General features: G+C 40.9%; 2 pseudogenes; both read left to right on the top strand.

The window, feature by feature from the left end:
• The first annotated feature begins 40,306 nt into the window (after positions 1–40,306).
• LOC140502867 (U6 spliceosomal RNA) lies at positions 40,307–40,395 on the top strand (annotated as a pseudogene).
• LOC140502558 (tubulin alpha-1D chain pseudogene) lies at positions 40,376–41,413 on the top strand (annotated as a pseudogene).
• The last annotated feature ends 30,676 nt before the right edge of the window (positions 41,414–72,089 follow it).

Raw genomic sequence — 72,089 nt, 5'->3', positions numbered from 1 at the left:
GAAGGAAGGAAGGAAGGAAGGAAGGAAGGAAGGAAGGAAGGAAGGAAGGAAGGAAGGAAGGAAGGAAGGAAGGAGGGAGGGAGGGAGGGACGGAGGGAGGGAGGGAGGGAGGGAAGGAAGGAAGGAAGGAAGGAAGGAAGGAAGGAAGGAAGGAAGGAAGGAAGGAAGACAGGCAGGCCGGCCTGGCTAGTTCCAGTTGGGTTTTCAATGGGACAACACATTTTCCACTCATGGAGGTTGTTGTTTGTCCTTCATTCTTGAAGAGGACCATGACATCAGGGAGGTAATGCCAAGATCTCCCACTGCACAGCTCTCCCTCACTTAAATCCAAATATAAAGAAATAAATTAGGACAGAGAGGTCAAACTCATGGTCTGTTACTGTGAGTAGCCTGCAAAATTACCCAGTATGGCTGGAAATAGATTAAAATGTATTGGGAAATTTTTAACAAAATAAGTAAAAATACAATATGATGTTAATTTAAGGTTTTCTAAGTTAATATGCTGGCCCACAGAAGCTGTTTCTACTTGAGTTTGACACCACTGAATCAGAAAGTGTACCCTACATGTGCTCATAATAAATTAAAGAGGTTCATTTTTCACATTTCGTACATAATTTTTTTCACTAACTAATATTTGTTGAGTATTTCAATAAGATAATATTAAGAGTACTGGACTTGGAGTAAGGAAAACAGTTCAAATCCTCCTTCAGTCACTCACTAGCTGTGTGATACTGGGCAAATAACTAAACCTCTCTCAGCTTCAGTTTCATCATCTGTAAAATGGGGATAATTGTAATACCTACTTCATGGGACTGGGATGAAGATCAAATGATATGATATGTCTAATGTGCTTTGCAAAACTGAAAGCATTATATAAACATTAGATATTATTCTTGAATAATAATTCATATATTGCATTTAACATTGCTATATTAAATCATACAATGAATAATTATCATTGTTAATGCCCCTCTGATAAGCTTCTCATACCTCTTGTGGTTACGTGTAGCTCAGACTGGGAACCAATGCCATAGAGAGCTCGTCAGGGAATCCTGCTCTACATGATGACCTTAAAGGGGGAGGCCCTTATTTGGAAAGGTTATCATTCCTCTGAGAGGGCTGAGGACATCTCTGCTCAAATACTACCTTCTACACAAAGCTTTTCCTGATTGTCCCCAGCAGTTTGTGCCAAGCCCTCAGAAAATATATCTTGTAAATATTTTGTGTATACTTATTTATATGTATACTGTCTCTCCTGACAAAATGTAAGCTCCTTGAGAGCAGGGACTGTTTGATCTTTATCTTTGTATCCCCAGATCTAACACAGTGCCTGGTCTTACACTGACTGATTTTTAAGCTGGACTTATTGACCTAGGACTTGTTTATGCTAGGTACTTGTTGACCCATCTACATCTCATTAAGGATGAATTATTAAGTGTAGGAGGGGCTGAAAGGAGGGGAGCAGTGATTTGATTACCACTCTTTTGTCCTGGGTTTATATGAGGGAATGATCCCTGAACCTCCAATAGTTGGAGAGAGAACCACTGGAGTGCCAAAATTAGATCTAGTCTTGAGATGAACAAAGAAAGAATAAACTTGTGGCTCCTCACAATCTCCCATCAACCCTAATGGCAGCCTTGAGGAGCCAGGGACAGAGGAACATCAGAGATGCAAGTGTTTAAAACAAGGTGTCCAGAAAGAGATCAGTGGGAAAAAGTAAATGGGTCTCTCAATCCTATGGTTCAGGGAGAGGAGAGAGTGGACCATAAAGCACAACCAAGCTTTCTGAAAAGAGGCACAGGAATTTCCTGGATGGTGCTGAGTTCTTAGAGAACTCTGAGACAGTGTCTTCTAGAGAGTTGATGGTGAGTACTGGAGAGTCTAGCCTCTTGGAGAGAAAAGGATTGAGCAGATGGCCCCAGAGGAAGAGCAAGGAACTAAATCCCTCATCAGTAGAGATCTAAAAATGAGCTTATACACTGAGGTTCCATGAGGACACTCCATGTGGGGACAAATCAAGTAACAGAAAGAGATGTTTAAGAAATTCTTCCAGATTGAACCTGATCCATTGGTTAACATTGATAACCTCAGAGAGAGAATTTTCAGTAGAGTTATGGTGTCATAAGTCAGTTTTCAAGGGTTGAGACATGACTGAGAAGTGGGGAAAAGGAAATCGACAGGCACAGATAATTTCATCTAGGATTCTGGCTGTGAAAGGGAGACAAGATATAAGATGATAGCATGTGGGTTGGCAGAATCAAGTGAAGGTTTTTTAAGGATGGAGGAAATCTTCAGCAACAGGGAAAGAAGCCAGGTGATAAGGAGAGGTTGAAGATGAATAATAGAGGGAATGATTGAGGGGGGAAGTTTCTAAAGCAGAAGAGAAGGGAAGTGATCAAGGGTACAAGTAGAGAGGCTGGGCTTGGCCAGGAGAAGGGTGACCTCTTATTGAGAGGCTAGATCAAAGGAGAGAATGGGGCAAAATGCAAAGGGATTTTGAGGTGTGTTATAAGGGAGAAAAGGGAGCTCATGGTTCATGGACTCTAATTTCTCACTAAAGTAGGAGGTAAGAACCTTCATTAGGAGTTTGGGGGGGTCAGAGAAGGGGTGTATCAGGCTTTAAGAGAGAAAGGGAGTTCTGGAATACCTGTTATGGGAAAGTGTGATAGTCCATTAGAGAAGAATAAAAAGATTGATTGCTGTGCAGTACTGAGGTCCCAGTTAAGAACAGATAACAACTTTGTAGTAGGTCCCATCAGATGTGGTTGTGTGGGATTCTACAGCAGGTTTCAGCAGCATAGGAACTGAAAGAATCAATAGTTGGGGTAAGCCAGGGCAAGGCATAAGCAGTATAGGACAAGGGGTCAAGGATTCAAGGGTAAAGGGTGCTGTATGTGTGAAGTGATCAATCACAGATAGGGTCAGAATGAAGTGAGGATAGACTAAGAGTGAGGGATTAAAAGCAAGAAGTTAGGAAGAACTGGGTATCCAGGTCACTCATCTACTAGCATTTGTTAAGTGCCTAATATGTTACCAGCCCTGTGCTAAAGCCTGGGGTTACAAATACAGGCAAAAATAGTCCCTGCTCTCAACGAGTTTGCAGTCTGATTGGGAAGAAAACATGCAAACAACAATGTAAAATAAAAGACATACAGCATAAAATGGGGTAGTAGATGTTTTGCATGATTGAGTATGTTTAACCTATATCAGATTGTTTGCTATCTCAGGGAGGGGAGAAAGGAAGGAAAGAAGAATAGAATTTGGAACTCAAAACTTTAAAAAAAAACCAAATGTTAAAAATTGTTTTTACATGTAATTGGGGAAAGAATAAAATATTAAAAATGAAAAAATGAAATAAAATGGGGATAGAGAGAAGACTCTAAAATTAAGAACTGGGAAAGGTTTTTTGCAGAAGGTGGGACTTCAGCAAAAACTTGAAGAAAACCAGAAGGCAGAGAATTCTAGACATGGGGGCAGCCAGTGAAAAGATTAGGAGTCAAGAGATGGAGTATCCTGTGTGTGGAGAACAGTGTAAGAAGAATGGAAAGGTAGGAAGGGGTCATGGAAGAGTTTAAAAACAAAACACAGGATTTGAGTTTTGATCCTAGAAGTTATATAGGGAGTGACTGGAATTTATTGATTAGATGAGGCGATACTGTCAGACTTACACTTTCAGAACATGAATTTAGTTGAGTTGGAGGCTGGACTGGAGTGGGGAGAGAATAGAGGCAGAGAAACCAAGTGGAAGCCTATTACAGCAGACCAGATGTGAGGTGATGAAGGCCTGGACCACAGTAGTTGCAGTGTTAGAGACAAGGGGAGCATATACCAGAGATATTAGGAAGGTAGAGACCATAGAACTTGAGAACTGGTTGATAAGGTGGGGGGAGAGGGTAAGAGAGAGTGAGGAAGTGAGGATGACATTAGGTCTTGAGACTGGGTGACTGGGAGGATGGTGGTGCCCACAACAGTATTAGGGAAATTAGAAAGAGAGAATGGTTTAGGGAGAAAAATAATTAATTCGGTTCTGGATACATTCAATTTAAAATGTCTACTGGACTACCAAAATGGGGAAGGAGCCATATGAGAAATGCCTCAAATTTAAAGACATAAATCTCCATCAGGTGTTATTGTTGGCATCATTGTTGTTGAATTGTTTCAGTTGTATCCAATTCTTTGTGACCCCATTTGGGGTTTTCTTGGCCAAGAATCTGGAATGGTTTGCCATTTCCTTCTCCAGCTCATTTTACAGAGGAGGAAACTAAGAAAGACCCAGAGGCATAGTCCAGTATAGGGGAGATAGAAACCTTGGACTAATTCTGGTGAAGTTGCCCCTAGGGGAGGCCATAAATCCAGCAGAAGACTTCAAGGAGGGAAAGCCACTCACTCAGCCTGTCTACTGTTTCTACCTCTTGAAGCAGCATAAATGCTATTGGCACCTCAGGAAAAAGACCCCATAAATCAACCCTAGTTATGGCACTGGAGGCAGGTGGTGGCAGATGATGAATGGGACAATTAGGACCTCAAAGTTGGCTGAGCTCACGTACAAAGATAGCTCTGAAGTCATATCCCAAGATATCAAGGAATGAAACACTGGGAACAATAGGCTGCCAATTTCATAGTCCCAGGAAGCAAAGTCCTCTAGTCCCTTTGTGGCCTAGAGCTGGGAATACCTGGTGGATGGGAGTCCCCTTCTGTTGTGACAGTCTGGATGCTCTGCCTCCCTGAGACTCAGGCTTTCTGAAAAACAGACCAGCATTGGATGGTGTATAGACCTGTTACAGTTACGTCTAACAGTGGCAGAACAGAAATAACCCGTGTAAATGTAAGTCCTTTGAAATTGGGTGGTGTCTGAGCCTGTGAAGATAGAAGCAGTGAGGTAAAGTTGTTCTTACTCTTCAGTCAAGTTCAGACCTGGAAGAGAGCTCCAAAGCTGGGCATGTGAACACCCTCGAGGAGGGGGTCATGGGCTCTGAAGTCTGGTCTGGAGAGGAGGAGGAGGAGGAGGAGGAGGAGGAGGAGGAGGAGGAGGAGGAGGAGAAGAAGAAGAAGAAGAAGAAGAAGAAGAAGAAGAAGAAGAAGAAGAAGAAGAAGAAGAAGAAGAAGAAGGAGGAGGAGGAGGAGGAGGAGGAGGAGGAGGAGAAGGAGGAGGAGGAGAAGAAAGGAGGAGGAGGAGGAGGAGAAGAAGGAGAAGGAGAAGAAGAAGAAGAAAGGAGGAGGAGGAGAAGGAGAAGGAGGAGAAGGAGAAGAAGAAGAAGAAGAAGAAGGAGAAGGAGAAGAAGGAGAAGGAGAAGGAGAAGGAGAAGGAGAAGGAGGAGAAGGAGGAGGAGGAGGAGAAGAAGGAAAAGAAGAAGAAGAAGCATAAGAAGGAGGAGAAGGAGAAGAAGAAGGAGAAGGAGAAGAAGAAAGAAGAAAAAAGGAGGAGGATGAGGCCAAGGAAGAACAGGAAAAGGAGGAGGAGGAGGAGGAGGAGGAGGAGAAGAATGGAACTTGTTAAGCAAATACCTTTCTCATAAGTCTTGCTACACTGAGTAATTCACTGGTTCTGGTGCTACACAGGAACCATAGGGATGAGCTCAGTCTCCGTCTCTGTTTATTGTGTGTGTGTATATCTATTTCTCTCTCTCTCAGATTGTCTCTCTGTCTGACTCTGTCTCAGCCTCTACCTCTAACTGTGTGTAATTCTCTGTGTGTCTCTGTGTGTCTCTCTCTGAGTGACTGTCTCTCCCTCTCTTTCTCTCACTCTTTCTGTGTCTCTCTGTGCATCTGTCTCTCTCCCTCTGGCTCTAACTGTAATTCTCTGTGTTTCTCACTGTGTATCTGTCTCCCTACCTCCTGTCTCTCTTCTCTCTATGTCTCCAGGTACCTCTGTCTGTCTGTCCCTCTCTGTCTCTGTCTGTCTCTGTTTCCCTGTCTCTGACTATCTCTCTCTGTCTCTGTCTCTCTTGCTTTGCTCTGCCTTACTCTCTCTCCCCTACAGTGCCCAAAGTCTACAACATTAGAACTCGATCTTGAAACTACCCAAGATGAACCCAAGAGGAATGTTGCTCAGGAAATCTCCTATCTTTTCTAGAATGCTAGATTCTATGATCATACCAACTAGGAAATTCAAAACTCTCCCTGCTCCCCAACTCCAATACATTAGGAAACTAGGACCATGTTCTTGATATCCTTCTTATCCCATAGGTAAGCATGTCTCTCACGGCCATGTGCTTCTGCTATGTCATCGTTGCTGCTCTTGATGGGAGCAGGGAGAAGAGAGAGACACTTCTGGTGAAAAACAGCTAGTCTTCAGGAACTGAGGATTGTGCCTGGTACCAACAGAAATAACTAGTGATTATGTATCTCCTTACATCTACATTTGCACCCATTATCTCAATCAATGCTCCCAACAACACTGAAGTAGTATTCTCCCCAATTGAAGAATAAGTCTCCAAGATGCTAAATGACTAGTGAGTGACTGAGCCAGCATTTTAATATGTGTCTTTTTATTCCAGTCTGGTGCTCCTTCCTCTTCCCAACACTGCTTCTAGGACTAGGGACTACTGTAGAATGGCAGCAGTGTAAAAGGAAACCAATCTCACTTCATTATTACCAGTCATGGAGAGACTAAATAGCAAAGGTGGTAGTGGGAATTAGTGGCAGCATCCACATTTATATTTATATAGCTCTTAAGTACCTTGAATTTGTTTCATTTGGTCCCTGCAACAGCTAAGTTTTGTTGCTGCTGCTGCTGCTGCTGCTGCTGCTGCTGCTGCTGCTGCTGCTACCACTACCACTACTACCATTACTACTAATAATAATAATTAAGCAAACTGAGACTCTGAGAGGTTAAGGGATTTACCCAGGATCACAAAGCCTCTGAGTGTCAAAGGCAGAATTCAAACCCAGGTCTTCCTGTCTCTTAGCCCAAGAGGGTGTCTATCTGATGTTCCCTTCTGCCTCTCTTACATCAGGCAGGGTGTAAAGATCTGAATGGCTAACTGTGGAGGACAGCTACGGAAGAGTTCTAGTTCCCCTTTACCGAGTAAGTGGCAGGAGATAAGAGGAGCAATGAATTGCAGTCTGGGGAGGGGGGGGGAGGGAGAGGGGGCTCCTGGTATGATTTTTTTTTTTCTTCCCAGACCTGGGGAGCTAGGAAAGGACTCATTTAGGAGAATGAATGTGCTCCTTGAAAGCTGGCTTTTATAACTAAGTGATAAAGGACCCCGAGGTAGTAGACTGGAGTGGCAGATGATCCTCAGAGCCCGAGGCTTCCAGGAAATAAGAAAAGAATCAAAATCTATAGGCAAAAGGCATCCTAAAAGAGGATGAAAAAGCATGTATCTTAGCAAGTAAAATTTACAGCCTCCGAGATGTCAATGAAAAGTACTCCTGCAGCCCAACTTGTGTGGCTCGGCTCAATAAAAGAGAGAGACAATTAAAGAGACAGAGACATTCCTGACTTCCATTAAAACTTTGCTGAGGATACCAGCTGCATTTAACGTGCCTGATGCACACACATGAAGAGAGATAATTGCCGGGTTGGGCATTGAAATAGCAGCGTGAGCGCCTGATTCAAGTGAACAGGCAGATGTACAGACGAAACAAAGCAGCCGCGGGGAGAAGACAGCTCAAAGCTAAACGGCGTGAAAATTCTCTGGCAGGATTTACACGAAGAGCAGAAAACTACTAGGAAAGAGGAAAACACTCAGGCAGAAAATGAAAAGCCCTATTTGCCCCCCATCGGAATCTTGTGCTGGACAAGGGGCAAGCTGCGGGAAACAGCAGCAGAGGCCAGGCTAGCTTCTGTCCCTGTCAAAGCTGGCGTTCAAAAGGGTGGGTGGGGAGTCATTTGAAGGACAGGGTGTCAAGGGGGAAGGATGGGTTTTAAAAAGAGGAAGCCGGGGATGAAGAAGGGAGGCGGGCGGCAATACAGAGAGACAGAAGGGAGGCACAAACAAATCCCGTTGTTTTTTAAGCCAAATTCCCTTGGCTTGTGTTAGGTGGAAAAAGCTGGTGGGAGAGTAAAACCAATTATAATGAAAGTAATAGGCATATCATTAGCGCTTAACTAGATGGGGCAGGTCTGGATGTGCGATAAAGGAAAGAACCAAAAGGCAGTTAGGAGAACAGAAAATTAAGCCTTTGTCTTTAGGAAAGAAAGAAATAAAAAGAAAAAAATGGCATCCCGCATCCAGGGCAGAGAAACCAGCTCAAGATATGGATGTGAAACATTGTCTCCCAATAGGGACCAGCACATCCTAACTGGATCCTTCATAAAAATAAAAAAATTAAGCAGCTTTTTTAAAAGTTGCTCTTCTTTGGAAAGAGAGCCAGACCTGGGGGGAGATAAGCAGCGATTTGAGTTAGATCTTCTCCAACCTATCACCCACCTTCTTCTTTCCTTTGAACCCCAACATCTTCGTTTTCTGGATTGAAATGGTTCTTGTTCTTTCGCGTGACAATCCTAACGTCTTCTAATTTTTTTCCCTATTCCACCTCTCAGTTCCATAATGCAGGTGCCTAGTAATTATAATGACTATAAAAATGACATTTATATGACACCTTAAAGTTTGTAAAGTGCTTTCCATGGATCATTGCCCCTTGATATACTGTGGCAGAAGTCCTTTCATCATGGATCCTCCTTTTCCCTCCCTACTCTCTCGGTGACCTCATCAGCTCCCTTGGATCCAACTAACATGTCTACAGCAGTGACGCCATGATCTATATATCCAACCCTAATGTGAGCTCCAATCTCATGTCACCAATTGCCTATTAGAGAATAGAATGCTGGGCCTGGAATCAGGAAGTCCTCTAGCCTCAGGTACTTACTAGCTTTGTGGCCCAGAGCAAGTCATATAACTTCTATCTCAGTTTCCCTAATTGTAAAATAGGAGTAATAATAGCACCTACCTCCCAGAGTCATTGTGAGGATCAGATAAGGTAATGTTTTGTAATATGCTTAGCACAATGCTTGACACATAGTAGGTACTTAATAAATGTGTGTTTTTTTATTAGGTTGGCCCTCTGGGTCAGTGGTGTCAAACTCAAATAGAAACGAGGTCTTCAAAGCCATGTATAAAGATCCCTGCAGCCTCATGTTGACTTAGAAAACAACATGTTAACTTTGCTTCTCTTCTACGGTATTTTTATTTACTTTGTTAATTATTTCCCAATTACATTTTAGTCTGGTTAAGCAGCACTGGAGGATGCTGAAGGCATCAGCCAGACCATGTATTTGATATTTCTGTTCTAGGCATCACAAATTCAACATGCCCCAAACAGACCTCATTTCCTTCCCCCACCATTCCCACCCTTCTCCCAAACTTTCCTGTTACTCTCAAGGGCTCCACAATTCTCTTAGGTTCAAAAACCTCATGACTCACCTCACAACTGATTAGATAATCTGTTGACCAATCTTGTCAATTCTACCTTCAGAACATCTCTTCTATCTCCTTCATTCTGAAGCTCATACAATAGGTCCCTGCCCAAACTCCACTTCAAGGCTGTATTTTGGGCCCCCTGGCTCAGAGTAAATGTCAGTGGTAACTGTTTCTCTTTGGAACAGCAACTCTGAGGGTCTTCCCCTCCCAGCTTGATCTTTTTACCTAATTAAAGGGGCCATCCCTTGACTCATTTCTTAAAGAGACCTCACTGAATGGGCATTACCTTGCTCAAAGTGAGAACCTGAAAAGGCCTTAGCCTAAGAGGCTCAGGGGGTCTCCCAATGCATCCTGGGCCATCTCCAGTCATCCTGATGAATATCTGGCCACTGAACCCAGATGGCTGTGGAGGAGAAAGTGAAGCTGGTGACTTTGTAAAGCCCTTCCTCAAATCAAAGTCAACTGTAGGTCATGTCATCACTTCCCTGATATCATTGTTCCCTTGGAAAATGAAGGACAAACACAACAACTCTATCTCCTTTCTAATCACACAGCCTAGACCTAGTCCAATGATGCATCATCTCTGGCTTAAACTATTGCAAAAGCCTCTTTCTTGAATTCCCTGCATCTGGTCTCTCCCTCAACAGTTGTCAAATTGATAGAACTAAAGCATGGGTCTCACCATTTCATTCCTCGGCTCATAAGCCCCACTGGTTTCCTATTGTCCTTCCTCTGGTGCTTGTTATCTTGTCACCTTTGGAAAGTCATATAACCTGGAAACTGGGGCCTCAGTTTTCCAACCTGTAAAGTGAGAGAATTGGATTACATGACCTCTAAAGGCACTTTTTGACTCTAAATTCATGATCCTACCTCTGGGATCAAACACAAACACCTCTATTTGGCATTTAAAGCCCTTCACAATCTGGCTCTAAACTATCTTTCTAGACATTACTACCCTTTGAGAGAAATTAATATTATACTATTATACTAGTAACTAATTACTAATTTGTGATCCATCCTTTTCCTCCTATTTCTGTTAAAACCTCACTCATGTAAAGATCAGTCAGTCTATGAAGGATATAACTGAGTGCTAAGATTACTCCTAACCTCCAAGGCACATGCTCTGTTAACTAGGTTGGGATGCCACCCAACTGGGAACCCTAATTTCTGTTTAGAGTATAACCAGAATCCAATCTGGCTAAACCCTTACCCTGGGAAAAGGAACTCTTGTCCTTGATCCCTTCCATTAGAGTTTAGGGGGACTCAGTTCATAAAGGAGAAAAATAGCCAGAGAAATCCAGATGGAAACAGCTTCCTATACCCAGATTGCTAGAGGTGGCTGAGTCTCATAATTAAGCCTTTTAGTCTACCTCCTCATTAAAGGTCCACCAACAGAGGCTGAATTTCTCTTATCAGGGGAGTTCCCTGCCAGAAGGTACAGACCTAATTTAAGGTGTTTCAGAATCTCCCTTGGCATCTTTGGTTACTAAAAGCACTGAACACCAATTTATTGATTATCAGCTGGTCTGATTAGTAAATTGATTATTCATTACCTGGAAACTCTGTCAGGGGATTGGGGGAGGGGAAGATATTTGCAACACACACCTTATCACATTCTACAGTCCAGCCAAAGTGAATTTTCTGTTCTTCCACACACAACATTCCCTATTCCTTCTCTGTTTCTTTATACAGACTATTTCCCCATCCCTGGAATGCATTCCCTTATGACCTTTCTTCTTGGGCTCCTGAGTTTCTTTTAAAGTTCAGCTCAAATGTCATCTCCTACATGAAACCCTTCCTGTTTTCCTGCTCCAAATTCTTTATGCCTCCCTCTCCAAATTGCTTTACATGTATTTTGTATATCATTTACACGTTATCTCTTCTGATAAGATGGTGGCATAGCATAGTCTATCAATAGTTGGCCTTGGTATTAGGAAAACCTGAATTCAAGTTCTTCCTCTGAAACTGACTAACTAGGCAAATTACTTATTTCCTCAGTTCTCTGAACACCTCTCTGAGACTATAATATACAGAGAAATAGCAATCTGCAGCAGTAAAGGGAATGTCCTCATCTGAGAATTCCCTATATTAATGAAACCACAAGACAAGTTTCTCTCCTTCTCTTGATAGAATAGTTTCTTGAGGTCAAATATCATTTCAGTTTGGTATTTATAGCTCCAAGACCTCCCACAGTGCCTACCACATATGTGGTACTTAACCCATGCTTGTTGATTCATCCATTGATTTCCAGCTTGATCTATCTCTTGTGATATCAAATTCTCTATTTTCTTCTCTTCAACAGAAAGTAGCATTTATACCGTTTTGTTTGTCCTAAAATAATTGCCTTAGGTTTTTCAAGACTTCTCCTTAGAGTTAATTTTCTAGGCTTTAGTGAACAAAACCTCTCCATGCTCCCTATGTGTAGCCTTCTTGACATCATGAACTTGGGTTGTATCTTCTCTTGTTTACTATCTTCCACCCCAGAGCTTTCATCCTTATAGTCTCTCATTTACAGAAACTCAATCCCCTTGACCATCTCATTTTCCATTCTCTAGACCTTCTCCAGTTCTGTTCTCTGTTTCTAAAAGAACTTCATGAAATATTTCACATGCAGAAAACATACCATGAGAGATCACTTTGTTTTCTTTTTTCCTTAAGTTTTATTGATGCCTTTTGTTTTTAATTATCACAATCTTAAATATCTTCATACACAAAACACACACACACACACACACACACACACACACACACACACACACACACACACACCTTCCCTTGTAAACAAAGACAAACCAATTAAGCATAATCAACTGGCTGATCAACCCCATCCAAGAGGATACAGCATAATACACCCTTAGTCCCTCACCTCTCCAACAAAGGAGAAAAGTCAATTTCTTCTAGGGTTAACATCAGTCAGCTATAAAGCTACAGTATCTAGGTTTGTTTTATTGTATGTTTCATTTGTATCATTGTGGTTATTTTGAATCAATGGTTTCCTATTCATTTTTCCTTTTGAAAATTTTTTGACCATAGTCACATGACTGCTGACAAGGCTGTAGTATATGAAACTACTGCATAAAACTGCCTTTGAAAAGTACTCTGTTATGTTTTTAATTGTTCATTAGATCTGGAAGTAGCAAGCAAAGCCTCTTAAAGAAATCTTAGAACCTAATGCATGTAGAAAGAAAAAGGAGAAAACAAAACTGGTTGGCCTGAGGTAGGGCTCAAAAGCTAAAGGGGAAGCAGGGTAAGGGAAGGCATTCCACTGTCATACGTAGAAGGGTTTTCTGCCAAAGGGGAAAGGAAAAGGGATTTCTATGGGGGCTCTATTTACCTGGCCTGTTTGACATTTACTTCAGATTCCCTACCTACTTTTAAGACGACTTTAAGCATTTATAGATTAAAACAATGTGAAATGAGGCATTTAAAGATAAAACAGAGCCAGATACTAACTCAAAGGCACTGAAGAAAGAAAAAACTAGAAAGTTATCATAGGGGAAAGAACCTTGGATCTCAAATCAGGAGACACCCCTCTTCCAATCTGAACTCAGGCACTAATTCTGTGACCATGGACAAGTTACGACTTCTCTGAACCTCAGTATCTTCATCTGGCTAACACCTGAATAGAATACTTTTGTACTGTTAGGAATGATAAAGGGAATGGTTTCAGAGAAAAAGTCATGAGCTGATCAGAATGAAGTGAGCATAATCAAAGCAGTTTACACAATAGCAACAGCCCTGCAAAGAGAAACAACTTTGACTTAGGAAATCTCATTAGTGCCATGATCAACAGCAATTCCAGAGGACCCATGAGGAAGCATGGTGCCTGCTGCCACACAGAGCTAATGGGCACACACTTTTTCATATGGCCAATATGAGAATTTGCTTCGCTTGACTATTCATATTGGTGACAAGGTCTTTGTTCTTCATTTTTCTTTTTCTTTTTCCAGTGAGGCAGGGGTAGAGGAAGAAAAAATACGTGCTTGTTAATAATACCTGTAGCACCTATTTCACAGGTTTGTTACAACAATCAAATGAATACTTGCTATATGTAAAGCATTTTATAAACCATAAAGCACCATACATCTGTGAGCCAGCTCTACCTGTGGATTGATCAGTTTTCAAAGAGAGCATCTGCACCTCAAGTATCATGACTGCTATGAATCAGGTCTTGGTTAGTTGTTTGTTGATTGTCTAGCCTAGATTTTTAAAAGTTTTAATAACATAGATTATACTTAGAAGTGTGGCTACAATGCGCTTTTTTGCAGCCCAGTTTTTAAACACTTACAAGTCATGTCATCATTTTTCTGATGGCATGGTCTTCTTTGGCAACGAAGGATGAACATACACACCACACACACACACACACACACACACACACACACACACACACACACACACACACACACCAGCACAACCCTGTATTGTTCTATAAAGATTGCTTGAGCTCAGCAGGAGGGCAGTACAAGGCTCAGGGAATGAAGTCATCACCAGACCTAAAGGCCAATAATAATGATCCTAAGAAAACAAGTAGCATTTATAGAGTGCCTTGAGGTTTGCAAAGTGTTTTACCTCCATTATCTCATTGATCCTCATAATACCCCTGCATACAACTGTCAGCTGTCATTAAAAACAAACAAAAAAATTGGAGGAAACAAGTCATAGTAGGGGTTATTTTTCCCTCCTAACCCTGCCTTTCCTCTAAACTTTCCTATTTCTGTCCAAAGGACCACCATCCTCCCTCGGCTTTGACTCTTCCCTAGAGCCCTCTATGTCAGACCACTTGCCAGGTCTTATTGATTTTACCTTTATATCTCTCACTTCCATCCTCTTCTCTTCATTCACAGGTTTTTTGTTAGGGCCCTGACTCAAGTTCTTATTACCTCCCACATAAACTATTGCAATATCCTCCTAAATGGTCCCCCTGCTTCCAATCTCTTCTTCTCCACCTCCCTTGCTAACAAAGTGGTATTCCTAAAGCACATGTATGACCACATCACTAACTTAGTCAAGAAACTTAAGTGGCTGCCTATTGCCTCTAAGATAAAATACAAATATAATACATTCTCAGCATGGTATTTAAAGTTGTCTACAATCTGCCTCTAGGACAGCTAGGTGTTACAATGGATAGAGTGTGCCAGGCTTGGAATCAGGAAGATTCATCTTTCTGAGTTCAAGTCTGACCTCAGACACTTACTAGCTGTGTGACCCTGCAGAAGTCACTTAATCTTTGCCTCAGTTTCCTCAAATGTCAAATGAGCTGGAGAAAGAAATGGCAAGCCACTCCAGTCTCTTTGCCAAGAAAACCTCAAATGGGATCACAAATGACTCAGTAATGACAACCATTAAACAAATTAACCTTAATTAGTTTTTACAATAGGATGTTTGCTTCAGAAAAAAACCAGCAAAGACAGAAGAACAAATTCCCTTCCCGTCACCCCCCCTGCCCCCACCCCCACCCCCAGTACTTTAGAGGCACAATCTCCTTTATACCAAATTGAGCTCTGGACTCAGATAATGAAGTTTCTATATTCCAGGCAGTTCAGGGACACAGTGAATAGAACGTCTAACCCAGGGTTGCAAATCAGTCCTCAGACACTTACTTGTTGCATGACCCCAGGCAAATCATTTAACCTCTGTCTGCCTCAGTTTCCTCATCTATAATATGGGGACAATAATAGCACCTAGCCCCCAAGGTTGCTGTAAGAATCAAACTAGATATTTGTAAAGTGCTATGTAAATACAGGCTATTATATAAATGTTAGCTATTATTTTGTATCTCTCTGGTAAAATGTAAGCTCCCAGAAGGTAGAGATTGTTGGATTTTTGTCTTTAATTCCTAACACCTAACACAGGAATTTAATAACTCTGGAGTTGAAAAGATGCTTTGAATGACAACTTGGGTTTTAAATTTTCTGGTTGCTAATGCACAGATCTACACATATAGGGTTACTTAGTTTTCTTTTCTTTTCTTGGCAACAGAAAACAGGGAAATTCATCTGCAGAACTAAATTTTTAAGGAACTGAAGCCAAGCAGGAATTTATTACACAGATCCCATGTAGAGGACATTGAGTGCCAAGGGGGATGATGTCTGCAGTCACAGTTTTACAAAGGCTAGAGAAATGATGTTCCACTCAGCTATTATATATGTATACTGTCGATTAAGGCAGACGACATCTCACTAAATCATTGCTTGGTGAAATCATTCCTAGGAAGGACCAAGATCATGTGATCCAGGTGGAAGCATACCTGTTCTCCCTCACCAGTGCCTCAATTCTTTCCTACTTTTGTTTTTTCCAGTCTATCATTCCCGTCCTGAACTTGCTTCACTTTCTGCTCAGTCTTGGGTATGAAGACTATCCAACATAAACATTTTGCAAAACTTAAAGCACCACATAAATGCTATTATTAATTATTACTTCAGCTCCTTCAATAATATCTTCCCCTCTAACCTTGAAGCCAGCAGCATGCTGGAAAATGTTTAACAACTGACTCTTGAGGGATGGAGGGAATTATTAACATTCCCCCCATCACTTCATTAAGTCTAGACAATCAACAAAGCAACAAATCAAGCCTTGATTTGTATCTTTTACTGATTTCCAAAGTGCAAATATTCATACTGAAAATTTAACAATCAGATCTCAAGAGTCCAGTTCATGCTGGCTCCAGAGCACTTCTACTTGCAGCCCTCATCCTATAATTATAAAAATGTTTTTATGATGTCATTTGAATAGGAAACTATCTCTACTTATAGAGCTCATCATCTGCTCTAGGCAATGGACAGGTAACAAGAGCAATAAGACACAAATTACAGTAGCTACTTAGAGTTACCTGACAAATTAAGATTTGTAAAGTGCATCCAAGAATTCTGCGAGTGGGAAGTACAAATACCGTTATTCCAGTCTTACAGATGAGAAAAATAAGGCTAAGAAATCAAGGTTCCTTTCACCTGCCATTTCTACCCTACTAAATTTTAACCTTGAGTAAATCCTACCATCCACCTTCTCTTCTCCTACTTCTGAACTGCCAAACACCATTGGAGGAGAAGGCAAAGGCATGCTGACTGGATCCACTACAGATTTATGCTATACATATGTGTGTGTGTGTGTGTGTGTGTGTGTGTGTGTATCTCAACTAGGTCCTCACTGTTGTATAAGAAACTTGTGACTCATATTGACTCTATTATAAGCAATTACTCAACAAGTATTAATTAAGAACCAAGTATGTGTCCCAGGCACTAAACACTGGCAGGAGGGGGGCAGGGTGGAAAGCAGCTAGGTGGCAACCAGTTGGCTTAGTAGATAGAGCCCCAGCCCTGGAATCAGGAGTATCTGAGTTTAAGTCCAGCCTCAGACACCCACTAGCTGTGTGACTCTGGACATGACACTTAATCCTGTTTACCTCAGTTTCTTCATCTGTAAAATGACCTGGAGAAGCAAGTGGAAAACCACTCCAATATCTTTGGCAAGAAAACCCTGAATGAGTCACAAAGAGTCAGAGATGACTGAAACAACTAAATAACAGTAAAAGAGGATACAGATACAATGAATGAAATAATCAGTACTCTAGGGGAACTAAAATTCTGCACCCTTGCCCTAGTAGCTATTCTAAACCTTTTCTTCTTTCCCTAAATCTTTTACTATCCGTCCCAGCCTTTTGCAACAGATGACCTCACTTCTTGCAGTTCTGAGGATAAAGCCCACAAGGGAAACTCTTCATTTCCTCACTCCAGTTGTCTAAGTCTTTCCAGGTCTTTCTCTTTGCTTTTTTTTTTTTTTTTGATCTCTGAGGAAGAGGTGAACATCCTTGCTAAAACTAATCACTCTGCCTTTACCTTTGAACCCATCTCCTTTCTTGGTCTTCCTTTATCAATCAATTCTATGCCATGGAGCTTCAGTCTTTCCCTCCTTGCTGGCTTCTTCCTTTTAGCCTGCAAACATATTCAGGTCCCCCACCCCCACCCCCGCCTAAAAATCTATCTTCCCTCCAGGTATCATCTTATCTTCCTCCCACCCTTTCGCCTCAATTCCAGATTTCTAGAAACACCAGTTCGTTCCCTCATCACCTCCTCATAATCATTCTCTACTCACTTCCCACTCACTGCTTGCAATCTGGCTTCCATCCCTATTACTCCATTGAAACTACTCTTTGCAAAATAACTGACAATCTCATAAATTCAATATCCCTTTTTTTATACCTTCATCTTTCTTGATCACAGTGACATCTGGTCCTGCACGTCACACCTCCTTCTCCTTGATCCCCCTTTCTCACTCAGTCTCTGAGATGCTGGACTTTCACAGATCTCTTCTCACCCCAAGAACTCTTCCTTCTTTCGCCTTCTCTAGCTCCTTATCTTCTTCCCATCCCTCAAACTTGGGATCCCCCAGGACTCTTCTCTCTTCTCTTTTCTTCCAGTGATTCCTCTATGTCTTGATCTCATCCATTCTCATGGCTTCAACTACCATCTCTGCAAGCCACACCCAAGTATGTCTGTCTTATCCCAGATTTCCAGTGCCATATTTTCAATTACATTCTGAATATCTCATTCCCTTAACACTTTAAACTCAACATGAAAAAAAACCATACCTCATAGAGCATTTAGGTAGTGCAGTGGGTAGAGTGCTTGACCTAGAGTCAGAAGGATCTTAGTTCAAATACAGCCTCAGACACTTACTAACCCTGGGCAAGTCATTTAACTCTACTTGCCTCCAAAAAAGAAACCCTAACAATTTTCTGCAGAATTTATGCTCCCTCTAACTCCTCTCTTTCAGTTCATGCCTCACTATCTATCCCATTCCAGAAGAACTGAACTTGAGTCTCTGTCAGTTCTTCCCTTTTCCTCTCCCCCAACTATGTTGCTAAGTGCTCTCAATTCTACCCTTGATATGTCTTCCATCTTTTCCCTGCTCTCCACTCCCAGCACAACTATTCGAGACCAACCTCTTATCTATCCTTTCCTAGACTACTATCTAGTGGGTCTTTCTAATAATTCCAGTCTAACTCCTCTCTAATCCACTCTCACCACCTATTATAATAACCTCTTAATGGATAGTCCTTCCTAAATGCTCTATTTTGTTTTCTTTTTTCTCTACATTCTCTTCCCTTTATGATCCCATCCACTTCTATGACTTTCAATCTATCTTCCACACACTTGCCAAAGTTTTTTTCCTAAAATATATTTGGGGGTGGAATAGGGAAAGTGGAATAAGACAGGAACTCACCCAAACTCTCTTAAATTCTCCTCCAAACAATTATAAAATAATACCTCAAAATGAGTTCTGGAGTCGTAGAACCAACAAAAGAATGGAATGAAACCATTTTCCAGCCCAAGACAACTTGGAAGTTCCCCAGGAAAGGTCTGTCTCACTCAGGTAAAAGGCAAGGGCCCAGCAGTGAGGCCCCATATTCCTGATACAGCAGGTCAGCAGCAAAGTCCCATGTCCCCAGGGCAAGAAGTGTGGGACTGTGCATCCTGCACTGCAGGAGCAGAACCCAACACATAAAATTGCTGGAAAACAAGTAAAAAAAAGAAAGCACTTGATCAAAGAAAATTACTATGGTGACAGAGGATATCAAAACCTAAACTCAGAAGAAGACAATCTACACCCTCTTTTCCTATCCCACTTGTGTATGAATCCTCCATAGGTAGTCTAACTGACATGGTGGAGGCCTTCCTCAAGATCTCTAATCACTGAATGGATTCCAGTAGAGCATGCAGGTCATCCCTCTGTTCAATTATTTACTTTTATCCCACAAATGCTCCACCTTCTCTAATCATTTATCAGTTTAATAAGCATTATACCACTTTTTTTGTGCAGTTCTTGGTCAGTAATGTGCTATAGTTCACTCAGGATCACTGTGCACCTCTCCATTGTCCTTTGAGTGACTCATTACTTTAATTCTTCAGAGACCATAGTATTCAATGACTCACAGCCATACAATATAACTGGAAGCTTGTTGTTGTGGTGATTTTAATGGCTCTTTGTTCTACACAGAAGCTTAAGGTCAATGAAAGCATAGCACACTTTCCCAAAGGTATTCCATCCCACCCTATTCAATTCTGAGTCCAGCTAATTAAGAACATACTACACATAGTTCAGTATCTGTCTGGGATATATGTACTAATGAACAAACTCTATAGGTTGTCCATTCAATTGCATATCATAATCTTGACATTTGACAGTCCTAATCCACTTGGTCAACTATGAGTCAAATTCTTTTAAGTAATAACAGTTCTCATTTAGGAAGTTCTGCAAGGTTAGGGTTTTATGCAATTAACACAATGTCATCCAGAGAGAGTAGCAGCTAAGGGAACTCACCACTTAAAGAATCCCTCTTCCTGGAATCTGTGCTGAACATCCACAATGATGATAACAGCAAACACTTGTGTTTGCTACATTTCTCCTCATTTTATGCTTGACTGGATACTAAAAAATCAAAGGGTCATTACACAAAATTATCTCTATTGTCACATATTTCAATGTGCATGAAGACTATCTTGTTTGAGTGAGGAAAGACCAGGACATATTGGAGCAAACTGGAAACAGCTTGAGCCCATTGTTAAATTTTCATGGAGACCATTCACACCTCAGAAATCAGCAAAGAAAATGCCACAATCAGACCTTCATTTACTGCTTGTTTAGACACTTACTGAAGTGTGGCTGCTGCCCATGCTACAGTTTCTTGGAGCAATAGGTGAGAGTTGAGTAGTAGGTGGACACCAAAGATGGATGACCAGAAGCCCTCACACCAAATTATTTTGACTATTTTGCTCTCCCAGGCTTTCTATCAAATGCCCAATAAAGTATAAGCTCCTGGTCCTAACATTTACAACATCCTATAATTTTGGTCCTACTTAACTTTTCCAGACCTAAATCATAATACTTTTCTTAACATGTTAGTCATTCCATGGAGGGATAAGCAAAATATTAGAGGAATTCAAAGATGAGTGAGGTCATTTCTGACTAGGACAAAGGAATAGGAAGAAAAAAGCATTGGATTTGAACTCAAAAGGGATTTAAAGTCTAAAGAGACGGATTGAATTTCATCTCTGGTATCTATTAGCTGTGAGGCGTTGGGCACATCATCTAACCTTTCTGATATGCATTGTCCTTCTCTGTAAAATAGGGAGAAGACAGTTGGAATGGATGACCTTTAAAGCCCCTTCAACTCAAAATCCTATGATCTTATGATCCTGTGAATTAAACAAAATTATATTGCTTACCTATCCTAACATAAGCACCTGGTTCCAACGACATACTACACGTAGTTTAGTGAAACAACTATAGGGACAGTTATTCTATAAGAACAGAATAGAGGAAAAGCTGGGGTGGTGGAGGGAGTGGGGGGGTTGGGTATGGGAGTTGCCCGGGATGTCTCCAGCAGAGATCAGGTTGAGGATAGGGACCTTTCCAGAGCAGGACAAGGAAAATGGAGTTGGATTTGGAACTGATCTTGGCAGGTATAACATAGCTTAATATTCCTCCAGTTGGTTTAAGCAAGTTATGGGATAGCTTGGCTGTAAAGTTTTTACTAGGTTAGATGGAGCAGCATTGTGTGGAATATGCCAGCATGACACTTTTTTCATCCATACAATTGAAGGGATACAATTTAGAGAAGTCAAATAAATGGATCATTAATGTATCCATTAGACCATCTCTCAAAACTCAGTGCCTCAAATGAGCTTTGAACAATTGCTGGTTCTCATTCAGTTCACAATCCAGTTCTTTAAAGAGCGCTTCAAGTGCAATAGTCTACGTCATCACTGAATAAAGGGAGCTCTTGATAACAGAACTGACACTCTCCTGTGTTTGACTTTCTTTTCAAGTGAACCATGAAGGGAAAGAGGATACAGAGGAGTTTTACTCAAACAACCTCAAGAGGGCCTGCAGTCAGGACTTAGAGGGCTGGGTCTAGCACCCAGAGGGACGTTTGCCACAGAACAGAGTCCATGCCAGAGGACTTGGCATGAGAAAGGACCAGGAACAAGTTTGAAACAGCAGGAGCCCATCGTTAAATTTTTAGGGACAGCATTCATAGCTCAGAAATCAACAAAGTAAATGCCAAAAATCAAGTCTGCAAAAAGGGTTCATGGCCACAGTCAAATATTCAATGAACATTTTAAAACTACCTACTAAGTGCTGGCATTTAACTGGAAATACAAAAACAAGAAAACAGTCTCTGCTCTCAAGAGGTTTACATTCTAAATTTCCTAAATACATCCTATATATCGTCTCACATTCATTCTATTGGGGGGTTTCCCACATGTCTACAGGAGAAGCAAATACAAAATGTGTTAAAATAAATACAAAATGATTAGAAGAGTTCAGACTAACAAGTAAGGAATCAGGAAAGGCCCTGAAGCCAAGTTTTGAAAGGAATTAAGAGTTCCAAAAGACAGAGATGAAGAAGAGGGAGAACATTCTGGGCATGGGAGACACCCTACTCAAAGTCATGGGGATGGGGAGTATTCTCTCTAGAGAACAGTGTATATAAAAGCAAATACTATATAATAATTTTGGAATGGCAAGTTGGAAGTAGGGTGTAAAGAAGTATAAATGCCAGAGGAATTTGATAATGTAATTGATCCTGAAAATAGGATCCACTGAAATATATTAAGCAGGAAAGTGACGGCTCTAGAACTAGGCTTTAAGAATGTTGATTTGAGGAGTGGAACAAAGATGGTGGGGTAAAAGCAGAGACATACCAAAGCTCTCTCCCAAACCACTCCAAATATCTGTAAAAATGACTCTAAACAAATTCTAGAGCCACATAACCCACAAAATGACAGAGTGAAACAAATTTCCAGCACAGGACAACCTAGAAGGAAGACAGGAAAGGTAGACAGGTTAAGAGAGGAGCACAGTCCAGCACAATCTGTACCAGCACAGACCCGGCCCCAGCAAACTTGGAGAGGCCTGAGGGAACTGAGTCACTGGCAGCTGAGGCAGTTTCTGAACTCCTCAACTCACAAACGTCAAAGATACCTTAGAAGGTCAGTAGAAAAGGGCTGTCAGAACTGGGTGAGAGAGGACACTCCAGTCCCAACACAACTCCAGCCCAGCAAAGCAGGAACAGATCTTGGGAGTGACTGAATCAGTAGGGGGAAGGGGAATGGGCCAGCAGCAGCTGTAGCTACAGCAGCTATTTCTGGAGTTCTCATCCCACAGACAGTAAAGTGATTAAACAACTTGTCAGAAGGAGATTATAGGGGTCTCTTTGTTGGCTCTGGGGACAGGACTCTGTTGTTTTGCTCATACTTGGACCTAAGAAGCAGTCCTGGGTGGCAGTCCTGGAGTGAGAAGGAGTACTGGGATAGGATAGCTTGCTTGTGGGAGCAGTGGAGAAGGAATCTTCCTCACATTCCAGGACAGAAAAAAGTGTTCATAGACCACAGCACAGTCCAGAAGAGAAGCAAACCTACCCCTGCTTATATCATACTACCTTGGAAGAACTGAAAACTTAAAATTCCCTAGAAGTATCTCTGAAAACAGCTGCACAAAACTCTTGAAGCTTGTAACAGTAAACCCTCCATAATGGAAGCAGAGCCCTATCTTCACAAAGGGTTAAAAAATCAAGAAATAGGCTTAGAAAATAAGCAAACAACAGAAAAAACTCGGACTGTAGAATCTTACTTTGGTGACAAGGAAGATCAAAACATACACTCAGAAGAAGACAAGAAAGTCAAAGTTCCTATATCCAAAGCCTCCAAGAAAAATATAAATTGGTCTCAGGCCATAGAAGAGCTCTAAAAGGATTTTGAAAATCAAGTAAGAAGAATAGAGAAAAAATTGGGAAGAGAAATGAGAGTGATGCAAGAAATCAGGAAAAACAAGTCAACAGCTTGGTAAAGGAGACACAAAAAAATACTGAAGAAAATGACACCTTAAAAAATAGACTAGATCAAATAGCGAAAGAGGTCCAAAAAAGCCAGTGAGGAGAAAAATGTCTTATAAAACAGAACTGGCTAAATGGAAAAGGAGGTCCAAAAGCTCATTGAAGAAAATAATTCCTTAAAAATTAGAATGGAGCAAATGGAAGCTAATGACTCTATGAAAAATTAAGAAATTATAAAACAGAATCAAAAGAATGAAAAAACAGAAGATAACATGAAATATCTCATTGGAAAAACAACTGACCTGGAAAATAGATCCAGGAGAGACAATTTTAAAATTATGGGACTACCTGAAAGCCTTGATCAAAAAAAGAGCCTAGACATCATCTTTCATGAAATTATCAAGGAAAACTGCCCTGATATTCTAGAACCAGAGAGTAAAATAAATATTGAAAGAATCCACCAATCACCTCTTGAAAGAGATCCCAAAAGGAACACTCCTAGGAATAGTGTAGCCAAATTCCAGAGTTCCCAGGTCAAGGAGAAAATAAGAAACAATTCCAGTATTGTGGAAATACAATCAGGATAACACAAGATCTAGCAGCTTCTATATTAAGGGATTGAAGGGCATGGAATATCATCTTCCAGAAGTCAAAGGAACTAGGACTAAAACCAAGAATCACCTACCCAGCAAAACTGAGTAAAAAAACTTCAAAACTTTAGGGGAAAAAATGGTCTTTCAATGAAATCAAGGACTTTTGATCATTCTTGATGAAAAGACCAGAGCTGAAAAGAAAATTTGACTTTCAAACACAAGAATGAAAAGAAGCATGAAAAGGTAAACAGCAAAGAGAAGTCATAAGGGACTTACTAAAGTTGAACGGTTTACATTCCTGCATGGAAAGACAATATTTGTAACTCTTGAAACTTTTCAGTATCTGGGTAGTGGATGGGATTATACACACACACACACACACACACACACACACACACACACACACACACACAGACAAAGAGCACAGGGTGAATTGAATAGGATGGGATCATATCTTTAAAAAAATGAAATTAAGCAGTGAGAGAGAAATATATTGGGAGGAGAAAGGGAGAAATGGAATGGGGCACATTATCTCTCATAAAAGAAGCAAGCAAAAGACTTTTTAGTGGAGGGAAAAAGAGGGGAGGTGAGAGAAAAACATGAAGTTTACTCTCATCACATTCAACTAAAGGAAGGAATAAAATGCACACTCATTTTGGTATGAAAACCTATCTTACAATACAGGAAAGTGGGGGATAAGGGGATAAGCAGGGTGGGGGGGGATGATGGAAGGGAGGGCAGTGGGAGGAGGGAGCAATTAGAAGTCAACACTCTTGGGCAGGGACAGGATCAAAAGAGAGAATAGAAGCAATGGGGGGCAGGATAGGATGAAGGGAAATATAGTTAGTCTTACACAACACGACTATTATGGAAGTCATTTGCAAAAGTACACAGATATGGCCTATATTGAATTGCTTGCCTTCCCAAAGGGAATGGGTGGGGAGGGAGGGATGAAGAGAAGTTGGAACTCAAAGTGTTAGGAACAACTGTCAAGTACTGTACTTGCTACTAGGAAATAAGAAATACAGGTCATGGGGTATAGAAAGTTATCTGGCCCTACAGGACAAAAGAGAAGATAGAGACAAGGGAAGAGAGGGATGATAGAAGAGAGGGCAGATTGGTGATAGGGGCAATTAGAATGCTTGGTGTTTTGGGGTGGGGGGAGGGGACAAATGGGAAGAAAATTTGGAACCCAAAATTTTGTGAAAATGAATGTTAAAAGTTAAATAAATGAATTAAAAAAAAAAAGAAATTATCAAGGAAAACTGCCCTGATATTCTAGAAGCATAGGGTAAAATAAAAATAGAAAGAATCCACCAATCACCTCCTTAAAGAGATCCCAAAACAAAAATTCCCAGTAATATTATAGCTAAATTCCAGAGTTCCCTGGTCAAGGAGAAAAAACTGCAAGCAGCCAGAAAGAAGCAATTCAAGTATTGTGGAGTCACAATCAGGATAACACAAGACTCAGAAGCTTCTACATTAAGGGATCGAAGGGTTTGGAATATGATATTCCAGAGCTCAGAGGAGCTAGGATTAAAACCAAGAATCACCTACCCAGAAAAACTGAATGCATTCAATGAAGGGAAAAAATTGACATTCAATGACATAGAGAAATTTAATCAATTCTTAAGAAAAAAAGAGATAAATAGAAAATTTGACTTTCAAAAACAAGATTCAAGAGAAATATGAAAAATAAACAAGAAAGAGAAATCATAAGGGACTAATTAAAGTTGAACTTTTTACATTCCTATACGAAAAGATGATATTTTTAACTCATGAGACCTTTCTCATTATTGGGGTAATTGGAGAGAATATATACAGACTGAGGTCACAGAGTGAGTTGAATATGAAGGGATGATATCTAAAAAATAAAATTAAAGGATGCGAGAGGAATGTACTGGGAGAAGTAGAAAGGGTGAGGTAGAATGGGGTAAATTATCTCAAGTAAAAGAGGCAAGAAAAAGCTTTTACAATGGAGGGGAAGAGGGAGAGGTGAGAGGGAATAAGTAAACCACACACTCATCAGATTTGGCTTAAGGAGGGAATAACATACACACTCAATTCAGTATGGAAATGTATCTTACCCTATAGGAAAGTAGGGGAGAAGGGCATAAGAGGAGGATGGTGATAGAAGGGAGGGAAGATTGAGGGGGAGGGAAGATCAAGAGGGTAATCAGACGCAAACACTTTTGAGGAAGGACAGGGTGAAAGGAAACCACATGACTATTATGGAAGTATTTTGCTACACATGTATACATCTAACCTATATGGAACTGTTTGCCTTCTCAATGAGGGGGAGTGGGAAAGGAGGAAGGGAGAGAATTTGGAACTCAAAGTTTTAAAAACAAATGTTAAAATTATTATTTACATGTAACTGGGGGGAAATTAAATACTAAATAAATACCAAAAAAAGAATATCAGAAAAAAATATCACTTTGAATAACAATACTTCAGCAGCTATTTGGAAGATGGATCAGGGAGGGGAGACTGAACACAGAGAAACCAAATAAGAGGCTATTGCAAGAGTCTACACAAGACAAGATAAAAGTCATGTATTAGGGTGGTGGTCAAGTGAGAGGGGTTGAATGTGGGAAATGACGTAGAATGGACGGAAGTTGTGGCAATTGGTTAGATGGAGAGGATTGGAAAGGGAAGGACTAAGGATGACTATGAGGCTAACAGCCAGAGCAACTGGAAGAATAGTGGTATCTCCAAGAGAAATGAGGAAGTTAGATAAATGAGTTTTGGGACAGAAAAATAATGGACTTGGTTTTGGATATCTTGAGTGTGTGATACCCATGAAACCATCCAGGTAGAAATGTCTATTGGCAGTAGGAGGTACAAGACTAGACCTTAGGGATAAAATTAGGATTTGACTTGTAGATTCGTATAAAGATGATGATCACCAACCCTTTAAGAGCAGATGAGGTAACCAAGAATAGGGAAGGAGAGAAAAAAGAGGGCCTAGGACAGAGCCCTGGGATATACCTACATATAGGGAATAAGATATTGATGATGATTGATTCTATAAGGGAGACAGATAACCTGCAGATAAGCAGGTAAGAAGAAATCCACAACAGTATCAAGGAAGCTTTTTTAGTATTTGGTCTCATATATTTCTACTAGTTTTTATATACCATGGATATCAAACCAGATACCTTGGCTATCACATATCAGAGATATGTGATACAAAGAGGTTTTTTTTCTCCATTTGACTACTTTGTATCCTAGTTGCATTAATATTAATTATGCTCATGAGAAAAAATTTCAAATTTATATATTCAAAATTATCTATTTTATTTTGTATAAGTTATATATTTAAAAATTGCCTTTATCCTTTGTTTGGTTAAGGATTCATTCCTTACCCATAATTATGAAAGGTAGATGATCTGTTCCTCTTCTAAAGTTTTTTATGGTATGATCTTTAATTATTAACAAGGGGCAAAGTGGTCCAGGGAATTGAGCACTAATCTCAAAGCCAAAAAGAACTGTGTTCAAATTTTCCCTCTGACATATATTGACTGTATGACCTTGAGCAAATCACCTAACCTTTCAGAGCTCTTGACAAGTCTCTAATAATAAGAAGGTGCTGACCTGTATTGGTAAAGAGAGTCATGCAATCTGGCAGTTCCCTATACTAATGAATGACATTTCCATATCTATCGCCCTCCTAAGATTTTAATATTCAGGTCACACACCCATTTTGAATTTATTGTGAAACATGAGTCGAGGGATGCTTTTCAATGATTGGAAGTTTCAGTGTGAGCTTTGATTAATAGTGGAGTAAACTAAGCAATGAGCCATTTGTGCCTAGGAGGTAATATTTATTTTCTATCGCTGTACATTCAAATGTATTTTGTCTTAATATGGATAAGTAAACTTGCAACTTTGATTCCTCACAGATGATGGTATTCAATGATTCACAGTCATATAGATTAGCACAGGAAGTATATTTCTGTTTCATGAGCTTTTGTTTCAGAGAAAAGTTTGGAGTTATTGAAAGTACTACCTGGTTTCCCAAATGCAATCCAACCTGTGCTTCTCAGAATTTTCTTGCCTCACTCTCATTTCTCTTCCCAATTCTTCCTCTACGTCTCTTACTAGATTTTTCAAAATCCTTTTTGAGCTCTTTCTCGGCCTGAGACAAATTCTTATTTTTCTTGAAGGCTTTGGCAGTGTTGACTTTGTTATCTTCTGAGTGTGTGTTTTGATCTTCCTTGTCACCATAGTAACTTTCTATGGTCAGAATTTTTCTCATTTTCCCAGCCTATTTCTTCACTTTTAACTCTCTTTTTAAAGTTGGGCTTTGCTTCCAGAGTAGAGGGCATATCTTACCAAGTTTCAGGTGTTTTATCCAGCTATTTTCAGAGATACTTCTAGGGATATGTAAGTTTTCAGTTTTTCCAAGGTGGGTATTATCTAAGGAGAGGTTTTCTCCTCTGCTGGCCTGTGCTGTGGTCTGTGAGCAACCACAAGCACTCTTTTCTGCCCTGGCACTGTGGGGAGAGTCCCTGCTCCTCCACTGTGGCCTCAAATTCTGATGGACTAGTGCTCCTCCTCATCCTGGGATTGCCACCCAGCACTTCAGCCTGGATCCAGGCAACGCAACAGAATCCTGTCCCCGGTGCCAGCAAAGAGAACCCTACAATCTCCTGACCATTTGTTTGACCTCCTTACTGTCCATGGGCTGAGAGCTCTGGAAGCAAGTGCTGCTGCAGCTGCTGCTGCTGCAGTGACTCCCAAGGCCTGCACCTGGTTTGCTGGGGCCAGGGCTATGATAATGTGGCCTGTGCTGGACTGTTCTCCACTCTCACCCATGTGTGACAGACCCTTCCTGTTGAACTTCTAAGTTGTTTTTGGCTGGAAAATTATTTCACCCCATCCATTTGTGGGTTTTGCTGCTCCAGGAATTGATTTATAGCATTATTTGAAGCTGTTTGGAGGTGTCTAGGGGAGAGTTCAGACAAGTGGTTGGCTTTTCTCTGTTATCTTGGCTCCTCAATCCACACTCCCTCAACCTATGCTTCTCCTATTTAATTCTAGGCCCAGTTCATCATCTATCTGCAGCATCTGTCCAAGATAAAAGTACTAGTAGACCAGCTCTATAGGCTGTCCATCTAGCTGTGTAGCCTAGTCATAGCAATAGATATTTTCACCCACTTTGTTTTTCCCATGTGGATTGTTAGACTGAACTCTTCTCAGTAGCTATGAATTTCACTTATGAGATTCTGTAAAATTCCAAGGCTTGATGTAATCAACACAATGTTATCTGCAAACAGGAGCATCTGGAGGGAATTCATCTACTATCTGTACTTTGCGCTATGACCATGGCAAACATCCTTGAAGGGCACATCTTCTTGTTTTATGCCTTGATATTCATAATTAAATTATCACTAAACAAAGTTATTTTTATTGTTGCATCTATCATGAAGTATTTTATATTAACATGAATGGCATTGTGGAAGAAGAGCTTTCAAAGGTGGATTTTGCTTTGACAGATTAAAGGGTCACCAAAAAGGCAGTGGGAAGATGAGTGGTAGCTGAAAATAAGCTAACACATGTTACCAATAGTGAATGACACACAAAAAGCAATGTATAAAATATCAAAGAGATATACAACTGGAAGAGGAAGTAGGCTAGTCACTGAGTGAGAGTAAAGGATAACAAATGGACAGTCACTATACTGAAATGATACCCATGTTATGTCAAGAAACCTAAAAGAACCCTCCCCTCCCAAATTTTGGGTAGACTCTCTGTAGAGGTCATCAACAAAATTTGCGCAGAAATTAGAAGGCTAGAGTTCACTGTCCAATGGAGTACTGTTCAATAGATCCATCGATATATTCAGAAATTAATATGTAAACATGGGAAACAAATACAGAATTAATATTCATATCATTATTTGGGGATCAAAATATGAGAGCCAGAAAAGACTTTGGAGCTCATCTAGCCCAGAGGTTTTTGCCCTTTTTTGTATCATGGACCCCTTTGGATTCTGATGAACCCTATGGATCCCTGGTCAGAATGTTTTAAATAATAAGGAAATGGTAATTTTTAGTGGGAGCTGAGAGGTGAAAATAAAAATATAAGGTTTTTTTCTCCATCCAAACTAATGAACCCTCTGAAATCTATCCATCCATGGACCCCGGGTAGACAACCCCTAAAATCTAGTTCAATCCCCATGTCATACAGATGAGGAAACTCCTTAAAAACAAGTAATTTACCCAAGGTCACACTGTAAGTGGCAGAGCTATGATCCAAATCAAGTATCCACACACTCTTTCCAGGGCACCAAGCAAATATCACCAATAAATAAATATGTATATGTATATTTTTAGATGCGTATATGTTTTGAAAAGGCATTTGTTCATGAAAGGTTTTACTCCCCAGGGTCGTTCTCCCTCCCTCCCAAATTGTAGGGGTGGCAGCAATAAATAAGAGTATACTTTGGAAACCTACATTATTTCCTACAATAATAAATACCATCTTAGCTGAGTCATGATAGTTCCCAGTCTACCATTTTGTAGATATTGTTCACCTTAAAAATACATTAAAATTCTATGCCCCCTTCTTTACTATATACTATGTTGTCCACTCTGCCCTCCTCACCCAGCCCAAGCCTCAGCCTTTCTTCCAATAATAAGCCCTTTAGTCAGCACCAGATTTAAGCAAAATTGTGAAGACTTCATCTTCAGCAACCCTTTTCCTTCCATTCTTCCTCCTCACTCCTATTTTTAAAGGGAAAAATTTCTGCTAGAGGGTTCCATACATCACTGTTGACCTACCACATATACACACACACACACACACACACACACACACACACACACACACACACACACACACACACACACACACACCCCTCTCCTCTTCTATATTGCTTTGCTTTCCCCATCCCATTCCCTTCCCTTGGATCCTTCTCTATCCCCCTTATTCTCTTTCTTCCTTAATCTTCCCCTTTCTCTCTCTCTGTGAACTCTTCCGTTTCTCTCTCACCTGATGGGGGTAGAGAGGCAGATGAGAGGCACACAAAGAGAAATATATGAGAGGAGAGAGAGGTGAAGTACTATAAAGTCTTTCCCTGGGGATTCAATCAGTCCAGGACAATGGGTTCTGTTGAATTCTTTTTTCCAGCTCTAGGGAGAAGAGAGTTTCTTAGCCTTTCCTTTTTAATGACTGTGCCCGGGAAAAAGAACAAGGTAATGTCAGAGGAGAGAGATCTGTCATACTTGATAGGGTAATAAAGTTAGGGGGGAGAGGGGAGAAAGGGTGACAGTTCTAAGCTTCTTGGTCTGGTATCTATGCAAGGTTTGCTCACTTTAGAGGCCATCCCAAGGTGAGAACTACAGAACTGTACTTTGGCAGGTCCTGTCCAGGCCACACCTACAGTCCCAGCAGGGAAAGCTGAGCCAGTCAGAAGTGAGTTCACCCAATGAGAGGAAATGTTTCAAGGTACTGAGAAGAGGAAATGTCAGGCAGAGTCCCACAGCCTGATGAGGTCCTTTGTTTATGGAAGAAGTTTCCTAGGCAGAGCGAAAACCACACTTTGGTTCCAAGATCTCACCTGATTCTTCTGGGGAGAGTGGTACCCCCTATACCCACCAGTTATTCTGATATGTCACATTCTCCCTTTAATATAAATGTCACTATCCAATTCAACTCTCCATGACCCCATTTGGGATTTTCTTAGTGGAGAGACTGGAGTGGTTTGTCATTTCCTTCTTCAGCTCATTTTACAGATGAGGAAACTGAGGTAAACAGGGTTAAGTGACTTGTCACTTAACAGGGTCACCCAGCTAGTAAGTGTCTGAGGTCATATTTGAACTCAGGTCTTCCTGACTCCGGGTCCAGCATGCTTGACAATCTACAAAACAATAAATCAAACATGACTTGTAGCCTTTGGCAACATCTGAAGTGTAAATGCTCACACTGTTTTCAGTAGCAATGAGTTCTGTATTAGCTGGCTCTAGCACACCCCTGAAGCAACTCCCTGAGCATGACTTCTCTCTGGAGCATCTCCTTCAAGTGCTTACCCAGTCTTCCATCAAGGGAAGCCCTTCCAAGATGAAGAATCCACTGCTCCCAGAGACCCCATTCCACCTGGGGGCAAGTCTCATCCTTCTGATGTTTTCTTACATCAAGCCTCACTCTCTACAATTTTAAATGCAAACTCTATACCATAATAACTTAACAATCTATACATAATAATATCTTGCTTTTCAAAGAGTTGTCTAAATCATTTCATCCTTGTTCACTCATGTTCTCTCCAACCTGTAATGAAGATCCTGAGGAAGAGCAGTGGTCCTCCTGGCAACAGTTCACATTTCTATAGCAATTCCCAGTTTGAAAAGCTCTTTTCTTCCCAGCAACTCTGAGAAGGAGATAGTGAGGTTCTTATTGTCCCCATTTTACAAATAAGAAAACTGAGGATTAGAGTGTTGAAGTGAAATGACCTAGGTCATGCAGTAAGTGGTTGAAGTGAAACTAGAACCCATCACTTCTGACTTCCTACTAGAGTACCCATAAGAATCAAAACTGTCAATAGGAAATACAAATAAAAATAAATGTTAGAAAAACTGTCCATAGAGCCTGGCATAGTTACTGCCAAGTGGCACATAGATGAGCATCAAAGTACAGTACTTCAATGCCAACTACCTAGGCATCCTATAAACATGGACTGATCAACTCATTTCCCCACCACCTCCATCCAATGCCCTAATAAAATCCCTCATTAATATCATGCATTAAGATATACAAAGTGCTTTTACTCAAGGAAACACTGCAAGGTAGATACTACAAGCATCATAAAACTCATTTTACAGATGAGAAAACTGAAGTTTAGATTAAGTGTTTTTAACTAAGGTGATGAAACTTAGTTGAGTGTTAGTGTTGGGCTAGAGAAAAGTTTACTCATTGCAAGTCAAACACTCTTTCCACCACATGAAAACGGATCAAGTTGCCACTTAATACACATGTGACTTTGGGCAAGTCACTTGACCTCCCTGAGCTTCAGTGTCTGCATCTGAAAAAGGAGATATAAAGGAGAGGGTTAGACCAGGTGACCTCTGAGATCGCTTACAGTTCTGGTTCTTATGATCCCATAATGCTTTGAATGGAATTGGGGAAGTAAGAGCCCTGCCCTTGGGCTTCCAAGGACAAAGGAAGATCAAAATATCCTACAGAAGGAGTCGAATCTGCATCTGACCTTCTGGGGCCAGCTGGTAACCGCCCCCTTCTTTGTTCTGTATGTGCAGCAGTGTCTATCCAGATTCAAAAGCAAAAAGTTATATGCAGCACTATGAGACTCAGGGCACTGGAAAACCCAGAGAAATAATACCTAGAGTGATCTAGGATGTCAAAACAAACCTGAAAATAATCTCACCTCTTAGTCTGTTACTCTATCTCTCTTTTTCTCTGCTGCTAGGATACATTGTTTTGGCAGTTTAATTTCACATAAAAGGAAATTAATATAATATTTTATACCATTCAAAAAGCACAAATCCATAATCAGTTTCAGAAACTCATTTTCTGCAAGCTGATTTATATGTTATTAACTGGAGTATAATTCAGAGCCACTGTTCTCCAAACCACTCAAGCATCTCCAGGTTCTGTTGCTCCCATAACTATACTTGTCCTTCCCCAAAGCAGCAAAGCAGGATGTTGTCTAGGACTGGGAGGTAATACCTGGGGCCATCACTCTCTGCTTTGCCCTGTGTCTTACTGCTCAGGATATAGAGACCTTAGGATTCCTGTCTAGAGACAGTAAAATTTCCATGGCCAGTTTCATTTTCAATCAACCAACCAATTCATCAAACTCCAAACAAGCACTTACTTACAGAAAAACTTTCTTCTAAACAGGTGCTTTTCTCAAATGCTAATGGGAAAGAGGAAATATTCCTATTCACCATAGCTCTTCTCAGCATGCCTCTCCCAGTCCTGGGTCATTTCCAGTTGTCCTGATCTATATCTGGCTACTGGACCCAGATGGTTCTGGAGGAGAAAGTGAGGCTGGTGATTTTGCACAGCCCTGCCTCACTCAAATCCAAGTCAACTGCAAGTCATGGCATCATCTTCCTGGTGTCATGGTCCTCTTCTAGAATGAAGGACAAACCATACCACAACTACAACCTAGTTCCATCCACCCAGAATAGTGGGGTATGTGAATCATTTAAATGATTTCATTGCTTTTTGCCCTAAACTGTAATTTGGTGGTCCTCCTTCTCCTTGGAACACCAAGATTGCTTTGTGCATCCAGGTCTCCCCCTGGTTGAAATCTGATTGGTCCAGTGTTCTTGGGCTTTCTCCTGTCTGCCATCTCCTTTAGACTTTTTCATAGCTTCATAGATCTTAGAGCTAGAAGAGACTTGGAAACACTCCGTTCAACCCCTATTTTTCAGATTAAGAAACAGAGGTCTAACAAGTAAGTGATTTGTCCATGGTCACATACATAGTAAGCAGCAGAGGCTGGATTTGAACCCAGATCCTCTGACTCCAGAGCCTTTCCGCTGTACCAAGCTAGCTCCCTCCTTCCAGACAAACTAATTATATGAAGACATTTAAGAATCCTTTTTTATTGTTATTCAGTTATTTTTCAGTCCTGTCTGACTCTTTGTGACCCTATTTGGGGTTTTCTTGGCAGAGATACAGAAGTGGTTTGCCATTTCCTTCTCCAGCTCATTTTACAGATGAAGAAACTGAGGCAAAGAGAGTTAAGTGTCTTGCCCAGGGTCACACAGCTAGTAAATGTCTTAGGCCAGATTTGAACTCAGAAAGCTGAGTCTTCCTGATTCAAGGCCCAGCACTCTATTCACTGTGCCATCTAGCTGCCCTAAGAATCCTTAGTAGAAGAAAAAGGATTGAGACACTAAGAGGAAAATGGGGAGAGTAAGTTTTTATTCCATATTATCATAATTTTACCCAGTATCCTTCCCCCTCAACCTCTCAGGTAGTCATTTGATATAAAAAATGATATATTTTAAAGACAAAAAAGAAGGAAAACCATCATAACTGATGGATACATTGAAAGAGTCTAAATATTATGTAGTATATACCTTTGTGGACCCCCCCACACCTGCAAAGAAGTGGGGTGAGGAGGGTCTCTTTTCATATCTCTGGGCAGGTTGTTTTACTGGAAGAGTAGCATGGAGCAATGCAAAGAATGCTGGATCTGGGGAGTCTGAGCGATCCCAGATCTAATCCTGCTTGCACAATTTCCTACTTATACGACCTTGGGTAAATCATCTAACCTCCCTAGGTTTGTTTCCTTATCTGCAAACTGGACTAGATGAGCAGAGAGGTACCTTCCAGCTACAGATCTGCCTTTCAAGGACCCAGGTCAGATTATATTTTGGAGTTTGAAGTTTGATTCTAGGTTGTTTCCATGTCAGTTTTAGTCTTCTAAGCTTCTGATAAGGAATGCCAACCAAATGAAATACCAATTCAGTCTATGGGGAAAATACACATACACAACAACTACTGCTACTACTACTACTACTACCACTACTACTACTACATAACTCTCTGCTTGAGTTTCTTTATTTACAAAATACTTGTACTATGTTTTGTAGAATGGTTTTCAGCAAAATGCTCTATAAACCTTAAAGTCTATAGAAATAGGAGTTATTTTAAATACACAACCCATTTGTTTTCACACACGCACATACTCAGAGCTAGAGGAAAGCTAGATTGGAAAGAGCTCTGGATTTGGAGTCAAAGTGCCTGGAGTCAAACTTGTTTGTGCTACATATCATCCGGGTAATGTTTGATAATTCATGTCACTGCTCCCTAACTCAGTTTTCTTGGGGAAGGTCACTTTCCACTTTTAAGTACTTTGAAAAATGATTTTATATTTTGTGAAGTCGAGGCCCAGAGGGACTTAGCCAAGTTCACAATGATTATGGAACTGACACAGCCAAGACTAGAACCCAGCTTTCTTGACTTCTGGTCCACCACTCTTTGCCTTACACTAAGTACCAATAATCTTATACTAGGATAAAGAGTTTTAGTCTCTGTAGGTAACAGTAGCAAGTGAACTCAACAGAATTTCTGGGACTTTGAAATGAAATCATAAAATTAAAGTACTTTGCCATTTTAAAGGGCCATATGTAGCAGCCAGCACACTGACACATCCAGGATGATCGGCTAATACAGGTTCTTAGATCCACTTTTCCAAAAGGAAAGCAACTTTTGAGGGATCAACAATCTTCTTTAATTATATTCACCAACAAAGAAAACATAAGCTGAGAAATAAAGACCAACAGACAGGGATTCCAACTATCTGATCATAAGCAATACATACATCACAGATCAACAGACAGATCCAACTGTCTGACCCTTACATACATGCATATGACCAGAGAAAGAAGCACCAACATCTGGGTTTTCAAAGTCGGGAATTGACAGCAACCCAGAGTCTCATATGACACACAAACCTTCTTCCAAGCCCCCAAAGCAAAACCTTACCTCACAGTATACATCCACTTTTCAGAGCTGGAGGGCATCACCCTTATGATCCAGTGCTTTATTAGCAGTTAACAAAAGGTATGGGCCTTCCTACAAAAAAAGCCTCCCCTAATCAAGCTTCCCTTAAAGGGCTCCAAATGAGGCCTATTAATGGTTGGGGAAATTCTTTAACCCTCAGTACCTGTGGTTGTTTACATTACACCATATCAATATCAAGAATTATTATGATTCACTGTTGGGGAGGCAGTGACACAGGGGTCGGTGAACTAAGCTCAGAACCAGAAAAACTTGGGCCAAAAATCCCACCCCTGAAACATACTGACCTATTGATCCTAGACAAGTCACTTGGCCTCTCAGTACCCCAGGGAATCCTTCAAGATTATAAGTTAGAGAATTATTGCTGGTCTGCATTGATAGAAGGAGTGCTCTTACCTGGAGCTCTAGCCTACAACAATGATATCCCAAGTCTGGTCTATAAAACTTGTCTCCCAGGCAGAGCTGTGATGATAAATGTTTAACAATGGACCTCCTCAAAGGCAAGACACACTTTTTAATTTAATCTTTAAAACTGAAGTTTTCTCTATCACTTAAGTCTAACCAGAAGTATTAAACTCAAACAAAAATAGGATCCTGGGGAGCTCATATTGACTTAGAAAACCACATATTAACATGATCTGTGTTGTATGGTACTTTTATTTATTTTGTTAAACATCTCCCAATGACATTTTAATCATCCTCCTAGCCCTCAGTCTCACAACCTAGGAGTCAGCCTGGATTCCTCTCTATCTCTCACATCCCCCCAATTTCCAAAGGCCTGTGGATTTCACCTTCACATCTCTTGACTAAGCATCTCTTCCCTGACTGACACCACCCTTGTGCAGGCCCTCATCATCTCATGTGAAGATTACTGTTAGTGATGGGAAGAGACTGTTGGGACTGGAAGCTCAATTCCGTGTGGACAGTCTCGGGCAGGTAAAAGTGGGACTCCTAAATCTTAGAGTCTTACGAGGCCCTCCATGAACAGCGGGGTTTCGAGAAGGTCAGACTGAGCTAGCTCTGCTAGCTCAGGTATTTCCGCCTCTCCCCCGGAGATACCTGATGGGTGGAGTCTCCCTGCCCTCAAGGTCGTCCCGGATTGGAGCACACCTAGTTACCTAACAGCATGGTACTGAGATGCAAACTGTGTGGCTGAAGATTAAGTAGGATTAAGGAAGCCAGAAAGCTCTCTCTTAGCACGTGTGGAGCCAAAGAGAAAAGTAGGGCTCCGCTTCTTTTCTTTCCTCTCTCCCCTCCCCCTCTCTCCCCGCTTGTACTTCTACTTCCAATCCCTTAAGCTTAGCCTCCTTAGGAAATCTCCCCCTCTTCCTCCTAAGGAAGACCTCCCTGCATTTGTAACTAGACCCCTGTAATAAAGCTCAACCCCTGTTCGACTCTGGAACGTCCTTTCTCTCATACGTGCATCCGGCGTGGCCAGCCGAAGACCTCGGAGGTGAGGTAGGAAAGACTCGGGTAGCCCAATACAGGCCTCTAGGCTTGGCAAGAGACAACATACAGACAAATATATATAAAACAAGGTATATACAGGATAAATAGGAAGTAATTAACAGAAGGAAGGCACTGAAATTAGGGCAGCTAGGTGGTGACACAGTACATGAAACACTGGGTCAGGAGTCAGGAAGACTCATCCTCCTGGGTTCAAAACTGGTCTCCGACACTTACTAGCTGTGTGGCCTTGGACAAGTCACTCAGCTCTTTTTGTCTCAATTTCCTAATCTGTAAAAATGAGCTACAGAAGGAAATGTCAAGCTGCTCCAGTTATCTTTGGCAAGAAAACCCTGAATGGAGTCAAGAAGGGTCAGACATGCCTTAAATGCAAACTTTAGTTTGAAAATTACTGGTACATCATAGAAGAGGTGGAAACAAGATGGTAGAGTAACAGCATGGCCTTTCTAGAGTGCTCCCACCAAGACCAGCCAAATACCTGTAAAAAAATGTCTCTAAACAAATTCTGGAGTTGAAGAACCCACAGAATGATGGAGTGAAGAAAATCTCCAGCCCAAGAGAACCTAGATGCTCACCAGGAAGTGTCTGCCACACTGGGAACAGAGCACAGCATAGACAGGACCTGAGCAGGACTTGGGGAGACTAAATCCCTTGCATCTGTGGTGGTTTCCAGACTTCATGACCCCAAAACACTGAAGATAAATTGGAAGGTCAATGGGAAAAGCCTGTGGGACCAGTGCAGGAGAATGGTCAGGCCCCAGTCCCAGGATGGCAGAGGAGGGAGGGGGTAGAGGAATCTACAGCAGCCACAGCAGCATCAGGAGCAGTTGCAGCCACTGTTTCTGGAGCTCTAGGCCCACAGATTGTGGGGGGAGAGGGGGAATCGAGCAGCTCACAGTACACCCCTCAACTCCACCGGAAGCAGAGAACTACTTTGACAAAGAGCTCAAAAGTCAAGTAAATAAATGGCAAGGGAAAAGAGCAAAAACCAGAAAAAGAATCAGACTACGGAATCTTACTTTGGTGACAAGGAAGACCAAAGCATGCAAACAGAAGAAAACAAAGTCAAAACTCCTCCGTCCAAAGCCTCCAAGAAAAATATGAATTGATCTCAGGCCATGGAAGAGCTCCAAAAGGATTTTGAAAATCAAGTAAGAGAAGTAGAGCAAAAATTGGGAAGGGAAATGAGAGTGATGCAAGAAAATCATGAAAAACAAGTCAACTGCTTGCTAAAGGAGACACCAAAAAAATGCTGAAGAAAATGCCATTTTAAAAAATAAACTAACCCAAATGGCAAAAGAGATCCAAAAAGCCAGTGAGAATAAAAATGCCCTAAAAAGCAAAATTGGCCATATAAAAAAGATCCAAATGCTCACTGAAGAAAATAATTCCTTAAAGATTAGAATGGAGCAGATGAAAGCTAATGACTTTATGAAAAATCAAGAAATTACAAAACAAAACCAAAGGAATGAAAAAATAGTAGATAATGTGAAATATCTCACTGGAAAAACAACTGACCTGGAAAATAAATCCAGGAGAAACAATTTAAAAACTATGGGACTACTTAAAAGCCATGATCAAAAGAAGTATCTAGACATCATCTTTCATGAAATTAGCAAGGAAAACTGCCCTGATATTCTAGAACCAGAGAGTAAAATAAATATTGAAAGAATCCCCCAATCACCTCCTGAAAGAGATCTGAAAAGAAAAATTCCTAGGAATGTTGCAGCCGAATTGCAGAGTTCCCAGGTCAAGGAGAAAATATTGCAAGCAGTCAGAAAGAAACAGTACGAGGTGTTGTGGAACTACAGTGAGGATAACACAAGATCTAGCAGCTTCTACATTAAGGGATCTAAGAACTAGGAATATGATATTCCAGAAGTCAAAGAAGCTATGATTAAAACCAAGAATCACCTACCCAGGAAAAGGTAGGGGAGAAAGGGAGAGAGGAATATATTGGGAGGAGAAAGGGAAAAATGGAATGGGGCAAATTATCTCTCATAAAAGGGGCAAGAAAAAGCTTTTTCAATAGAGGGGAAAAGGGAGGAGGTGAGAGGGAAAAAACATGAAGCTTATTCTCATCACATTTGGCTTAAGCAGGGAATAACATGCATACTCAATTTGGTATGAAAATCTACCTTACACTACAGGAAAGTAGGGGAGAAGGGGATAAGTGAGCTGGCGGTGATGATAGAAGGGATGGCAAATGGGAAGAGGGGGTAATTAGAAGTAAACACTTTGGGGGAGGGACAAGGTCAAAAGAGAGAATAGAATAAATGGGGGTAGGATAAAATGGAGGGAAATATAGTTAGTCTTTTACTACATGACTTTTATGGAAGTTTTTTGCATAACTACACATGTATAGCCTATATTGAATTGCTTGCCTTCTCAATGGGGATGGGTGGGGAGGGAGGGAAAGAAGTTGGAACTCAAAGTTTTAAAAATGAATGTTAAAAATTGTTTTTACATGCAACTGGGAAATAATAAATACAGGTAATGGGGTATAGAAATCTATCTTGCCCTACAAGAAAATAGAGGAGATGGTGCTGGCTTAGGCAGCACATATACTAAAATTGGAACAATACAGAGAAGATTAGCATGGCCCCTGCTCAATGAAGCATTCCACTTTTTTTTACACTGTTGGGAAGGAAATAATTGATCTTGTATTAGAGCACATCTGAAAACTGTGAGACCAATGCACAGGGTTACATGTGATATTTCACAACTTTCAGGGTGGCACAGGGTCAGGTTTCACTTCTCCGCTGATAGAAAGGCTCTCTGTTGACAATGGCAAGAAGTCCAAGCTGGAGTTTGTCATCTACCCAGCCCCGCAGGTATCCACAGCTGTAGTGGAGCCCTATAACTCCATCCTCACAACTCACACCACACTGGAGCACTCAGACTGTGCCTTCATAGTGGACAATGAAGCAATCTATGATATCTGCTGCAGGAACCTGGACATTGAGCACCCAACATACACCAACCTCAACTGACTCATTGGCCATATCATTTCCTCCATCACTGTCTCTCTGAGCTTTGATGGTGCCCTCAATGTAGACCTCACAAAGTTCCAGACCAATCTAGTACCTTATCCTCAAATCCACTTCCCCCTCGTCACCTACTCACCCATCATCTCTGCTGAAAAGGCCTATTGTGAACAGCTCTCCATAGCAGAGATCTCCAATGCCTGCTTTGACCCCTCCAACCAGATGGTAAAGTGTGACCCACGTCATGGCAAGTACATGGCCTGTTGCATGCTGTACCAAGGTGACGTGAAGGATGTCAATGCCACCATTGCCACAATCAAGACCAAGAGAAGCATTCAGTTTGTAGACTGGTGTCCCACTGGCTTTAAGGTTGGTATCAATTACCAGCCCCCAACTGTGGTACCCAGTGGAGACCTGGCTAAAGTACAGAGGGCCGTATAGATGCTGAGTAGCACAACAGCCATTGCTGAAGCATGGGACCGTCTAGATCACAAGTTTGACCTTATGTATGCCAAGCAGGCATTTGTGCACTGGTATGTGGGTGAAGACATGGAGAAAAAAGAATTCTCCGAGGCTCAGGAAGATTTGACTACTCTGGAGAAGGATTATGAGGAAGTAGGCACAGATTCCATAGAGGGCAAAGATGAAAGTGAGGAATTCTAGAAAGCATCCAGTAAATAATCTATCTGCCCCATCCAGCTTTTTTTTTTATCTTTCTCTTTTCCTACTGCCCCAAAATAAAATCTTTTCTTACTAGCAATAAAAAAAGAAGAGAAAAGAAAATAGAGGAGATGGGGATAAGGGAAGGTATGGGTGTGATAGAAGAGAGGGCAGATTGGGGGAAGGGGTAATCAGAATGCAAAGTGTCTTGGAGGGGGAGAAGAGATGGGGAGAAAATTTGGAACTCAAAATCTTGTGGAAATGAATGTTGAAAACCAAAAATAAATAAATTAAAAAAGAAAATTACCTAGATTTTTAAGGACTTTTCCACAGAAATCTGGATGGGATTCTAGGTTCTAGGAGTTCAGAATTTCTACACCTTCCTTGCCTACAAGTTCACTCTTCCCCTTTTTTGGAGGTTGTCAGAATCATACATGCACGAATGCCTGGGGCAAGGATTGAGTAGGTGTGAACAAGAGACTGATAGCTAGGCAGGGAAGTCAATTAGCATTTGAAAAAGGTGTCTGAGTCACTGAGGAGGGGCTAGTGGGTTTGTTTTCATAATGTTTGTCCTGAACCATCATGGGACTTGGAAGTCAATTTCGGTTGCAAATAAGAATTGGGGTCTGGAGCAATCAGAGTTTTAGAGTTTCTACAATCCAACAGAGCACTGAATGATGCTCCAGGGATGGGGACATGGAAGTTTCCCTCATAGCCTAGGGGTTTTTAGAGGATTTCTGCCTCTAGGTCCCAAAATGGATCTATGGACTAAAGAACTGCCTCAAGGACTTTTTGTAGTTGTTCCAAATTGGTTCAGCAACACTACAAAGAAGCACCACAATGCCCTCAGAAACAAAACTAAGGATGTACATCAATTTATCAACTTAATAGTGGCTTAAACAAATCTATTTTTTCCTCTAAAACACCCACATTGTAAACTTACCCACCGAAGTTTTGGATATAACTGTTATTTTCTAAGTAGACAGCAGTATGGGCCTCCAAAAGCAGAGGGAGGAGAACAATTACAGATTCCTTCCTGAGAAAGGATTCTGAGAGTATTTGCTCTAAGTAGGAGGTTTTATCCTCTTAATTCTAGGAGTGAGTGAATCAAGAGAATAGAGTCCAGGAAAAAAAGTAGTTATGGTAGTGGTGGTCATAGTAGTACAAGCAGGAATTTTGGCATTAGAAGAGTCAAGTGGAACTGATGGGGTACAAGTCCAAGCTGAGACCTTTGTCCCTTGGATCGGGATGGTTTTGGTCCCATTTGTCTGAAGGGCTCCCCAGAGCCTGGCATTGGGGGCTCCTTGGATTCCTCTTACTTGATTTAGCATTCTTTTGATACTCCTCCCTTTGATCCCAATATAGGCCACTTACTTAGCATTATTTTAAGGTCCAGGTCACCCAGCCAGGATTGTGGATTGTCTGGACTACCAGCCACTCCCATTAGGATCCTTCCTGGGTTTGATCTACCTCCCTATCTAGAACATCCGTGGGACTGAGACTGCTTGATAACACCTGGATTCTTCCCTCAGTCTTTTTCTGTATTTAAATTCCATCTCGCCCCATGAAAACACTCAGATTCAATCTGGCTCAGACTCTGCCTAGCTGAGATTCTATCTGGTCTGCTTGTTAATACATTACAAATGCTTAGGCTCTTTAAGAGTCAACCCAGTATGGCGAATCTTTAATAAACTTTGTTTTTCTTTGGCTTTAAGAAGGCTTATTTGGAATTTATTCAAGTAGAACTCAGAGTGTCGCTATTTTGGGGTCCACATCACTCCAAACCTCAACAGAAAAGGTATCAAGTCTGGGGTCAGAATGCTTCAATTCAATCCCTTCTTAACTACCTTAAAATTAGTGTGATTTTTGGGTATATTTCTCTCAGCCTTAGTTTCTTCATTTGAAAAATGGGAAGGCATAACAGTAACACCTACACTGTAGGTTCTTCGTGAGGTTCAAATGAGACAATATATTTGTGAATCATTTGCAGACCTTAAAGTAATTCTGTCAGCTTACTATATTATGTTGAGGAAGGGTTTATGATTAATTGATCGCTATGGCTCCCTCCAGCTTGAAATATTAACAGGGATGACATTAACACTGACCGTACTGAACAGTTTTAAAAGCTCCAAGAATTTTAAGACTTTTCCACAATACTAATGAGTTAACCAGTTCTTGACTTCCTGTCTGTTGATTGTTCACTTGGCATCAAGACATGTTAGGAAAAAGATTGAAAATCAGGAGAGGGTAATAACTCCTTAACTAGAAAATGCAGGAGGGAATAATTGTTTTTGAGACTGTGCTTCCTGTGTAACCCAGGTTGAAAGTCTGTAGGCCAATCCCACTGCTGATCATCATGGGCACTTGGACCTGCTCTGTTTTTGACCTGTGCCAGTTCACCTCCCCTTAGGCAGCCTGATGGGTACCTGGTACTGGTACCAGACAGGGCAGACTTGCAATTGGCTTAGCTCCAGTGCAGCTTAGAACTCCTGAGCTCAATTAATCTACCAGTCTCAGCCTCCTCGGTAGCAGGGATTACAAGTGTGTACCATCTCACCAGGCAAGGTACAGTATATTCTTAAGGAATACAAGTACACTTGAATAGTAATGCAGTGATATATTACCTACAAAATCCAGCAGGAAGAGAGAGAAAAAATTCCATTAAAAATAACTGCAGACAGCAGTAAAATATTTGGAAGTCTACTTGACAAGACACTCACAAGAACTCACATGAACAAAATTACAAAACACTCAATACAAATAAAGACAATATATAATTAGGCAAATATGAACTGTTCATGGGTGTTTTTGCTCTTGATGTGGATAGAAACAGTGCCCTAAGAGTTAAAAATAACATGAAGTGATGGGGTACTTGGGTGCATGTGCTTGGGCCCCAATTCTAAAATCACCTTTCTCTTTAAAAATCACATTTCTCCCTTGCCTCAAAACACCATCCCAGGCAGTTTCTCCCCAGCCCAAGCATACAGCCTGCCCCAGCAACAACTGTTATCTCCCTTCTTGCTACAGAACCTAGCTGCACTTCTAGAACTTATTAGTCTGAATGAGCTGTGTACTGGCTGAGCTGACTATGCACTGGGTCATAACGACATTTACTACTCATTGACCCATCATATGGATCCTAGACTTAGACGTATACGCCCTTACATGTATCTTGTCCAATAAGACATTGATGAGAACAACCTGGTATTTCTGAGTCAGCCCTGATTGATAGTTGACTTAGTGATGGTTCAGGTCTTAAACCACACCTCCATGTAGCCCCCCCACTTGGACTATTTCCCTGTGAACACTGGGTAAAATACTTGCACAATAGATACCAAAAGTGCATGTTCCTTTAAGAACGGACCACTCCTTAATCCCACTCCAAAACTCCTAGTTAGCATATTAGACACGTTTCCTATAGAATATCCTATATAAACTTTACCTGTACCCCTCTAAGGTTGCAGGTTCCCTAAGAACTCTTGCCTGCTGAAAAGTGTAATAAATCTTTACCTTGACTTCAACAATGCTTGAGTCTGCGAATTCTTTCCAGGTGACCTACCCCTGGTACCTCAGTATTTGTGGGGGTCTCACCTCCCCTTCCAATCCTCATCATTAAGGACTGACTTTGTGAAGCCCCTGGTTTATTTTCTACCTGAAGGTACCCTAAAGTCTCCCCTTACCACAAAACTTCCCCTTTTTCTGAACCATAAAATTCCTTGTTCCCACTCCTCATCCTGGGGAATGGAATTTCCTTATCTCTCTTATCTTATGTCATTCAAAGTCCTCACTCTGTGTCTTCATCTTGCAAGACTTCTTTATTTTGCAAGACTTACCCTAGCTCTCCAACCCCCCATAAGGAAATCCTAAAATCATCCTATAAGTTTGACTCTTTTTCTGTATCACTGTCTTTATTTAGCTCCTTGCTAAATCTCAGGTCTGCTGATCAATAAAACTCCCAATGGCTACAGAGAAGGTCTAAGTGAATTCATTCACATTTTGAATCAGCTCTCCCATCTCTCTCTTCAACACTTCATGACCCCATTTGGAGTTTTCTTGGCAGAGATACTGGAGAAGTTTGCCATTTTTTTCTCCAGCTCACTTTACAGATGAGGAAACTGAGGCAAAGAGAATTAAGTGACTTGTTGAGGGTCACACAGCTAGTAAGTGTCTGAGGCCAGATATGAATTCAGGATGATAGTCTTCCTGATTCCAGACTCAGTACTCTATCCTACACTACCTAGTTGCCCTTGTTGATAGGGAGGCCTAGTCAATATGATAAAAATACTACCTAAATTAATTTATTCAGTGCCATGCCAAACTACCAGCTACTTTTACTTTACTCTTGGGTTGTTTTTGTTTTTGTTTTTCTGGAACATGGCTAGTTGTTTCTCATGGCTTCATATGTATACTGGGCATTGTATTTCTTGCCTGCTCAATAGGTGAGGGAGCAGTGGAAGGAGGAACGGAATTTGGAACTGAAAATAAAAATAAAAATGTTTTAAATAATACGAATAAATAGTAATGCATTAAGTACTGCCTTGATGGATAAGAAAGAAAAGCACAATTAGGAAGTTAATTTTTCCCGGAAGAAACCATATAGTGACTTGAGAATTCAGACTCTTGGATTATCCACACTGCTCTGTTTCTATTTATGCAGGTAATGGAGAGAAGAGTTTAAGGGAGGCAGAGGGCAGGAGGGCTGTTTTCCTGTTTCTGTGCTATCCTTTTCTAGCTTCAGAAAAGAATGTAAATCAATTCAATCACCATAAAATCCAGCCCCTTTTCATTACTGAGAATATTATTCTCTGTGTGGGGAATGTAAGGAAGAGGTATTATTTTCCTGTACTTAACAGATGAAAAAATTGAGGCTTGGAGAGCTAAAATGGCATACTCAATGGCTTATTAATCATATAAGCTAAAAGCAAACAAAAAATTATACTTTGAAATCTGTCTGGATGCTGGAAAATCCTCGGTGAGGATGGAAAGCAATTTAAAAGAAAACTAAAAGCTGCCATTAGGTCTGAAACAGCAAATGGGGGACACTTTCCCTTCTTTTCTCATTGACACCAGGGGAATTCAGTTTCCCTTCACAGTCAAGCTTTCTGAGAGCAGCTAAATGAGACTGGAAGGCAGAGAGAGGCTCTAAAGATGAGAGGCTGAGGTCAGGCCTCGCCATAGCTTCTTAATCAGCTGAATCCAGTCAAGTTGATTGAGGGGGAGGGGAGAGGGAGAGGGTGCTCCACTGATTGGAGTGTCCTTCCATGCTGTGATCTGAATCCACCACAGTCCCAGGAGGCCAAATACGTCCTCAAACAGACTTAGATCCACTGCTTAGGCCGTGGACACCAACTGGGCCGGAGCTGATTGGGTTCAGAGGAGAGCCGGGCCTGGAAAGTACCTAGTTCAGAAGCAGAAGTCAGCTCATAGGGCCAGGCACTGGGACACTGACATTGCAGAAGACTAGAGGCCCAACATAAAAGAAAGCAGACAAATCAATAGCACGAAATGGCCCAGGGAAACCAGAAAATCAAAATTGCTTGGCGTTTGCTACAGTTCACTAAATCGGAAAGTTATCCATTTTGTACTGAGGGCCAGCACCGCTCAGGGCAACAGCAGCAGCGAGTGGAAAGTCATCTCAACAGCTGGCTGCCCAGGGACAGAGAGGGAGAAACTCGTCGCTGACAAAGTCCCCCCTTCCTCAAGCAGTCTTAACTCTTAAACCTTCCTGGGGAAAGTCTACGAAGAAGCTGCGTTTCTCATAACAATGGTCTTTCCATCTTCCGGGTCAACAGCCTCTAGCAGGGGAAGGGGGTGGAGGGTCCCAGGTGACCCAGGAGTAATTTTGAGAGCCAGTTCGTCCTATTAACCTCTAGCTCCAGGGTGAGTGCCCTTTTGATTCCCTCTGTCCTCTAGGGTAATTGTGTTCTGGACACTGCACCTGCAGCCCGAGTAGGCTGCTTGGAGCAATGGCTAATACACTAATTAGCATTTTAAAGGAAAAGTGGTAAGTGATGCTAACATTCCCAACGGGGGTAGGCAAAGTACTTTAACTGATTAAAACCATTCTCTCTCTCTCTCTTCCTCCCTCCTTCCCTTCTCTTTTCTTTTTCCCCTCTCTCTCCCCTCCTCTCTCTTTCCCTCCCCGCTTCCTCTCTTTTCTCTGTCTCTCTCGGTTCCTCTCTGATTCTGTCTCTATTTCTCCCCTTCCCTTTTCTTTTTTCTCTCTCTCCCCCTCCTCTCTCCTCCCTTCCCTCCTTCTTCCCTCTCTCTCCCTCTCTCCCCTTCAGTCTTCCTTCTTCTCTCAATGTTCCATTCCTGGACGTTAATTCTTCTTTCTCCCTGCTATCCCCTCATTCTCTCACCCTCCCACTCATTAAATGGTCACACTAGGCAGTTAAAATATATTTGTAATTATGTTTGGTTTAGCCCTGAAGATAAGCAAACTGTTATGTAATGTATAGTCTTAGAGAACTGATTGAGGACATTGAGATGTTGAGTTGCCTAATGTCACACAACCAGTGTGGAAGAAACAGAATTTATAAGATCATAGAATTAGAATTGAAAAGTACTTTAGAGGTCATCAAATCCAACCACTTCATTTTACAGATGAGAAAACTGAGGAGCCAAAGGGTGCTTTGCCCAGAGTCACAGGTTAGTCAGGTGTATAAGGTCAATATTTAACTCAGGTCTTCACCATTCCAAAGCAAATCCATTATACCACACTGCTGAATCTTCTGGACCCAGAAATCTGTTTCCTCTCCATTGTGCCAGCTCTATAATTACACTTATTTAGTATATTTACCCGTTAAAGTTATAATTTCTATTGTTATTGAAACCAAACAACTTCAATCTTTCAGATGTCTCTCCAAAAAAAAAAAAAAAAGGACTAAGTAGATTTTTATTATTAATTCATATATGACTCATAGGAGACGTCCCTGATCATGGAGTAGGGAGAATGTTCTAAAGGGAAGGAAAGAAAATTAGCATTTTCTTTTCCCCATGAGCATGATTATGAAAGTCCTCATGATAAATATGAACAGTCCAGGTCAGAGCTGGAAGATTATGAAGCTTCTGATGTAAGAATAGGAGTCTGACCTGCCTTTTCCTCACCAGTTGGTGAATATCATGCATAGGGGCCCCTCTGCTTCCTCTTTCACTCCCTGTAAATCATCAGACACAGGGCTGTCCATATAGGCTTTAGGTTAAACCTTGAAAACTGGATTTGCTCAAGTATTAGCCACTGTAGTGACACACCAGCTGCTAATTAAAATTGCTAAATAAGCAAAATGCTTCCCTAGTCCTTTTCCCAACTCCCTGATTACAAGTTCTCAGAACCTCCCAAGTCCCCAACTTAATTTTTTTCTACCATACGTTGAAGTGACCTATGACTAAAGTGGCCATCTATCCCCAACATCTCAGTCACATTTCAGAAAAAGGAAATCTACATTTAATAAAGGTTCGAAAAAAGAATACAGAATGATGAACTTACAGAAACAGAATTGGAAAGGGATGCAGAGTTCATTTAGCTCATTATAAAAATCTTTGCCAAACTTTCCTATTGTCTTCTGGGAGCCACCTCCAGTCATTCTGATCTATATCTGGCCACTGGACCCAGATGGCTCAGGAGGAGAAAGTGAGGCTGGTGATCTTGCACAGCCCTCCCTCACTTACATCCAATTCACTTGCAAGTCATGGCATCATCGTCCTGATGTCATGGTTCTCTTTGAGATGGAAGGACAAGCAACAACAATTTTCTTTTTTGTCTTCTTTCCATTTCCAAATGCCCTCAAGATGACTTTGCTTAGTTCTGTCTCTTAAGGAGATTTTTAAAAGTGGGTTTTTACCCTCTGCTTCTTTTTGTTTATGATAGGGCTTGTAAGCTCCCATAATCCTTCTCTGTAAGATTTTACAAATGAGTTGATATTCTAAACCAGTACTGCCCTTGGCTGATAAATCTCTCCCCTTGGTAAATAAGTCAAGTGCTTGCTGACTAAGGGTCTTTTAAGAATCTTTTGGTCTCCTTGTTTATAGTAAATGGTTTACATCAGCTAAGCTTCTGCATGAAATTACCACAGTCTGTTCTTTCTTCCATCTAAATTATACGTTTCATCATCAATAACTTCGAATAGGTCATGACAGATTTGTTTCAGTTGAATGTTTTATCTTTTTCTCATGATTTTTTCCTTCTGGCTTTGTATTTATTTTAATCTTTGTTCTAACAAGTTGATGGTCAGACTGCACATAGACAGCTGATTCTGGAATGACTTCCACACCTGTAATTAATCATTTCTTGTCTATTCAATTCCCTGTTCCTGGAAAGTTCTCCCTTCTCATGTCCGCCTGCTGATTTCCCTGGTTCCCTTCAAGTTCCAGCTGAAGTCCCACCTTCTACCAGAAACCTTTCCCAATGTCCCTAATGATAGTGTTTTACCTCTATTGATACTCCAGAATTTGTCCTGTATAGATCTTATTTGTACATCGCTGCATGCATATTGTCTCCCATCTTAGACTGAGCTCCTTGAGAGAAAGGACTGTCTTTTACCTTTTCACGCAAAGGGCTTAGCACAGTGCTTGGCACATAGTAGGTGGTTACATGTTTACCAACTATTAAAATACAAAGAATTCTTCACTTATTGATGAGTCTCTCCCTTCTTTGCTTGGTTGGGCATCAGAAAGCACACTCAGTCTGTTGCCAAGACTGAACTTGACTACTTCCAATGTGGCCAAATTTGACAGAGGTTGTGCTATGTTGGCATAAGAAAGAACACGCATCTATTAAGTGCCTACTGTGTTCTAGGCTCTATGCTAAATACTTTACAAATATTACCTCATTTGATCTTCACAACAACTCTTCAGCATAGGCACTAACATTATCCCTATATTGTAGCTAAAAACTGAAGCAGACATAGAGGAATCTCAAAGTTTAGAGACTTGCCCAAGGTTACACAGTTAGTGAGTGTCTGTAATAGTAAGCATCTAACATACACAGGGGGGCCTGCTATCACAGGTTCTTTGATCTGCTTTTCTAAAAGGAAAGGCAACTTCTGAGGGGTTAACAATCTCCTTTAATCAAGCACATATAGCATTCACCAATAGAGAAAAATACAAGGAGATAAATAAAGACCAACAGACAGGCTTCCAAATTGTCTGACCATTACATACATATGTAGTTACTGGAGAGGGAAGCAGCAACATCTGAGTTTTCAAGCAGGAGGTGGGAAGGGCTGCTTAGCAGCTTCCTAGAATCTCATCTGGCACACAAATCTTCTTCCAAAAACTAAGCCCCAAAGAAAAACTTCACCTCAGAGTACTTAAACATTTTTTAGAGTCAGAGGGTATCATATCCCTTGAGAACCAGTGCCTCATTAACAAAAGGTGTGGGTCTTCCTACAAATCTTCCGAGATCCATTAATGGATGGAGAAGATCTTCTTTAATCACATTAAAATAATTAACAATACAAATACATATATGGTTCTAGTTAAAGAAGCTCTTATTTCTGTACTTTACTCCTAGTAAAGATTCTTGGTTGATAAAGGCAAGATTCAATCAGAGGCACTTGATTATACCAAAATAGGAACAGCAAAAGATCCTACTTTGCCATCACAGTGTCTGAGGGCAGACTTGAACTCAGATCTTCCTAACTGCCTAACATACCCAGCTGCATTGGTGGAAGCATTTCTCATCTGATAATTCCTTATGTCAATGAAATCTCAGGTTCAATCCCTATCCCTGTTAGGAAGGGCAAAGCATTTTTGTTTGAAGGGTAGTTGTGGCACAGTGGATAGAGTGCTGGTCCTGGAGTTGGGAAGACCTAAGTTCAAACCTGACCTCAGATATTTACTAGTTGTATGACCCTGGGCAAGTCACTTAATCCTGTTTGCTTCAGTTTTTCCATCTGTAAAATGAGCTGAAGAAAGAAATGGCAAACCACTCCAGTGTCTTTACCAGGAAAACCCCAAATGGGATCACAAAGAGTCAGACACAAAGATGGTGGAGAAAAGGCAGCAACTCACCTGAGCTTTCCTCCCAAATACCTTTAAATAAAACCATAAAACAATTTCTGGAGCAACAGAACCCACAAAAGGATGGGGTGGAATAATTCTCTAGCCAAAAACAATTTAGAAAGTCAGTAGGAAAAGTCTGTCATCCCAGGGTGAGAGTGGAGCAGAATCCAGGACAGGCTGTGCCAGCACAGAGTCAGCCTCAGCAAACCAAGAACAGGTCTTGGGAATGATTAAGTCAGCAACACTTGCTGATGCTTCCAAAGTTCTCAGCCCACAGACAATAAGGGGATAGAACAAATGGTCAAAAGAAGATTACAGGGGTCTGTTTGCTAGCACTGCAGTCAGGACTCTGTTGCTTTGCCTATATTCATATCTGAGTCCCTGTTCTGGTTGGCAGTCCCAGGGTGATAAATAGCACTAGTACATCAGAACTTGTGGCCACAGCAGAGCAGGGACCCTTGTCACAGTGCCAGGCCAGAAAAGAGTGCTTGTGGTTTCTCACAGACCAGAAAACAGACCAGGAGAAGATTAAACACCTCTCCTTAGATCATATTACTTTGGAAGAACTGAAAATTTATGGATCCCTAGAGGTATCTCTGAAAATAGCTGCACAAAAACCCTGAAGCTTGGGGCAGTGTGCCCTCCACTCTGGAAGGAGAGTCCCACTTTAGCAGAGTTAAAAGTCAAGAAATAGAGGGGGGGAAATGAGCAAACAACAAAAAAATTCTGACCATAGAAAGTTACTATGGTGACGAGGAAGATCAAAACACGCTCCCAAGACAACAAAATCAACACTACTACACCCAAAGCCTCCAAGAAAAATATGAATTGGTCTCAGGCCATGGAAAAGTTCAAAAAGGATTTTGAAAATCAAGTAAAAGAAGTAGAGGAAAAATTGGGAAGAGAAATGAAAGTGATGCAAAAAAAATCACGAAAAACAAGTCAACAGTTTGGTAAAGGAGACACACACAAAAAAATTAAAGTAAATAACACCTTAAAAAACAGAGTAGGCCAAATGGCAAAAGAGACACAAAAAATTCACTTTAGAAAAAAACTCCTTAAAAAGTAGAATTAGCCAAATGAAAAAGGAAGTACAAAAGCTCACTGAAAAAAATAATTCCTTAAAAATTAGAACAGAGCAAATGGAAGCTAATGACTTTCTGAGAAATCAAGAAACAATAAAACAAAACCAAAAGAATGAAAAAATAGAAGACAATGTGAAATATCTCATTGGAAAAATAACTGACCTGGAAAATAGATCCAACAGAGATAAATTAAAAATTATTGGACTACCTGAAAACCATGATCAAAGAAAGAACCTAGACATCATCTTTCAAGAAATTATCAAGGAAAACTGCCCTAATATTCTAGAATCAGAAGATAAAATAGAAACTGAAAGAATTCACTGATCACCTCCTGAAGAGATTCCAAAATGAAAACTCTAAGGAATATTATAGCTAAATTCCAGAGCTCCCAGGTCAAAGAGAAAATATTGCAAGCAGTCACAAAGAAACAATTCAAGTATGCTGGAACCACAGTCAGAATAATACAAGATTTAGCAGCTTCTACATTAAAAGTATTGGAGGGCTTGGAATATGATATTCCAGAGGGTAAAAGAGCTAGGATTACAACCAAGAGTCATCTACCCAGCAAAACTAAGTATATTCCTTCAGGTGGGAAAAGAAATGGACATTCAATGAAATAGAAGACTTCCAAGCATTCTTGGAATGAATGATGAAATGATGAAAAAACCAGAACTGAATAGAAAATTTGACTTTCAAATACAAGACTCAAGAGAAGCATAAAAAGGTAAAGGGAAGCATAAAAAAGAAAAGGGAAATCATAAGGGACTTAATAACATTAAACTATTTCATTCCTACATGGGAAGATAATACTTGTAACTTATAAGAATTTTCTCATTATGAGAGCAGTTAAAAGGAGTATATGTAGACAGAGGGGACAGGTGTGAATTGAATATGAAGGAATGACATCTAAAAAAATAAAATTAAGGGGTGAGAGAGAAATGTTCTGGAAGAAAGGGAAAAGGAGAGACAGAATGGGGTAAATTATCTCACATAAAAGCGGCAAGAAAGAGCTTCTACAGTGGAGAGGAAAAAAGAGGAAGGTAAGGGAGAGTAAGTGAAACTTACTCTCATCAGAATTGTCTCAAAGAGGGAATAACATACACACTCAATTGGGTATAGAAATCTATCTTATCCTACAGGAAAGTTGGAGTGGAAGGAGATAAGAGAAGAAGGGTATGATAGAAGGGAGGGCAGACAAAAGAAGGGAGTATCAGAACCAAAATACTTTTGAGGAGAGACTTGGTGAAAGCAGAGAGAATGGAATAAACATGGGAGAGTGGGGAAAATAAAATTGAAGGAAATACAACAATAGTAACTGTGAAAAAAGTTTTGAAGCAAGTTTCTTTGATGAAGGCCTCATTTCTCAAACATATAGAGAACTGAGTCAAATTTATAAAAATAAGAGCCAGTCCCCAATTGATAAATGATCAAAAGATATGATCAATTTTCAGATGAAGTAATCAAAGCTATCTATGATTCATATGAAAAAATGCTCTAACTCACTATTGATTGGAGAAATGCAAATTGAAACAATTCTAACGTACTACCTCATACCTGTTAGATTGGCTAATGGAACAGAAAAGGTAAGTGACAAATGTCAGAGGGGATGTGAGAAAAGTGAGACATTGATGTACTGTTAATGGAGTTGTAAACTGATTCAACCATTCTATAAAGCAACTTGGAACTATGGCCAAAGGGATAAAAAACCAAAAAGGAAAAGGACCTATGTGTACAAAAATATAACAGCTCTTTTCTGGGGGCAAAGAATTGGGAATTAAGAGATGTCCATCAACTGGGGAATGGCTGAACAAATTGTGGCATGTGATTATGATGAAATACTACTGGACTATAAGAAATGATGAGCAGGATGCTCTCAGAAAAACCTGGAAAGACTTGCATGGACCAATGCAAAGTGAAAAGTACTGTGTACAAAGTAACAGCAGTATTGTAAGATGGTCAGCTGTGAATGACTTAGCTATTCTCAGTAACACAACAATCCAAGACAACTCTGAAGGACTTAGGATGAAAAATGCCATCTGTCTCCAGAGAAAGAACTTATCGTGTTTGAATACAGACTGAAGCACACTTTTTTACTTTATTTTTCTTTATTTTTTGTCTATATTTTCTTTTTTACAACATGACTTCATATAAAACCTATATAAAATTACTTGCCTTCTCAAGGGAGTGGAGAATTTGGAACTCAAAGTTTTAAAAACAAATGTTAAAAATTGTTTTTACATATAACTAAGTAAAAGTAAAATACTAAATGAATTTTAGAAAATAAAAAGGGAAAAAAGTTGGATGCAACTAGACAGCAACAATGTCCTAATTCCAGGCCCAGTAGTCTATTCACAGAACCACATAGCTTCCTGCATAGTCCAAAGTCACCTCCATACCACAAGTAAAAGCTCTGTTAAAAGAAGAAACAAGGTTGAACTGATTTGACTTGTCCTTCATAAATTCATGAAGGTGCTCCTAGTGATCACCATTCCCCTTTCTAAATGTTCATAAATGTTAATTATTTGTTCTAGAATTTGGTACAAATCAAAGCTACAGCACCTACATTTTTAATAATTTGTCACATCTTCCCTTTTCAAAAAATCAGGATAATATTTATCTATCTTCAGAACTGAGGAACATAGTCTGTTCTTAATATTTTTTTCCCACAAATCATCTGCAGCAGCAGAGCAATCCTGATCAGTCTCTTTGGAACATGATTGGTTTAGGTTTGGTACCTTGAACTCATTGGCCACTCTTACCATGTCCTCACTTAGCTTGGACCTTAACTCCCTGGTAACCATTTTTTGTTTTATTTTTTTGCAGTTTGAAGAAAATCATTCTCCTTGGTAAAGAGAATAGGGAAAAAAAAGTGAAGTATCTCTGCCTCCTCTCTGTCATTCATTATCATAGTTGACATCACCCTCTTAATGTCATTGGTCCTCAAGAACAAGGGATAAAAAAAACAATCATTGCTCTGTGTGTGTGTGTGTGTGTGTGTGTGTGTGTGTGTGTAGTGCCACAATCAATGGACCCTATCTTTCTTACATTACCTGACTGCACCCATCATTTTTGTCACTTTTCGTACTCATTAGCAGCCAGGCTTTAGCATTTCTGGCACTCACTATTCTGACAGGCAGGGGCAGTTGAGTCACTGTACTGGTTTATGAGAACTGACTGTAAAATTTTCAGGGTAAGTATTTATACCTGGGAAATACCGCAAATTGGACCTTGATTATTTTTTTTTCAGGGCAGCAAACTGTGGCTTCAAATTAAATCCAGCCCCAATGCCAGTTTGGAAGACCTAGGAAGTAAGAATGCTTTTTTATATATTTAAATTCAATAAAATATTATTTTAAAATGTAAAGACCATTTTTAGTTCTTGGGCAGTACAAAAACAGACAGTAACTGGAGTGGGAGGGAGAGGGCATAGTTTGCTAACCTGTAAAGATTTAAGAAAGCAATAGAGAAAATTTTTTAAATGCAGATTAAACTTAAGAGTGTCCAGCTTTCTTTTTTTTTTTTTCCTGGAGAGCCAGTTATTAAAGATTTACTAGCATACCTCTGATGACAGACTTCTGCCACTTTTCTGTGTTCCTTCTCAGTTACTTTCCCATGCTTCTGTGTCTTTCAAAAATCTAAGTTAGTTGATGATTTCCCTGGGAATCCACATCTTAGTTTCTTTATGCCACTAACCCTTTTCATCCATCCTTATTGGAATTGTTTGCATTTGTATCATTAGAAAATCATTCTTGAGAGTTTCCCAACCTTCTTGGCCTGACTTCCCCTGTAGATTTTCAGGCTATAGAATTCCAATCTATATCTTCTTTAAACCCTGAATTTCTTCTATATGTCAGGCTATACCTTCCTGAGGCCTCCTGAAGTCCCTATCAATTCTTCTTTTGCAACAAGTTCCTCTTTATTGGTGTGTCAGTAAGCACCCCAACATACACAGGGGGGCCTATCACAGGTTCTTAAATCTGCATTTATAAAAGGAAAGGCAAAGATGGCGGAATAGAAAGACACACAAAACGCAGCATCTCCCCACACAGCCCATAAAATACCTGTAGAGAGGGACTCTCTACAAATTCTGGAGCAGCAGAAGTGGAGAACAACAGAGTGGAGAAGATTTCCAGCCCAGGGCAACCTGAAAGACCCACAGGAAATGTTGGTTCCACCAGACAAGGAGCAGAGCGCAGAGCCCAGCCCAGCCTTGGCCACGCTGCGTCACTCGTGAATAGCCCTTGGGGGCGGAATCTCCAGTCGTAGAATCCGCAGTCCCAGTAGCAGGAGTTCCCAGATCCCTCAACCCACAGGTGCCAAAGGTCAGTAACAGGGTATTTTCAGCTGGCCAGGAAGGGAGAAGGGCCTTCCCACAGCTCCAGCAGCAGGCAGCAACCACAAAGGCTGCACAGCAGCTCGTAATGACAGCTCCATTGTTGGAGCATAAAAATCCCTGGGGGCACTGAAGAGTTGAGTCTTACCTCAGCACTGTGTGGAGGCCCTGGCCAAGCTGGTCTTTGTCTCACACTGAATGGTGGCCCTGCCTATCCAGCTTATCTGAAAATCAGCCCCCAGTTATGACTTGGCTGAACTGGAGGCCAGGTGGCTGTGGAGAGGTAACTGTTAAGATTCTAGGCACAAAAATCCCTCTCTGCATCCAGACCAATACACGCTTGATCGTCCCACCTTGGAGGAACTGAGATCTCACAGATTCCCAGAGTATATCCTACTCTTGACAAAGGACCCAAAAGTCAAGTAACTGGTTGGGGAAAATGCCCAAAAAAGGGGGGAAAAATAAGACTATAGAAGGTTACTTTCTTGGTGAACAGATCTCTTCTCCCATCCTTTCAGATGAGGAAGAACAATGCTTACCATCAGGGAAAGACAAAAAAGTCAAGGCTTCTGTATCCCAAACATCCAAAATAAATATTCAATGGGCTCAGGCTATGGAAGAGTCAAAAAGGATTTTGAAAATCAAGTAAGAGAGGTGGAGGAAAAATTGGAAAGAGAAATGAGAGAGAGGCAAGAAAAGCATGAAAAGTAGGTCAACAGCTTGCTAAAGGAGACCCAAAAAAATGCTGAAGAAAGTAACACCTTTAAAAACAGGCTAATTCAATTGGCAAAAGAGCCTAGACATCATCTTTCATGAAATTATCAAGGAAAACTGCCCTGATATTCTAGAACCAGGGGGCAAAATAAATATTGAAAGAATCCACCAATCACCTCCTGAAAGAGATCCAAAAAGAGAAACTCCTAGGAACATTGTGGCCAAATTCCAGAGTTCCCAGGTCAAGGAGAAAATATTGCAAGCAGCTAGAAAGAAACAATCAAGTATTGTGGAAATACAATCAGGATAACACAAGATCTAGCAGCTTCTACATTAAGGGATTGAAGGGCATGGAATATGATATTCCAGAAGCCAAAGGAACTAGGACTAAAACCAAGAATCACCTACCCAGAAAAACTGAGTATAATACTTCAGGGGGAAAAAATGGTCTTTCAATGAAATTGAGGTCTTTCAACCATTCTTGATGAAAAGACCAGAGCTAGAAAGAAAATTTGACCTTCAAACACAAGAATGAAGAGAAGCATGAAAAGGTAAACAGCAAAGAGAAATCATAAGGGACTTACTAAAGTTGAACTGTTTGCATTCCTCCATGGAAAGACAATATTTGTAAATCTTGAAACTTTTTTCAGTATCTGGGTACTTGGTAGGATTACACACACACACACACACACACACACACACATACACACACACACACACACACAGAAAGAGAGACAGAGAGCACAAGGTGAGTTGAATAGGATTGGATCATATCTTAAAATAATGAAATTAAGCAGTGAGAGAGAAATATATTGGGAGGAGAAAGGGAGAAATGGAATGGGGCAAATTATCTCTCATAAAAGAGGCAAGTAAAAGACTTTTCAGTGGAGGGAAAAAGGCGAGAGGTGAGAGGAAAAAACATGAAGCTTACTCTCATCACATTTAACTAAAGGAAGGAATAAAATGCACACTCATTTTGGTATGAAAATCTATCTTACAATACAGGATAGTGGGGGAGAAGGGGATAAGCAGGGTGGGGGGGATAATGAAAGGGAGGGCAGTGGAAGGAGGGAGCAATTTTGGGGAGGGATAGGATCAAAAGAGAGAATAGAAGAAATGGGGCGCAGGATAGGATGGAGGGAATATAGTTAGTCTTACACAACACGACTATTATGGAAGTCATTTGCAAAACTACACAGATATGGCCTATATGAATTGCTTGCCTTCCCAAAGGGAATGGGTGGGGAGGGAGGAATGAAGAGAAGCTGGAACTCAAAGTTTTAGGAACAACTGTTGAGTATTGTTCTTGCAACTAGGAAATACAAGTAATGGGGTATAGAAATTTATCTTGCCCTTCAGGACAAAAGTGAAGATAGGGATAAGGGAAGGAAGGGATGTTAGAAGTGAGGACACATCTGGTGATAGGGGTAATTAGAATGCTTGGTGTTTTGGGGTGGGGGAGGGGAGAAATGGGGAGAAAATTTGGAACCCAAAATTTTGTGGAAATGAATGTTGAAAACTTAAATAAATAAATTTAAATAAACAAAAAAAAGGAAAGGCAATTTTTGAGGGGTCAACAATCACTTTAATCAGTTCAAACAAATGCTTCCAGACACATCTTTTTATCTTTTACATTCCCAAAGTTGCCAAGCCTTCCATTTATTCAACAAACAACCTTTTCATCTTTATCAAAACCAACAGACAAGGCTCTACTGCCTCAATCAGAGCAATATTGCCATACAATTTACATGCATCCCAGGATTGAGAGAGCATTTACATCTGAGCAGTTGGGGAGTCTGAACATATAGCCACTCTGAGTCTCCACCAGATAATCACAAGATCCTTCTCACAAGTGAGCTACCCAAGTAAAATACGAACCCCCCAGTATATATAACAAAGACTTGGCTTCTGATTGGCTCAGTCAGCAGGCATGAAACCCACATGACTAAGCACTGCTGTGAATCATCAGGGTTTAAAGCAGACTGAACTCCAAACAAATAAATCCCACCCCGTTTGATGCCACAGGTGAAGAACAACAGTTTTCCTCATCTTTCTTTTTCTCATCACTTCATTCTTTTGCAGAATGAATATTTTGAAGGAGATATGTCAGGAATGGGTCAGCTACCCTGCTATTGGCAGAGAATTCCAGAAAATATGCAGAAAGCATGTCACCATTAGATTGTATCTCCATGACAGGTCTATGGTCTGTTTCCTGAACTTTCCTGGCTTGATGATCCATAGAGGCAACTAGATGATGCAGTAGCAGATTGAGAGCTGGATCTGGGAGTTAGAAAGACCTGAGTTCAAATATGACCTCAGTCATTTAAGTAGGTATGTGACCGTAGGCAACTAATTGCCTTGGTTTCCTTCACTGTAAAATCAGGATAATAATAGTACCTCTCAGGGTTGTTGTAAGAATCATATGAGGTGCTATTTGTAAAGGGCTTAGTATAGTTCCTGGAACATAGTAGGTGCTTAATAAATGCTTATTCCTTCCTTTTGTTGCATACTCTTTGAAAAATATCACAATTATTTCTTCCTCCATTGATCTTTATCCAAATCCCCATGCTTCTCCCCACCAATTTGAAAAGTCTTCATTTGATGATATTTTCTTAATGTTACTTAATTTCTTAATATTATTTCATTTCTATTTAATCTCACTAGCTATTTCTGAATTTCTATATTCCAATCCTGAGCCACATCCTACCAAGCTATAGTGAGACCTGTAAAGTCCACTTTAGCACCTTGAATTAAGCTCCCTAGTTCATTGTGTTCATCAGGTGATGTCTTCTCATTTCAGGTTCTGATCCTCAGTACTCATACTCCAAAATCAATCTTCATTTGTCCTTCCCTCCATCAAAATTCCCATTCATTGAAAATGCTCTTGAATATTGATTCAATTATCTAATTAACACAATTAAAATTAAAGGGTGAATGTCTGATCAGTTTAACCTTCCAACGGGTATGTATATTCCCAAAGAACATGTTAAATCAAATTAATTTCTAATTGGTAGACTGTGTAGGGGAAGACATATCTGAGCTGAATATAGCTTCTGGTGATCACACACACACACACACACACACACACACACACCCCTCTTTGACTTGTCCATTGGGAAGTAAAATGAACATTGTTTTAGAGAATGGAGCTCCATATCACCCAGCCTGCTTCACCTTTGCAAGTGGCTCTGTACTCCGTAGAGCTTATTAAAAAGTAATAATGCAAGAGTACAATAAATATTTTAAACAAGAATGTGAGGCATGGGGTAGATAACCTGTGTAGATAACATTGGTATTATATAGTGGAAGGAATACCTAGCTGGGCATAGGAGATTTTCTATTCACTTATCTGTGTCTATGTTGAATCTCCACCCCAACCTCCCTAGTAAAATGTAAGGTCCCCTGAGGGTAAGGACTGTTTATTTTCTTTTTGAAAAGTATATAGTATGCTCTCAGAAAAACCTGGGAAGACTTACATGAACCGATGCAAAGTGAAATGAGTAAAACCAGGAGAACATTGTACTTAGTAACAGCAACAGTGTAAGATGGTCAGCTGGCTGTGAATGACTTAGCTGTTCTCAGAAATACAATGATCCAAGATAACTGAAGGACTCATGATGAACAATGCTATCTGTCCCCAGAGAAAGAACTGATGGAATCTGAATACAGATCAAAGCATACTCTTTTTACTTGATTGTTCTTGGGGTTATTTTTGGTCTATGTTTTCTTTTACAACATGACAAATATGGAAATATGTTTTGCCTGACTACACATGTAAAACCTATATAAAATTGCTTGCCTTTTCAGTGGGGTGGAGGGATAGGGAGGGGAGGGAGAGAATTTTGAACTCAAAATTTTAAAAACAAACGTTAAAAATTGCTTTTACATGTAATTGGGGAAAAATAAAATACTAAATGACTTTAAAAAAAAAAAAGCACAAGGTAGGTGCTTAATATGTTTCTGTTGAATAAATTAATCAGAAGTCCCAGGTTTGGACACAACAATGCTAGGTTCTGCTCAAACTTAGCAGGCTTCTGGAGTTCCCTGGAACACAGCAAAAACTCCTGCCTCTTGCCAAAGGTTCTGGAGGCCAGACTTCCACTTGCAACAAGGTCAAGTTTCAAATCACCTTTGGAACATAGCAATATCTCCTCCTGACTGATGACTTGGTTTCCAGATCCCTGGACCACAGCAATATTGATTACTGGTCTTTAGAAGCAGGGACTAAAGACAGTCTAGGACCTTCTAATCACCAGCCTTCGTTGAAACTCCTTCCATTTATTAATATTCTTGGGGGATTCATTCCCCAGGGCTTAACATGTCAGAACTCCCTGATCCTCTCCCCATCCCATTACTACTGATCCCATGACTCCTAGAGATAACCCACCCCCCCCAGTTCCCAACTCCCTCCTTCCCATCACCTCATCACTACCTCCCCATGTCACACTCCAAATCTGCCCCACTCTGCCCTCTAAAATACCCTCTTTATAATCAACAAGCTTATTTTCATTTTATTCTTCCTTTCCTATTTCTTTCATCTTCTGGCCCTTGCTGAGATATGGATTTCCTCCATGATACTGCATCCCTGGGTCATTTTTTCCACAACTGATTATATCTTTTTGAATAGTCCCTGACCAGTAGGTCCTTATGGGAGAGTCAGAATACCCCTTGTTAACCATGGACAATTCCAGACTTTCTATCAGTCTTATGTAGCCACCCTGTCAACCTACGAGGTTCACTTTATCCAAATTCATGTCCTATTCCTGATCCTAGTGGCCATTTTATCCTGAATCTCAGGCTAATTTTCCTCCTTTCTCAATGAATTCAGTACCTAGGTCAGAGTCTCACTCTCCATCGTAACTTTTATCTTCATACTAGAGTTGTGCCAAAATTCTATCTCGTTATAACCACCACTACCCTCTTTAGTCAGTGTAGTATAAAGTAGCAATAGCAGGAAGTAAAATTGCAAAAGGGCAACCTAAAACTCATGTACAGAATGTCCCAAAGATCAAAGAAGCATAATTTGCAAACTGTATCATATATTAACCAACAATCATATCTTGAGAATAAGTGCTGAATCAAGGGAAGCCATTTAGACTTTGCTGTCAGGGTCCTGTGATATATAAACCTCTGATAAGTTCTAGACATCCGCAGTAAGACCAGAACACTCAATGTTGCTGATAATTTTGAGATGAGGTAGACATGCTAACTTTAAAGTTTTACTGGCAACGTGGTCCATAAGCCAGTTTCAACCCAATGGATCATAGGCCCTTTGGTCCTTCAAATTCACAGGGTTCCCTCAGAAGAGGCACTCATTCACCTAAAACCAGCAAAGAACAAACACAAAAGAGGTGACTCAAACCCAAGCTTGTCTAAACAAGACACACGCCTTGGATGCTTTGGATGCCATGTGCTCATGACTTCATGGAGGCTTAGGTGAGAAATAAGGCCTGTTACTTTTCCCACAATCCCCATTTTGGAAAGCAGTTCAAAATAATTTTACCCAATTTGCATCCAAAAGGATGAGAGAAAGAGAGGATGAGGTGGCTCTCTCTTGTTCAGATCCTGAGTCATCAGCTCTCCCAGCCCCATAGCGGATAAGAGAACTGACTCTGTTATCTCAAAGTTCAAGCCCTTTAGTCCTGAGTCACACATGACTGGAACAGGCCTCACAAGCTGCCACATGGTGGACTGGAACCGGCCCCACAAGCTGCCACATGGTGGATTGGAACCAGAAATAGTAACTCTGAGCATGTTCTGCGGGATGGTTCCTCCAGGCCAATCCAACCTCGCTGCATAGACATTTCACTTTTCCCCTCTGCCAATGACATTGCGGTTCTTCAAACACCCCATCTGCTGTTTATTTTCTCAAAATTAAAACTGTTTTCTGCAATTTTTTTGTATGTTCCCTGAAAACAGTAAAAACTCCCTGAAGCAGAAAAAAAGCTTCTGAAATGGGAATACCTCCTTCTCAAGACACGCCCCTTTGCCTTTCTCCCCCCATATCCCCAACACCTTTTTTTCCACTGGAGAAATCACTTTGGGCTGGCAGCCACCATCCTGACTCAGCCTGGGGATTTGGTTTTCATCAGGCAGCAGCCCCTCGATAATGAGCTGAGCGCCTAACCATGGCAAGGTAATCACTGGGCTGCCAGCCCAGCAAGCTTATTAGAGAAATTAAATAATTGGGAGGGAGAAAAATGGCTTTAGCAGAACACCTACAGTACATTTTCCAACTGCATCAAGAGGAGTTCTGAGGCAACTGGGTGCCTTGCTGGTCAGTGGGGAAAGCAGAATAGAGCCTGCCTCCTGGAGAAGAAAAGGAGAGACTAAAAATAAAGCTGTCTGAATACCTAGGCCTGTTGTCCTGACAACACTGGAATAGGCAAGGTTAAGGGGATAAACCCCTCAGGACTCTCTGGCCACCTCAATAAAATTCTTCATCTACTGTGTGTTCTGGAGATACCCAAGAGCCCCCAAATAATAATCCATTCATGAAGGGCTTCGAGGTTTTAGAAGTGCTTCTGTTGAGGTTTGGGGTGCTGGGGATCCTTAAGGAGGTTCCCAGAGTCTGAACCCCATCACTTCCTCCTTGACAAACCTGGGATGTGAACAGAGTAAGTGTTGTTACCCACATTCTACAGATGAAGTCGGAGAATCAAGTGAATTGGCCAAGGTCACACAGCTACTCACTTAAAATTTAATAAGTCAAAGTACTTCAAAGTTTGCAAAGCAAGTTACAAATATTTCATTTTAGTCTAATGGCAACTCTGGGAGGAAGGAGCTATTATTATCATCCATGTTTTACAGATGAGGAAACTGAGGCAGATTGGTTAAATGACTTGCCAAGGGTCACATAGCTGGTTTTTGAGGTTGTATTTGAACTCATGTTTAATTGATTCCTGGTCTGTCATTCCTATCCACCATACAACTAAACTGTCTTCAGGTAATTTACTGGACAGAGAGAGGGACTCCAGTTAAGCATTTAACTCATTATTAACGGGCTAATGAAATCCAAATTCAGACACTAAGTCAGAACAGCCTCTGCCTGCCCTTTCCCTATTTAAAGTTTGTGGGGAATGCGAAAAGGAGCAGCCTCTTAATAGCAAGTCTAGAGTTCTTTGTAGCACACCATGCTGGTTCTTAAGGTTGTATCTCACATGATTTTTGGAGACATTATTTAAAGGCATTTGGAAGAGTTTGGGGGAGAGCTCAGGCAAGTTGTGTCCTTTCCTCCACCATCTTGTCACATTATTCTTTGTAGGGCATTTTCACTGCTTCTCTCAGCTCAAGCCCCTACTCTAAAGTCTACGAGATACACCTTATCAGACAGTTTACAGCCCACTTACAAGGGTCCTTGCTCCAGTCACAAATAATTTTCAGTCCCAGTGATATTATGCAACTCGTTGTCTGTCATCCATAACTGACCACCCCTCTTAGTGTTTGTGAGTTTTCCAAATCACTTGCACAAACTCTGTAGTCCCCACCCCCTCTATCATTTCTTTCTGAAGTACCTTCTCTTGCCTTTATGCAGAATTTACATTCATCCAGAGTCATCCTTAGAAACTTGTCATCGAGGAAAATACTGTCCACATCCAGAGAAAGAATTATGGAATCGAAATGCAGATTGAAGCACGCTGTTTGCTCTCTTTTTGTTTTGTTTTGTTTCTTCTTTCTTATGGTTTATTCTATTGATTATAAATCTTTGCAACATGACTAATGTGAAAGTATGTTTAATGGGAATGTATATGTAGAGCCTCTATCAGATCGTATGCTGTCTTGGAGAGGGGGAGGGAAGGGAGTGGGAGAAAATTGGGAACTCAAAAAGCTTGTGGAACTGAATGCTGTAAACCAAAAATAAATAATTAAATAAAGTGGTTTTTTTTAAAGAGAAATAAAACTTATCCAGAGCCTCTGCACTCTGCATGGTACCAAAGGCATATCCCAGTCAGCTCCTGAAACAAAGTTTATCCGTTTGCAAAGTCCTCATCTCCTCTACTGAGGACTCTCTAAGACTCCATGTGAAGCTTCACTGCCTTCCAGGAGAATGCAAGCTCCCTGGGGGCAGAGATTGTTTACTTCTTGTCTTTATATCCACAGTAATAATCTTGGTGACTGGCATATGGGGTGTGGTTAATAAAAGCTTGTTGAATTTAATTCAGTTTCTGGTATTCTTGTGTTTGCCATTCTTGCAAATGTTCAAGAGTTTCTTCCTTTGGTATGTCATCCTCCCCGGCTGCTTCAAAAATAATTCTAACTGATTTGGGCTAGTTTTCAGGAGTGCTTCCTCCTTGCCCCAGAGCCTGGCCCACACCTCTACTGACATGACCTAGTTTCAGAATACCAAGTGACTACACCTGAGAAGAGTTCTTCCATCAAAGCATGGGAGCAATATTCCATCCCATTCCACTTACAAACCACATGAAAGTTAGGTTAGTTTTTCTTTAAAAGGTATTGAAACCATTTTCAAGGCTTAATTAGCTCAGGAGACTAATGTAGACTATTTTCACTTCCAGAGTATAAAACAGCTTTGAGGAGCTCTAGGCATTCTCTGATGCTTGACTGGTGGACCACCACTGGCAGCTTAGAGCCAAGGGAGCTTCATTCAACTGAGTCAACTCACGGTGTCTTCAATGCATACCCTTATAGAATATTCTTCCCCTGTTACATCTGAGTAAATCTTTTATTAACTGTAAAATGACCTTTGAGTATCTCATTTCATCCCACAGGATTATTGTGTAGATCAAATAAGATGATATTTGAAAAAATTCTGTAGTACTCAACACACGGAAGGCACCATATAAATGTTTGTCCCCTTTTCTTTCCCAGCTGGAAAAGACAGTTAAGTGGTACTGTGGACAGAGTACTGAACCCCAAGTTGGGAGGCCCTGAGTTCATCTCCAGCCTAAACACTTATTTGTTATGTTACCTTGGGCAAGTCACAACCTCAATTTCCTCAACTGTAAAATGGGGATAATAATAGCACTTTCTGCCCAGATTAGTTGTGAAGATAGGATGAAGTAATATTTTACATAGTGCTGGGCACTAATAGGCTCCTAATAAATGCTTAAGTTTATCTTTTTTACTCCAGTATCAAATTTTAACTACCAGAGGACTGAGCTGAGTGAGACCCAGTCCAGAACAAGTAAACAAAACAGTGGTTCTAGTGTCTCAGCTCTCATAATTGTTAATATGACCCTGTACAAATTATTTCTCATCTCTCTCAGTTTCCTCATCCATAAAACTGAAGTAAAAACATACCCCCTCCTTCACAGATTTGTTGTGTATGCTATATAAATCTCCAACCTCTCTGGGCTTCAGTCACGTCATCCATTAAACAAAGGGTTGGATTGGACAGCCTCTAAGGTTTCTTCCAGTTATAGAATAGCTGGATCTATAATCCCACTTTCATTACTCATTAGTACAATTCAAACCAAAGGTGTCCTTTGAGGATGTACTGTCCTTCTAACGCTCAATCTGATGATTGGGCAAATTCTACCTCTCAATAATCCAAACACCAAATTATGAGAATCTAGTTCAGGGATGGGGAACCTGTAGCCTCAAGGCCACATGTGACCCTCTAGGTCCTCAAGTATGGCCTTTTGACTAAATCCAAATTGTGGGGTTCGGCCACAGTTGAGGACCTAGAGGGCCACATGTGACCTCGAGGCCACAAGTTTACCACCCCTGGTTTAGCTTATTAATTACTCTGTCTACAAGAAGTCTGGGACTCTGATTCCTGCATTGCCACTAATTAGTCATGTAACCTTGGGTTTCACCTCTTCAAAGCTCAGTTTCTTCAACTAGAGAATGAATGAAATGGACCCTATTCTAGTAACCAGAAGGTTTCGAAGGCATTCCAGGGTTAATATTATGGTTCTATCAAAAAAAAGAGAGGGGGGAGGGGGGATATTGTTTAAAATAGCAAAGCATTTAATTAAAACAAGACTAACAAGTTAATTCACAGGAAAATATATGGACAACAGAATCTGTTTCAGTACCTTTCCACTGCTTCCAAAACTTCATACACAAAATAAGCCCAATGTCTTATAATTACCAATGAGGATGCAGCAACTTGCAAGACTGGGAAAATTTTCTTTCACTTATAGGTGGATATGTTGAGGAAAGCATTTATCATTGCCTCAGTAGCCAGCATGGAGAAGTATGACCACTTCTCAGATGCCGGGATTTGGCCCAGCATGGTCACCAGGCTGCCAACATCTTTCAAATAATTCCAGTCTCCTGAGTTCCCTTTTTTATAGTCTGGAGCCCAACTTGGCAAGCAGAGGCTTCAACACTCACATCTGCCAAGCAAAGCCTGCTCCATGACTACAGGCAGGGAGAAGCATCAGGCAACTTCAGTTCTCTGCTCCCATTATGAAATGATGCTTTTCAAGGATAAGAAACTTCATAGTTAAGAGGCAGAAGCCACACAGGGATTGTGTTTCAGGATGTTAGAAAATGACAAAAATGAGTCTCTACTAAAATCCTGCTCCAATGTCTCTGCTTGGTATGGAGGTGATCTTGGGTTCTCAGAAGCTTTGCTATAGAAAATAAGCTGTGGTAAATTCTATCCAGCTGATGCTAGAGTAGGCAAGGGAGTCAGTCCATGAAAAGCCTTTGGAGGACGACTGTGGAGGAACTTCAGAAGAGTTGGGAAGAGGCAGCTAGATGACCTCAGGGGATAGAACACAGGGCCTGGAGTCAGGAAGACCTCAGTTAAATATTCAGCCCCAGACATTCACTTAACCTGGGCAAGTCACTTAACTCTGCTTCCCTTAATCCACTGGAGAAGGAACTGACAAACCACTCTACTTACTCTGCCAAAAAACCCCCAAAAAACACCTCATGGAGCAATTTGGAACTATGCCCAAAGGATTATAAAACTGTGCATACATACCCTTTGACCCAGCAATACCACTGCTAGGGCTGTATTCCAAAGTGATTATAAAAAAAGGGAAAAGGACCCACATAGACAAAAATATTTATAGTAGCTCTTTTTGTAATGGCCAAGAATTAGAAACTGAAGGGATGCCCATCAATTGGGGAATGGTTGAATAAGTTGTGGTATGCAAATGTAATGGAATACTATTGTGCTATAAGAAATGATGAGCAGGCAGACTTCAGAAAAACTGGAAAGACTTATATGAACTAATGCTGAGTGAAGTGAGCAGAACCAGGAGAACTTTGTACACAGTAATAGCCAGAGAGTGCTATGACTGATTTTGACAGACTTGGTTCTTCTCAGCAATGTAAAGATCTTAGGCAACTCCAAAAGACTCATGATGGAAAATGCCATCCACACCCAGAGAAAGACCGATGGAGTTTGAATGCAGATTGAAGCAGACTATTTGCCCTCTTTTCGTTTGTTTCTTCTTTCTCATGGTTTCTTCCATTGGTTCTAATTCTTCTTTACAATATCACTAATGTAAAAATGGGCTTAACATGAACATATATGTAGAGCCTATATCAGATTGCACACCATCTTGGGGTGGGAGAAGGAGAAGAAGGGAGAAAAAATTTGGAACTCAAAATCTTATGGAAGTGAATGTTGAAAACTAAAAATAAATTATTTTTTTAATTTTATTAAAAAAATTTAAAACCTCATGGCAAGTATTGGGGTTCTATGGTCCATGGGGGTCACAATGAGTCAGATATGACTGAAGAACAATAGCAGAGGGAAACAGGAAACAGTGGTGAGAAGGAAAAGAGGGGTAGCAGCAGCTATGACTGCAAAAACGGGGTTCTCCATAACTTGGGAAAGCTCTCCCTGTGCTCAGAGACTTCCAAATCTGCACAGCCCAACCATGGTGAGAGGGCTGCTAGCACAGCAGGCTGTTGTATCCTATATGGACTATACCTTCCTGGGGTGTTGGGGTGTAAGCTCAGTTCTCACGTGAATGGTCTCAGGCAGGTAAAGGGGAGGGCTTCTTGATTTCGAGCTCTCATGAGGCCCCCCAGGGAACAGCCAGGAATTGAGGAGTGAGACCCAAGCTTTCGTGTTTTTCCACCTCTTCTCAATGGAAACTTGCTGGGGAGAGCATCCCACCCTTGAGATTGGTCCGTGGTCTGAGCACACCTGTTGTTAATTGGCTAAGGGGCTGAGAGCATGCACGGTGTCCACGAGCAAACTAGCAGGGGGAGAGCTTAAATGGGGAAAGGAAAGCCTGAGGGTTCCTCTTCCTCTCTCTGTTCCTTGCTCCTCAGGAGGAGAAAGGGACTCCCTCGGGGTGGGGGTGGGTTGGGGGGATTCCTGCAGGGAGCACTAGCCCTGCATACTGAGAGGGGGAGGGTTCCCTTTTTGCTCCTCAGCAGGAGGAAGGGGGCTCCACAGGGAGAACTAGCCCTGCATGCTGACATGTAGCTAAGATCCAGAATAAAGCCTACAACTTCTGTTTGACTCTGGAAGTCTTTTCTCTCAACACGTTTATCCAGCTGGCCACAGAAGACCTGGAAATTGGTAAGATGACCCGGGCAGCCCACGGCAATTAGGCCAGGACACGGGGGTTGCTGGTAATTTTTCTGAGGGAGATGGAAGGATAATGTAATTCTAACCCATGTAATACGGGTCCTCTTCCCAACTATGCTAATAGCATAATGAGATACTGAGGAAGTGACTTATTTTTTTTGACCCTCAGTTTCCTCATCTATAAAATGAAGGGGTTTGGCTAGATGAGCTTTAAGGTCTTGTCTAGTAATGAGACTATAATTCTACGAATTTGCTCAGGAGGTTCAGAAAGGAATCCTCCCTCTTGTTGACAGCAGTGGGAAAGAAGGTAGTTAGTCATTTCTCAGAGACCCAGAGGGTTTGGGGGGGTGTTTCCCTAGAGTCAGGCTCTGATATTCCAGGTATCAGTCTTCCAGTTCCAGGAAAGGGTGTAGAAAGTGACAGGTCTCTAGAAGGTGTCCTGAAGGGGAGAAGGATGATGAGATGGGAGTTCTTCCACTGAAATTTGTCATTATTCTGTCATTTTTCAGTCGTGTCTGATTCTTTATTAACCCACTTTGGAGTTTTCTTGGCAAAGATACTGGAGTGGTTTGCCATTTCCTTCTCTAGCTCATTTTACAGATGAAGAAAATGGGGTTTAGTGACTTGCTTAGGGTCACATGGCTAGCAAGTTTCTGAGGCCATATTTGAACTCAGGAAGATGGAGTGTTCTTGACTCCAGGCCTAGCCTTGTATGCACTATACAATCTAGCTGCCCATCTGAGATATACACTGTATGGACCTTAGGTGAACTTCGTTGTTTGCATTTGTTTCCACATTAGGATGTGAGTATCTTGAGAGAAGGGACTGTGCTTTTGCCTTTCTTTGTATCCCCAGTGCTTAGCATGATGTCTGGCACATAGAAAGTGTTTAATAAATGCTTATTGAGGGTATCTTGCCTTCTCAGTAAGGGAGGAAGGGTCTGGATGGAGGGAGAGAATTTGAAACTCGATTTTCAAAAGAGCATTAAAAATAAATGCTTGTTGACTTAACTCTAAGTAACAAAAGACTGAACCAGAGTGGAGACAGTGGGAAGAATGAGGAGGGGGACAGATGCTACAGATACTGCAAAGTCTGAATTGGCAGAACTTTGACAGCAGAGTAGATTGTGGAGAGGGCACGAGAAAGTTGGAGAGCGCTCTAAGTTGACTCCTGGGTTTCGAGCCTGGAGGAATCATGATGCCACTGCCAGAAATAGGGAGGTCAGAAGGAGGAACAGATTGTCAGGAGAAAAAAAATGTGTTTGGTTTTAGCCATGTTGAGTTAGAGATGCTGGGAGAATGTTGGAAATGCTGGGCTGGAGCTCAGAGGCTAGAAATAAGGGTTTGGAAGTTATCCACATAGAGGTGATAATTGAAGCCATGGGAATGTATAAGATCACTGATAGAAAGAGTATAAGAAAGTCCCAGAGAAGAGGAGAGGAGAGAGGACAGAGCCTCGGGGAACAGTCTCATTAAGGAGAGAGAAGAGAGAGAAGCCAATGAAAGTTAGAGGCAGGAGAAGAATCCTAAGTATACAGTATCAAAACAACCAAAAGAGGAGAGAATTGTCTATTTATCTTGGGTACCCGTCACCAAAGTTGGCTTCCCATACTACTCATCCTTTTCTTGGGAAAGGATGTGAATTATTACAATCAGTAAGCATTTATTAAGGGACATATTGGGGCTATCACCAGTCATCTTTACTTTCATCTTGCCATTGGACTCCAACGACTTTGGAGGAATAGTGAGGCTGATGATTTTGTGTAGCTGTACCTCACTTAAATCCAATTCACTGTAATGTCACTGATCTTTTTGAGAAGAAAGGGTAAACAACAATTATGGGGCTTATTATATGCCAGGTACTGAGTTAAGTGCTGGGGATAGGAAGACAAAAATGGAATACTGCCTGCCCTTAAGGAGTTTACATCTAGAGGATAAAACCAAATTTAATCCAAAATTATTGGTCACATATTCAAATGACTATCAACCCCTGACATGTGCAGAGGCAATGTGCAGTAGTGGACATGGGGTCTGCTAAGTCAAGACAACTTGGGTTTAAGTTATACTTCTGGCT

This window comes from Notamacropus eugenii, chromosome 4 (assembly GCF_028372415.1).
Source record: "Notamacropus eugenii isolate mMacEug1 chromosome 4, mMacEug1.pri_v2, whole genome shotgun sequence".
NCBI lineage: Eukaryota > Metazoa > Chordata > Mammalia > Diprotodontia > Macropodidae > Notamacropus > Notamacropus eugenii.
This window is presented reverse-complemented; position numbering and strand designations above follow the sequence as displayed.